The sequence below is a fragment of the Rosa chinensis genome, chromosome 4, assembly GCF_002994745.2.
Source record: "Rosa chinensis cultivar Old Blush chromosome 4, RchiOBHm-V2, whole genome shotgun sequence".
Lineage (NCBI taxonomy): Eukaryota > Viridiplantae > Streptophyta > Magnoliopsida > Rosales > Rosaceae > Rosa > Rosa chinensis.
The window spans coordinates 56,293,442-56,365,267 of record NC_037091.1 but is presented as its reverse complement, the minus strand read 5'-3'; the positions used below and the strand labels follow the sequence as shown (position 1 = coordinate 56,365,267).

Here is a 71,826-nt window from a genome sequence, read left to right as displayed (position 1 = left end):
TTTACATTTGGTGTTCACAAAAAAGGTATTGCAAAGATTTTAATAATAGAAGTTAACACTAATGGTTTTGTAAATTGAATAACGAATTAACGACAAGAATGCAACAAAAAGACAAAAAATTAATAATAAATTCAAATTTGGATGGAGAAGATGAAGATTAATGTTATCCAATGACTACTTAATTATTTAATAATTGGTTATGTATTTAGATATCCTTTACATATTTAGATTTTAGACAATTAGTGTACTTATTAGTCATTTTACACTTGGGTAATATGGTCTTTTAATAATTCAAATATTTGTAGGGTGAACTAAGAAAATGATAGGGTGACAATAGACGCACCCAAATACTTTTCTTCTGTGAACTAATTTTTTGTCTTTTTTGTATAACTATGTTTTAAAGGGAGTGAAATTCACACTTCTATTTTTCAATCCACACTCCATGTTTCATTTTATAATATTTTAAGTTTTGTCTTTTTGTAGTGTGGATTATAAAATATGTGATGTCAAGAAGAAAACATGACCTGTAAATTGTAAAATTTGAACTGTGAATTTCACCCTTAGTTTTAAAGGTTCAACAACCATTGTTTCATTTTATTTTTGTTACATTTAATTATTTTTTGCTTAATATTCTAGTTATTTTTAATAATTCCTATATTGTTCGACTAAGTCCAGAATATGTGTCTGGCCTAAACTCTAGGTTTCTTGACCTAGTTATAATAGGGTTATGAATTAGAGATATTCTCGGAGATATTCATTGATATCTGATTAATTGTTTGATTATCTTTTCTTGTAGAACTCTGATTCTATGTCTTGTAATCCTCTATATAAAGAGGCCCATATTATTAATGAAAGCACCACTCAATCCCAATTTAGTTTTCCTTAAACACGTTATCAGCACGAAGCCCTAACCTTGAAACCCTAAATTCATAGCCTTCAAGCCCTAGTCACCACCGCCGCATATATTGAAGCCCTCAATCCCAGGATTCTAGAACCGGCGGCGGAACCACCAGAACCGGCCGGAAAACCACCGAACCAGCCACCAGAAGTATCAAACCAGCCCTCTAAGAAGAAAAAAGAGATTTTTACCAATAACTATAAAATGACACTACTATTTACCAATAGTAGACTCCAAAACCAATAGCCCATGCGGCCAATAATTGAAACTGGCTGTCAGCCCATTTTATAGAAAAAACACTCAAATATTAAGAAAATTACGAAACATGCCAATGAGACTCACATAACCCATTTCTCCCAAAATCAGAACGGTTCCAAAATCAAAACCATCCCAAAATCCAAAATCCTCCCTGAATTGATCTAGGGCTCTGACGAAGGTAGGGGACGAAACAGCTGGCGGAGCGAGGCGACGAAGCAACCGGTGAAGGGAGGCTGCAAAGCAGCCGAAGAAGTGAGGCGGTGAAGCCGTTGGCGAAGAGAGGCTGCAAAGCCAGCGAAGTGAGGCGGCAAAGGGAAGCTGCGAAGCTTGCGAAGAGAGGCTGCGAAGCTAGGCGGCAAAGCAGCTGGCGACGCGAGGCTGCTGAGCTAGATGGTGAAGAAAGGGCGCAACCCCGGAGGTGAGGCTTCTGCTATGCTAGGGCTTGAAGGTCAGTAGAGAAATTTGTAGTTTCTGAAGGTCAGTAGCTATAGTCTAATTATGCATTCAATACTGTCGAAATTTGATCATGCTTAGTAGCTTTAGCTGAGAAATTTTGGTTGAGAAATTCTGAGGGTCAGTACCTTTAGCCTCATGTTGTCACAGGTTTTGGCTTGGGTAAGCTATAATGACCTTGTGTTGTTTATTTGTTTTGCAATTTGGTGGAGCTATATTGATCTTAATTTGTTTGTTATTTCTGCAGGACTCAGCAACATTTTTTTGTAGGTCAGTAGCTATAGTCTGATTATCAGTTTTATATTGCGGGTCAGTAGTTTTAGTTTTGTATTTATGTTAGTTTCTTATGGGATTGGTGGTGTTGTGTAATGCTTTAGTTTTGTGTTTATGTTAGTTTGACAAAAAAATTGTTGCTTTTTGTAGTTATGTGTTCTTGCAAGTTCATGGATTAGTTGCAAAATTTGCTGCTTGTATCTTCTACTTCCTTTTGTTTTTTCTTTTCCAATTTTTATCTCAGAAAGAAATGGAAGAAACTATAGAGATTATTAGAGATTAGGCTCCAAGTTTAGTGACAATTCTTATGTGTTTGAATGCTATGATTTTTTAAGAGAAAGGATTAGAGTTATTTCAACATATTTGAAGAGAAAGGATTAGAGTTGTAATTGCCAAAGCAGTTTTGGGCACACTTTGTTATCCCTTATGCTCTGTGTTGTCGGTTGACTTACAAGATGGAGCTAATGAAAGTAATGCTGAAGTGAGCAAATGCAAGAAGGCCAGGCTAGTATACTACTGGGGGTCAGTATACTATTGGGGATCAGTACACTACTGAGGGTCAATATACTATTGGGGCTAGTATAGTACTGGAGGTCAATATACTACTGAGGGTCAGTACTCCAAGAAATCCTGTTGGAGAAACTTCTTCACCATGAGAAGAGGTGAAATTCAAAGCAACTTTATGTGAAAGCAGCAAAGCCCTAAATGATATAGTGTTCAAGTTTCATATTGTAATATGTATAAATAGTTTTTGGAATTATTAAATAAATGTGTTGTTTCTAAGAAAAACAAAGATAGAATATAGAAAATTTTTTTCTTTTCATAATGCTACTGACATTCAGCAGTGTTAATTCACGTTATCAAACCCACAGGGGCAGATTTGTAATTTACGCAGATTTGTAATTTACTTGCCAATAGAAATAATTCAAAAAGGGATGGAATCTAACCGCAAGGAATAATACCTTGCGCATGGGCCTTGCACACTAGCTCATGGGAATTTAAAAAAACAGGCCTGCTGATGGTAATTTATGGGCTAAAAGTGTAGGTAGTGGTAATTTGCTAAAAAAAAAGGGATTCTTGCATCGGTTCACCACCTTCTGAACCTCTGATTGCTACCAAATTTTGCCATCAGTAGCATCTCGATCCCAGAATCCAGGAACAGGAAACAGAACTAAAAAAACCGGTCTAGAAGTTGCTAAATCGACCTGTAGAAAAACCGGCAAACAAAAAAAAAAAAAAAAAGGAAAAGAAGGCAGCCCAGAAGCCTGCTGGCGTAGGTACATTGCCACGTCAGCAGAGGGACCCACAGCCACGTCAGCACAGAGGGACCCACTACCACGTCATCACCGGACCCCACTGCCACGTCATCACCGGGACCCAATAACACGTCAGCACAGGGACCCACTGCCACGTTAGCTCCGGGCGACGACGACTGTTCCGGCAACTGGCCACTTTTCCGGTGATTTTTTTCTGACCACTTTTTCAGGCCAAATTTTCCGGTGACCTATTTCAAGGTATTTTTTTACTAAAAGTTCCTTTTTTTTTTGTTTTGTTTTTATTCAATTTCTCTTCTTTTTCTCTGGGAATTGCAAACTCCCTTCTTTTATCCCCGTTTCTTCATCATAGGGGAGACCTAATTAAGCCGAACTGTGGGGGTTTCGTGCTTACTCCAAGCTTGGAGCTTGTTGAGATCTCCAAACTTAGAGTTTGTAGAGAATTTATGATCAACCACTTACGTCATTGTTTTTATTTAATCCAATATCTCTTGGAATTGAATTTTTTGGAAGCGATTACGCTCAGAAATTCATAATTTCTTGGAAGCGATTACGCTTAGAAATTTTATATGTTTTCATGGTAAATTTTTCCGCTCCGAAACTAACCTTGTTTCTTGTTCTCTTTCAAGATGAGTAACCTGAACAAATTGGACTTTGCTCCACTGGGAACAAATGGCTCTGGATATCACAGGTGGGTTCGTGATGTCCGCCAGCATCTCAAGGGCGATGGAATCCTGGATACAATTCTTGAGCCTAGCTAGGACGTGCTAACTATTGAGCAACCTCCAGCTTTGGAAGCAAATAGAGCAGCCTTAGAGGCAAATAAGGCGAAAGCCATCATCCTAATAACTCGTCATATGGATGATTCGCTCCAGTACGAGTGTATGAATGAAGAAGACTCCAGAAGGCTGTGGGTCTCACTCGAAGAAGATTTGGCAACATCCATGACTCCCTGCTTCCTGACCTAGAAGTAAGATAGCATAGCCTCTGCTTCTGTGATTTCAAGTCAATTCTTGACTACAACTCGGAAACACTTCGCATTAAATCCTTAATGAAATTCTGTGGTAAAGAGATCATAGATGCGATGTTGATTGAGAAGACTCTCTCTACCTTCTCCATCTCTGCATTGATGGTTGCTAAGAACTATCGAATTGATGTTACTGCAGGACAGATCACAAGGTTTCATATGCTCATTGGAGCTATGAATGTCGCTGAAAAGCATGACAACATCCTTGTGAAGAACTATAATTCGAGATCCGTGGAAACAAAGCATATTCCAGAATCCAATTATAGTCGCGCCCCTAAGAGAGGGCGCCAAGAGTGAAACCCTAATCTTAGGGATACTTCTGGACGTTCTTGTCCATATAATCACTCTACTTAGGAAGGTAATCGCCAAATATTCTAACACGGAGCCGAAGAGATCAACGTGGAAAGAGAGAGGGAGGCAACGCCTCTGGCCATGTTGGTGGCGCCACCAACACTAAGAGTCATCCAAATGACACTTTCAAAGTGCCTCAATCAATGGAGTCTGAGCACAAAGATGTATGTTCTCGTTGTGGATTGTTCGATCATTGGGCACACATTTGTAGAACTCGTGGAAATATTGTCACCGCCTACAAAGCATATTGTGAAGCAAGAGAAGCTCACTATGTGGAACAAGAAGATCAAGAAGATGATATAGAGTGAAGGGTTGAAGACTACAAATCTGGCTGGGATCAATAGATCGCAAATTCTGTTTAAGTCTTTATTTTTCCAAGAGATGTAATAGGCAATTGCTGTATACTTTGTTGTAAATGTCATTGGTTTAGTTTTTCTTCACATAGGCTCATCCAAGATGAGTATGATGTCTAGGAAGGTTTTGAGATAAGTGGTACTTAAGCGAGTTTTGCTCCACCGACATCTCTCTACTCACCTGGTCATATTTATTTTGGAGTTATCGAAAGAAGTCAAACCACTACCTTTGTTTTGCATTAGCTAGCATTTGGATTAGATTCTCCTAATGGTTAAGAGACAATGATGTACTCCGTTGGCTTATGAATAAAATTTCGAGTTCTTTTCATTATGACTCCATTTTGATTCTGTACTTACATAGTGTTAACGTTAGTGATCCGTGGGATCTCTAGTTAGCTTTAGAGAGAGAGAGAGATAGAGAGTGACACGAGATGTATAGTGGTTCGTCTCCCGCCTTAGCTGGAAATTACGTCCACTTGAATGTTATACTAGTGTGTTGAGCCTTACGGCCCAAGGGGATTACAAAAGATGTAATGGGATGTGTTGAGTTGTGGGAGGATCTCCTTTTATAGGGAAAGGAGGCTCCCTCATTTACATTTTCTTAGATGTGGGACTCAAAGTTACTATTCTAGTCTAGAGAAGCATATTGTGGAGGCAACTTGGCAAGGCCGGGAAGGTGGCTTCCCGGCGACGGATTTGCGACTTCCGGATACCGTAGCATAGCTTGAAAATAGGGCTACAAGATGCATGTCTCGGTTGGGCCTCACCATGGCTTGTGGGTGTCCCAAAGAGGGTGTTACTTATGCTTGGTGAGATAGCAAACTAGTGTCACTAGTAGAGGTATCTACACATAGGCATTTGCAAGTATAATTAGCTATAATGAGCCACGCTCATGCTACCGCCAGCGGTACCAAAACTCTCCAAAGGGGTGACCTACGGGAACACAGCCAAGAAGGCTGCCACCTGAGCTCCAGCATACCCCCAGATCACCGCTAACGCGCCTCGCCAAGATAGCATCAGAAGCTCCAGAAGCTGGGAACTGAAGCATATCAGTCCCACATCGAAAACATGGAGAAGATCAGCTCCTTCCTCACCCATAAAAGGTTCTCTTCTCTCTCCTTATTAATTACGCATTTACTACTTACCTGTTGTTACTTTGTCAACATAAATACATTGACCAACTTAGGCATCGGAGAAGAGAAGACCGCCCAACGCGGTCTCCCTTTGACGCCCTCTGTATTTTACTTGACAGGTAGTGGAAGCTCTGAATATCACAAGTAGCGGTCCGCCTATCGGATCAGCGTTAACCAAGGTTCAGTTACCGCTGAACTTTAGACATTAACATTAGCGCCGTATGTGGGAATCCTTGAACAAAAAGCCATCCCACCACATCTACCATGACTAACAGTAGCAGGGCAAACGCTGAAGAGCAGGTCGATCAATCCGCCAACCCCCATCTCACCAACCCAACGATTAACTTTAACCCAGCGGGTAACGTTAACTGTGCGCTATTCAACACACCGGTCAACCCCAGCATGGAACCCCAGATTACTCTCTAGGTCCCGCCAACTCAAACAACAGCGGAGGCTCAGCCGAGTGGCAGCCGCCCACCGGTGCAGGACCTTGCCGCTATGTATGAGCTGGCACTGGTGGACCTCCACAAGGCAAATAGAGAGAGCGAGCAAGAGCGCAGAGAAAAAGCCGAGGCCCAAAAGTAGGTGGCCACGTTGATGTCAAGATTTAACGAGCTGAAAAAGGCGTTGGAGGCAAACGCTAACCCAGCACAGAGCGAATAATCGTGGAGCACTAGACGCAGTCGACCCAATATCGGCGGATTGGTACCTGTACCAATCATATAGATGCAAGTACAGCTGAACCCGCCAGAGTTATTGGAAATGGACCACCTCCCCCGCCCAGACTAATGTTGGAGCAGGAGGCGGAGTCACAGCCACACACCAACCGCTCGACAATCATGGCTAGAACTGAGGGAAATCCAGCTGCCCACAGGCGGGAACTGGCCCAGCGGAACCTCCAGGCGGGGCCTACTGGTGACACAACCGTCCTAATCTTGGAAAGAATGCAACAACTAGAGCAAAGGCTAATCACGGGTGGAGGCAAGCGCCCCAGCACCAATGCCAAATCCACTCTTTGCGTCCAGGTCAGGACCATTCACAGCCAGGATCCTACATGCCATCCGCTCGGCACACGCAAAGACACCAAAGATGGCACATTATGGCGGCATGACTGACCCCTTTGTTCATATGGACACCTTCAAAAAAGTCACAAACAACAAGGGGTTCAATGACGCCACCCTTTGCCACTTATTCAGCGAAATGTTGGATAATGAGGCAATGAGTTGGTTTTTTGAGTGCCCGCCAGGATCAATTGACTCATTCCACGCACTATCAAATGCTTTCCTCTCTCGGTTCATCCTATTGGCCGCCGGACATCACAACACAAGTAAGTTGTTCAATGTCAAACAGGGCGAAGAGGAAACATTGAAGGTATTCGTCACCAGGTGGCGAGCAAAGACATCTCAGTGCCGAGATCTTGATAAAACAATGGCACTGGCAGCCTTCAAGCAAGGACTCCTAAAGGGACCATTCCTCTATCATCTCAATTATAACCATCCAAATGCAGCATATAACCACGTCATGGGCAAAGCCGTCATCCATGCATAGGCAGAATTCATCACATATGAAGAAACCCCCCCACCTCCGCCAACATGGGCAAAGGCCACTCAGCCATCCTCCAGCCATCAGGAAACCGCTAACAAAGCCCCTGCTATGCCGCCAACTTATAAGAAGAGAGAGTGGCAGCAGGGCAACTACCAGAGCAAGCGGCAGAAGGACCAGAATTACAACAAGGGCAACCGCTCATCTCATGAGGATAACCGTAATAAACAGACGAAGTCCTCCCAGCGGTACGCAGTGTTCACAGTCCTCACAGCCTCGTATGAGGAGATATACGACCAGTGCAAGGACCAGATTCCGCCACCACCCCCAAGAAAATACCCAAGGGTGGGAAAGCCCAAAAACATCGGCAAGTGGTGCAAATACCACGAGGACAGCGGTCACAACACCAACAATTGCAACGCTCTCAAAACAGCTATGGAGACTTTGTACCGTGACGGCAGGATGGAAAAATTCAAAGTACGCCAACCACCACCCGTGGTTGCCAACATCGAACACCATTGATGGCGGTGCTCGGATCACCAATATGTCTTACAGGACAAAAAAGCGCTATGCACACGCAAACCACCCCAAAGAAGTTTGCAATATCGGCTATGAGCGATCCGCTAAACTCCCAAAGTCTGGGTGGGAACCCATTACCTTCTCGGACGAGGAGGAGCGCGGAGTGCATTTTCCCCACGACGACCCATTCTTGATCGACGCCATACTCGGTAAATGGTCAGTGGGAAGGGTTCTTATAGATAGTGTACTTACATAGGCATTCACAAGCATAATTAGCTATAATAAGCCACGCTCATGCTACCGCTAGCGGTACCAACTCCCTCCAAAGGAGTGACCTACGGGAACACGGCCAAGCAGGCTACCACTTGAGCCCCGGCTTGCCCCCAGATCACCCCTGACACGCCACAGGCCTTGCCAAGACAGCATCAGAAGCTCCAAGAGCTGGGGATTGAAGCATATCAGTCCCACATCGAAAACATGAAGAAGATCAGCTCCTTCTTCACCTATAAAAGGTTCTCCTCTCTCTCCTCATTAATTACGCATTTAATACTTACCTACTGTTACTTTGTCAACATAAATACATTGACTAACTTAGGCATCGGAGAAGAGAAGACCGCCCAGTGCGGTCTCTCTATGACGCCCTCTGTATTTTACTTGACAGGTAGCGGGGACTCTGAGTATCATCGATGACGGTTCGCCCATCGGACCAGCGTCAGTAAAGGTTTAGCTACCGCTGAACTTTAAACATTAACATTGGTGCCGTCTGTGGGAACCCTTGAACAAAGGCCATCCCAGCACATCCACTATGACTCACGGTAGCGGAGGAAACACTGAGGAGCAAGCGGATCAGTCCGCCAATCCCCACCCCACCAACCTCACGATCAACGTTAATCCAGCGGTTAACGTTAACCATACACTATTCAACACTCCGGTCAACCCCAGTGGGGAACCCCAGGCCAGTTACCAGATCCCTCCAACTCAAACTACAGCGGAGGCTCAGCAGAGCGGCAGCCGCCCTCCAATGCAGGACCTCGCTGCTATGTATGAGCTAGCACTAGCGGACCTTCACAAGGCGAATCGAGAGGGCGAGCAGGAGCACAGAGAAAAGGTCAAGGCCCAAAAGCAGGTGGCCACGCTAATTTCAAAATTTGACGAGCTGAAGAAGGCGTTGGAAGAAAACGCCAACCCAGTGCAAAACGAGCAGTCGCGGAGCACTAGGCACAATCAACCCATCACCGGCGGATTGGTACACGGACCAATCATACAGATGCAGGTACCGTTGAACCCACCAGAGCTACGAGGAATGGGACCACCTCCTGAACCCCGACTAATGCTGGAGCAGGAGGCGGAGTCACAGCCTCATACCAGCCACTCGACAATCAGGGCCAGAACCGAGGGTAATATGCTTGTCCCTAGGCGAGAGCTGGTTCAGCGGAGCATCCAGAAGGGACTCGATGGAGACACAACCGCCATAATACTGGAGCGGATGCAACAACTATAGCAAAGGCTAATCCAGGCCTAGGCGGGCGCCCCAGCGCCAATACCAAATCCACTCTTTGTATCCAGACCAGGACCATTCACTGCCAGGATCTTGCATGCCATCCTCCTAGCGCATGCCAAGACTCCAAAGATGTCACATTACAGCGGCATGACTGACCCCTTTGTCCATATGGAAACCTTCAAAAAAGTCACCAATAATAAGGGCTTCGATGACACTACCCTCTGCCACTTGTTCAGCGAAACTCTGGATAGTGAGGCAATGAGTTGGTTCTTTGAGTGTCCACCAGAGTCCATCGATTCGTTCAATGCACTATCAAATGCCTTCCCCTCTCGGTTTATCCTATTGGCCGCCGGACACCACAAATACATCTCAGCTATTCAACCTTAAGCAGGGGGCGGAGGAGACATTGAAGGCGTTTGTCACCAGGTGGCGAGCGGTAACATCCCAGTGCCGTGATCTTGATAAGACAATGGTAGTGGCGGCTTTCAAGCAGGGACTCCTGAAGGGGCCATTTCTCTATCATCTCAATTACAATCATCCCAACGCCGCTTATGAGCATGTCATGAATGAGGCTGTCATCAATGCACAGGCAGAATTCATCACATATGGAGAAACCTCCCCCACCATCACCACCTGTAAAACCCACCCAACCCTGCACCAGCCATTAGGAAACCGCTAACAAAACCTCTGCCACTCCGCCAACTGATAAGAAGAGAGAGTGGCAACAGAGCAGCCACCAGAGCAAGCGGCAGAAGGATCAACATTACACCAAGGGTAACCGCTCATTCTAAGGAGATAACCGTAATAAACCGACGGAGTCATCCCAGCAGTACGCAGTGTCCACTGTCCTCACGGCCTTATACGGGGAAATATACGATCAGTGCAAAGACCAGATTCCGCCACCACCCCCAAGAAAATACCCATGGGTGGGAAAGCCCAGAAACACCGGCAAGTGGTGCAAATATCACAAGGACAGCGGCCACAACACCAACAATTGCAAGGCCCTCAAAACAGCCATCGAGACATTATACCAAGATGGTAAGATGAAACAATTCAAGGTGCACCAACCACCACCCGTGATCGCAAACATTGAGCCTTTAAGCCGCATCAACACCATCGACGGTGGTGCTCCAATCACCAATATGTCTCACAGAGCAAAGAAGCGCTACGCACGTGCCAACCACCCCAAGGAGGTGTGCAATATCCGCTATGAGAGGTCCGCTAAGCTCCCCAAATCTGGGTGGGAGCCTATTACCTTCTCAGAGGAGGAAAAGCGCGGAGTACATCTACCCCACGACGATCCATTCTTGATCAATGCCGTACTCGATAAATGGTCAGTGGGAAGGATCCTTGCCGACAACTGGTCCGCTGCAAATGTCATCTTCAACGGGTACTACGACAAACTTCAGTGGAACAGAAAACTACTGCAGGATCATGAGCCATTGCTTAGCTTCTCCGGTGATGTCACACAACCATTAGGTTCTGACTACATGCGACTGGTTATCAGTGCCAGACCAAGAACGGCGGAAATCCATACGGAGTTCATCATTGTGGACTGCTTCAGTTCATACAATGCCATCATTGGTCGACTGACACTTAACAAACTCAAATGCATCATCGCCGGGTACATGCTCCTCATGAAGTTCCCTACTCCCAACGGAACAGGCTGTGTAAAGGGAAGCCAACAACTGGCACGAGAGTGCTACTCCAACACCGTGGCACGATCCGGACGCCGCCATGAAATACTAACTGTGGGAAATCATGCAGAGGCACCAGATATCTTCGAAGATCCTAGAGATGACGAGAAGAAGTATGTAAAAAAAGGAGCCTGTCAACCCGGAGACATCCTTAAGGGTTATCAACATCTCTGACAAGCACCCTGAGCTGATAGTCCGCATCGGCGCTCAGCTAGACCCAGAGGTAGCGGCTGAACTCACCCAGTTTCTACGTGACAACGCCGCCGTCTTTGCATGGTCCTACGCTGACATGCCAGGCATCTCCCCCGAGATCATCACTCACAAATTTAGTATCAAACCATCCGCCTACCCTACCAAGCAGCGACAGAGGGCCTTTGATGAGGAGAGATACCGTGCTATAGGGGAGGAGGTTGCCAAGCTCTAGAGCATTAGATTCATCCGCTAGGTAAATTACCCTCAGTGGATCTCCAACTTGGTCATGGTAAAAAAATCCAGCGGAAAGTGGCGAATGTGTGTCGACTTCAAGGGCCTCAACAAGGCATGCCCCAAGGACAGTTTCCCGCTACCTCGCATAGACCAACTGGTCGATGCAACCGCTGGGCACGAGTTACTCAGCATGATGGATGCCTTCTCCGGCTACAACCAGATTAAGATGCACCATGGCGACCAGGAATGCACCTCCTTCACCACCGATAAGGGCCTATACTGCTACAATGTCATGTCGTTCGGTTTAAAGAACGCCGGTGAAACTTACCAGCGACTGATGAATGCTATGTTTGCGGAGCATCTGGGCAAAATCATTGAGGTCTATGTGGACGATATGTTGGTAAAAAGCATAAAGGCCAACGGACACGTAGCAAACCTCAGAATCATATTCGCCATTTTCTTGGCCTACGGTATGCGCCTCAACCTAGAAAAATGCTTCTTCGACGTCACCGCCAGCAAATTTTCTAGGTTACATAGTTAGTGAGCGGGGCATAGAGGCCAACCCTGACAAAGTACAAGCCATCCTCAACATGAAGGCTCCAGAATGGAAGAAACACGTTCAGAGTCTCTAGGGCAAACTAACCGCCCTCTCTCAGTTTATCTCCAGATTCACTGACAGATGTCTCCCATTTTTCAAAGTCCTGAAGACAACCCACAAGAAGGTCATCGACTGGAACCCGGACTGTGAGGCAGCGTTCCAAAGCTTAAAGGAGTACTTGGCAGCAATGCCACTCCTCTCTATTCCTGTACAAGGGGAGACACTATACATATACCTAGCGGTATCACAGACAGCGGTAAGCTGCGCCATTGTCCGGAGGGAAGGCCAAGATGAGCTCCCTGTATTCTATCCCGGCAGAGGCATGAACGGGGCCGAAACAAGATATCCACCCCTGGAACAGCTCGCTCTTGCACTCATCGTTGCCGCTAGGTGCCTCCGCCAGTATTTTCAGGCCCACACAATTCATGTCTTAGCGAATCAACCGCTGAGGCAAGTAATGCAGAACCCTGAGCACTCGGGGCTCCTCAGCAAGTGGGCCATTGAGCTCAGCGAGTTTGACATTGACTACAAACCAAGAACCGCCATGAAGGGCCAGGCGGTGGCAGACTTCATTGCTGAAGTCACTGAGCGTCAGGATGAACCCAACATAGAGGCAGAGCCCATCACAACAATGATAACCATCGAGGAACCAGCCGCTCAGCAATCAGACTGGAATCTACACGTGGACGGCTCCACTTGTACCAAGGCCAGCGGTGCCAGAGTCATCTTGACAGGGCCAAGGGGATTGAACGTGGAATACGCATTAAAATTCAATTTCAAAGCCTCAAACAACATGACGAAATATAAAGCGCTCATTGCCGGCTTACTCCTTGCCATAGACTCAGGAGCTGACAGCGTCAACATATTCAGCGACTCCTAATTAGTCGTCAACCAGGTTAACGACAGCTTCCAGGCCAAAGACCAACAGTTGGCGGCATACCTGGGGTACGTCAAGACGCTCCTAAAAAAATTCAAATTTCACACCATCACTCAGATCCCCAGGGAAAAGAATGCCAAGGCTGATTCCCTAGCAAGACTAGCAACCGCTCAACCACACCAAAGTCCAGCGGACACAAGGGTGGAGTGTCTTGACAAGCCTAGCATCATAAAAACCCTAGCGGAAATCTTCAACATAGAGGTCAATCCTAGTTGGATGAACGAGATCATCGAATACAAGCACAACAGAACATTGGCAAAGGACAAGGTAGAATCACGACAGCTTAAGTGGAGAGCAACCCGCTACAACATCCAAAATGGCAAGCTTTACCGCTAGGGGTTCACCCACCCCAACCTCTGGTGCCTAACCCCAGAAGAGGAAAGGTCGTGCTAGCAACGATACACGGCGGAGAATGTGGCAACCATTCAGGCGCTAGGTCCTTAGCCAATCGCACAATGCGACAAGGCTACTTTTGGCCCACTCTCGGCGACGACGCTAGGAGGATATTAAGATCTTGCCACAAATGTCAACATATGCTGATCTCCCACATGCCCCGGCGGAACCACTGTCGATCATCATTGGCCCATGGATTCACTCAACGTGGGGCCTTGAATTGATGGGCAAATTCCAAACCGCCAAAGGCCAGTTTAAGTACATCATTGTTGCCATTGACTACAATAGCAAGTGGATCGAGGTAGAACCATTAACGGCAATAACCACCGTCAAGGTAACTCACTTCCTCTGGAAGAACATCTACTGCCGCTATGGTGCGCTCCACACCATCATCACAGATAACGGCACGTAGTTCAACAACAAGGAACTCATATCTTTCACCACTAACTTGGGCACCAAAATGAGTTTTGCATTTGTCGCTCACCCCCAAACCAACGGCCAGGTTGAAGCAGCAAACAAGATAATCAAGAAACTGCTAAAAAATAAACTCGACGCCGCCAAGGGTTTATGGGTGGAAAAGCTTTCGTAAGTTCTATGGGCCATCAGAACTACCCCAACTTCCGCCATCGGTGAAACGCCATTCTGCATGATGTTCGGAACGGAGGCCGTCCTACCCATTGAGGTAACTCAACCTACTGCCAGGGTGGAAGGCTACTGCCCCGAGACCAACGACGAGGGCGTCAACCTCGACAGAGACCTCCTAGAGGAAAAACTACACAAGGCCCATTTGCACAATCTACAAAACAAGCAGCGGGTATCACGTTTCTACAACTCCAGGGTCAAAGCCCGGAACCTCCAACTGGGGGACTGGGTAATGAAGGAGGTCATTCCACCGCCAACGGCACTCCGCCCAACTTAGGAAGGTCCATATATACAAAATTGTGGAAGTCGCTAGCCCTGGCACCTTCTACCTATTGGACAAGGATGGCGTCACAAAGACCCACCCTTTGAGTACCGAACACCTTCGGTATTACTACAAGTAGTCATACCGCTACTCTAGAGCATCTTGGCTTAGCTAAATTTTTGACTCAATATTTAGCTAAGGGAAGCTACCCAACGGGTACAACCTCACTTTTTGTAAACGCTGACATATCAGCTATCAATGAAACGAGGAATTATTCAAACCATTGTCACCAGGCCCAAGCATAAGAATCAACTGGCAACGCCAACAATATTCGGCGGACTACGTCCGCTACACCGTGCACTTGAAACAATTTTAATCCCTTTAATGTTTCATTGAGTCTCAAAACAGCAGTCAAAACTCTAGCGGTTCGTAAACATACAAGCAATGCAATCAGCAAAGGCATCCACACATGAAAACAAAAAAAAAAATCTCAGAAGCAAAATACCAACTTTACATTAGGGGTCGGGACTCCCCGCCCAAGAATATTGTTCAGTTACAAAAGGCCTTAGCAGCGCAAAAAAAAAAAAAAAAAAAAAAAAAAAACAAGAAAAATGGGACAAAAGCCTTCAGCGTTACTACTTCAGGATGGGGAGTTATCTTCATGGCTGAGCATCAGAGACAGTCTGGCCCTCCGGCGGTGGTTGTTGCTCGGACTGACGGCTCGTCTGATTCGATCCACGAGCAGTAGGGCTCGGTGTTATAATGGTACCGTCCGCGCGGGTGTGGGTACTCAGGAAGCCAGCACGGGAGACCTCGGACTGAGTAGGCGGTGGGGTTCGCTGAGAGTCATCCACCGAACGCATACTACTCTCGCCGCTACCTGAGCGGGCACCCTCAGCCTCAATGCGAACCACACCCCTTGCGGGCTGTGCACTTTGACCTGATGGCCCAGCGGGCTGGGATGCCTTGACCTAATCGATAGCGCCCTTCTGGTTCAGCAGTTCCACATTGGCCATGGCACCGGCCTTCGCCGCCTCAGTCATGGCCTTCTTGTATTCCGTTGACTGTTTAAACGTCTCTACAATGGCGGCCGCCGCACGTGCCCCCTCAGCTCCCATGTTAGCGACCTCACTCTCCAGCTTCTTCACCTCAGCAGACCTAGCAGCACTTTCTCGCTGAAGGATCTCAACTTTTTTATCCTTAGCCGCCACGCGATCCCGCAGCAAGGCTATATCTTACTCTAGCTTAGAGACGAGATCATTCCGCTCCAGGTCCCGCTCAACGGTGACTGCCAATTTGCCACGGGCATCTGCTGCATCATAGTCTACTTTTTCCAGGCGTCGCTCCACATCCGCCAATCTGCCCTTGCCCTCCCTCAGCTCCCCTGGAGGCCTTTGATCTCCTCCCTGAGCTCCCGCTCATCCAGGGGCTGTGCCGATGCCGCCAGGAACAATTCGTGCAGCCCAACCGAGAGTTGTCCAAAGGCCGAGCTGAGGGGTGATTAGTTAACGGCGGTTGAGCGCACAATCCCCTCCAGGCCGCCAAACCCGAGCCTCTCGCAGAGGTGGAAGATAAACTCCCGCTCAGGCTCCGTAAAAAATTCAGCATATGCGGCAAACGAGTCGAGGTCGCTCGTCGGCACCTCTAGCCCAGCGGTCACTGTCGCCTTCGAAGGGGCCTGCCTTGCTTTCTTCGTCGGCAATGGTCTCTACATCATCCTGGTCAACCGGATCGTTTTATCACCGCTTCCCTTGGTGTGCCACCCGAGTCACACCAGCGGCGACGGGGAGCGCTCCCGTCTGCGGCTCTAGCCCCGCAATAGTCACTGGCCCCTTTGTGGCCGCCACCCTCTCTTTCGACCCACGCCTAATGGCGGGTACACTCTCTCTCTACTGCACTGGCGCAGCAGCGACATTGCCTCCGCCAGTTCCGGCCTATACCACGGGCGAGCCGTCTGGGTCGAGGTGTGAGTGATGTAGCATCGGCAACACCACGGGAACCTCAGACTGGCTCAGCGCCAAAGTCTGAGGGTCGACGATCGTCTGTTGGGCCTCTAGCCCAGAGGCATACATGCTCTCTAGGAAATTGTTTATCTCGGCACGGTCCATGGCTTTCTCAAACGCCTCGCGGCTTGCTCTGTTTCCCGGCGGAGAATCTGTACCAAAGCAACGGGTTAGCCTAACGGCAGTCAAACTCAAACACACATCTACAAAAGGTACTTACCAAGGGCTCGTGTCAGCTGCTAATCGACCAACAGATCCCAGCCAGTAAGTAGGCGGAGATCTAGCAAATTACGGTTCTGCTAGCAGCCAAGGATCCTTGCCAAGCGGTACTCTTCATCGTGCGTCAGGCTATAGCACAGGCCCGCTACACAAAAACAACAATGGCCATTACAAGGGCAATTGTTACGCAACAAAAAAAAAAAACCAACTCTAAACGACGGCAGATCGACAACCTCGGATAGGTTGGAATTCCACCCATTCACAGTTTCAGAAGCTGTGAATGGGTGGAAGTCGATTTGGCAGTATGTTTATAGCCGGGTTCCAGGAAAGAGTTGAATTAGAAGCTTGGGTTCTCACCTGCAAGTCGCACTGCTGAAGGTAAAATTCGAGGTTCTGGAAGAAATTATTTCTTGTTTTGTATTTGGATTGAGAAATTGGTTCGAGCTATGTTGAATGGTTTGTTGAATGAAATTGATTGTTATGTTGGCACTCTAAACATAGATTCAAACTCGTTTGTCTGGTGTGGTGAGATTATCAAAGCATTAGTATATTGATGGAAAGCATTTACTGGTGCATAGCCTAGTATTCATTGGAAATTGGACATATAGTGGATATAAAATTGTTTGAGTTGGCTTGAAAAATCCAGAGTTGTATGCACGGGGTGTGTGTGTAAAGATGATAGAGAATTGGTTTAAGTACTTGTCTAAATGGCATTGTGCATAAACTAATTGGATGGGTATAATTGTTTAGAACAATTTAGTATAAGCTGGTAAAGAGCAGATTAAGTTTTGGTGGGATTCCATATTTAACTGAATGCCAAGGTTTGTACGGAGAAGTTAATTAACTTAGTTTGAAGTGAAAGTAAACTAAGTGGGTGTCCATAGTTTATTTGATGGGATTACCATGTGATGTGATATTTAAGGAACTTAGAAATGATTGTTAAAGGCATGGAAACTGGCCGATAGTCCAATTTCAAGTAAAGTGTTGATGATTCGGGACTATTCGTGGATGTAGTCGTGATTGGTCAAATTTGGTCGATGTGGTCAATCCTGGTCAAACCAGGAAAAATTGATTGGACGATTTGTTAATCGTCGTGATTTCAATTATTAGTTCAGTGAAATATTAATTGTCGAAATGTCAGAATCTAGGACTCCAGTTACCCGAGGAACGGAAGGTTCGCGACTCTCGGAGTATGTGAGAGAAAGCATTGGAATCCAGGTAGGGATTCAGGACTCTCCTCGATTAGTGATTTTCTTATATTATTATTAAATGATGCATGTTAGTTGGTATGGTTTGGTTATGTTCAAATGCAATGCATACTGACCAAACCACGTGAGAAATGTGATGGCTAGAGAGCGAAGGGTGGCTCTGACTTCCTTGGGTTCGATCCCCAAAACCTCCAGAGGGTTAGCTACACCGGTAGGTCGGTGTTCGATCGCAAACCATGAATCCGTACCATGCATCGCATACTAACCAAGCCGTGTGTATAGCTAGGTAGCGGACGCTCTCGCTACGCTTACCTGGTGATAAATTAATTTGAGGTAAGGTCGTGTAATGGGTCTATGGGACCGGCCATCAGGTAATATTTGGATTTGGCGCCGTATGTATTTAAGCATCATGCATCAATTTTCAAGTTGAAAAACATTAAAGTTTGTTGTTCTTTTAAAATGTTTGGTTTAAGCATGTTTTCATACTGGGATCCCTATATATTTAGTGGTTTCAAACCTAATCGTGGTAGAGTTCCTGTAAGAGCAGCGAGGACGAAAGCTCACCCCTACAACAGTGTGGATGCAGGTACTGTGCACTGGTGACGGGATATTAGCAGACGGAGCTGGGTGTGCGGAACAAGTTCGGTAAATTTTGTCGTTTAGACCTTGTTCTAAATTCTATTTCTCGAACTTCGTATTCCGAGACTTGTTGATAGTTAGCCTTGTGTCAATTTTGGTTGAGTTCTCATTTCCTTGAAGTTCGTACCTCGTGTGTGAGAATTCATTTCAAGTTCTAGACGAATGAAATAAATTTTAGCAACTCAAGGATTTTCACCTCAAAAGTATTTGTAGCTTCCGCTGTGTTTATACGAAAAGTTTTCAAACAAAATGCCTAGCGATTCTCTAGAATGTACGTAAATCGAGCGTTTGGTTTATGTTTAGAGGCTCGCGGCACTGTGGCGCGCTTAAGCTGGTGAGGTGCAGCTTGGGGCGTTACAGAATCGGAAACATATTAGACTCTTTTATGACAACCAAAGTTCCATCTCTTTCTCTAATCTTTCTTTGTCTCATGTGTTGTGAACTAACAAATGCTAAAAAAAATTCTTTGGGATGTCATCTTTATCAGTTTTCAATTTTCATTTTTATTTTTATCCTGAAGAATATTGTAAACATAAAGAGAGTGGAGTCTCTTAATATGCGTTTTTTTGGTGCGCACAGTGAGTGTCCTATTATTCTTGGCAAATCTCGGTGGAACGGGAAAATTTATTTAAAAAAAAAAAAGGCATATAAGGGCTGAGAGAAGACCTAAACCTCATCTCAGAAAAACAAGAAAAACGAAATACAAAAAAGTGAACCGCATTTCGGCAAACCTGTCTTACATAAATTTTATCCCAAACAAGCTAGAAAAATGAATACAAAAGAGTGAAGCTCATCTCTATAAACCTGTCTTACAAACAATTAATAGAAACAAAATTTAGGAATACCTAACCAATCACAACTACTTATGGGGTGGTAGATCCCATCATACCAAATCTGTGAAGTTAATGCCATGATTTGTCAAAACATCCTTCATTTAGTTACCCTCACGAAAGATATGTGATGAGCAAAATATAATTGAGAAATACGGTGCAAGTTTTATGCTAAGAATGGAAAATCAATCTCCCTAATTTGGGGGGAATGCTATAGCTCATCCTTGTGATGCTTGAGTAGACGTACATTTAGACGTATTACATACTGCAATCAAATACAATCATTATAATGGATTCTTATTTAGTGTATCATCGATCTTTTTGTTGCCTCTCCTTCATTTGGCCTCTCTTTCTGACGGTGCTACACATCCAAAAGGAGAGGGCATTAATAATGAAAACAAAGTATTATAATAACAAGGCCAAATCATTTGGCCTCTTCGCAGCGTATAATAACAAAGTAGTATTATACTATACTACATTGCAGTACATTATAACAAAATAGTATTTTGTTACAAAGTAGTATTATACTATACTGCAATGTAGTATTTTGTTATAATACGCCTGATCGTGTTATTAGTTTAAAAGATTATGAGCGAAGATGGCTAACTAATCATGAGCACTAGTATCAACAATGAAAACAAAGAACATTAATAACAAAATACGCTGCGAAGAAAGAAGGAAAACTAACCAGACACTGAATGTCAATTCCATGCTGCTTGTATTCCAAACATCTTGAGAACATTTTAAGGTACCTGTATCATAAGTTTATAAATGCATCATAATTAGTTACGACGTTGCATGTATATTGCTAATTAGCTAGGAGTCCAAGTTCAACGACAGAAGAAAATTTATAGAAGGAATTAGGGTTTTAGTTGAGAAAACTCACGATTTATTAGAAGCAGCATAAAGAGTGTATAGAGGCAAAGAAGGATCCTCGGATAAATCAGAGCCGATATTGATAATTGCTCCTTTCTTCTTTTTGAGCATACCGGTAAGAACTGCCCTAGTCACCCAACTTGGGGCTTCCATGTTCACCTTTGTAATGCTCTCCATTAGCTCCAAATCAACCTCATGAAAGAACCTTGCATAAGGGTAAGTCATCCCTGCATTGTTAATCAAAATGCCAACATCAATCCCTTTGATGCCTTCCTCTATGGTTTTAGCTATCTCTTCCCCACTCAATTTGCCAAGTCGATGACAATGCTCTTAACTTTCACTTGTTCATGAAAGTATTTCCCGCGGATTCCATTAGAGGTAGCTTCGAGCTTCGACGGGTTTCGACCGACCAAGACAAGGTTAAGACCCTTTGAAGCCATTTCAAAGGCAAGGGCTTTGCCTATTAATTCCATCAGTGGAGCCAGTGATGATTGCCCAAGATCCATAATCCTTGAGATTCCTTGGAGGTCTTAAAAACATGACCCATACCCATCTCACAAAATTGATCAAAGATTTACAAACAGATAGGAAACCTGTGGTGATTGCTGCCACAATGAAAAACTCTTGCAGGTCCATTGCCCAATAATGTATCAGTAATGCAGAGCAACTTGGAGTACAAATTTCTCTATTTGGTTGTACAATTTTCCTATTTGGTCATGCAATTAAGTACAAAAATTGATCCAACTAGCAAGTAACAAGTTGGCCTGTAGAAAGGGACCATGCGTTATCGTGTAATTAACAACCCAATTGTTTCGTTGGTGGTTGTCAGATTATATAGGAACCGTTGGTAGTTGTCAGATCCCTGTTTTGCATCTAGAAGTTGGGGAAGTAGAATTGCACAAACACATCCATATATTATGAATGTTTTTTGTAGAGATTCTCCTGTTAACTTGGGGCACCTAATGTGAGTTCTCATTTGGTCTCTCTTTCTGATGCTACTGCAAACCCAAAGAATGATAGTATTAGAAGTTATAAACCTGAATCGGGAGAAGATCGCAGTGAGGAGTGTGAAAAGAATAGTAAAATATAGAACCGGACCAACTTCCTTGTTTCAATACTTTGGAACATCGTAGAACTTTCGAGTTTTAACCACAAAAACCAACTGAAGCCATTTCAAAGGCAGGGGCTTTACCAATTCCATCAGTGGAGCTATTGATGATAGCCCATACTCCTTAAGATTATTTGGGGGGTCTCAAACACGATCCATACTCATCTCACAAAATTGATGGAAGCTTTACAAGCAGAAATGAAGCCTATACTACTTGCTGCTACAATGAAAACTTCTTGCAATTCCATTGCCAAATATTATCAATTGAATCAGATATCAGGGTCTTTTTCTCAAAAGAGACTTGAGTACAAGTTTCTTTGTTTTGGTGATGCTATGAATTACAAGTTTTTCACCGTTTTTGAATAACAACTGAAGTAAAGGATCTTTACTAGCTAAAAGAAGCAACAAGTAGCCCGAAGAAAAGGGTCCCTTCATTATTGTGTGGTTAAGAGACCGAGTTTCGGAGGGAAGATAAACAAGAAGAATGGTTGATACTTCATAGTTGTGGGTTGAGGTTATATCCCAGCTATGCTCAAGAACCAGAATGGTTGGTGGTTCATACCTGCCAGTATGAAAAAGTTTTGTGGTTCCATTGACCAATATGAATCAGTTATCAATCAGCTGCAGGGGCTTAAATACAAATTTCTTTCTTTAGTGTGCAGCAAAGCACAAGTTTTTTATTAAAAACTGAAGTAGAATATTCTGAGTAAGAAAATAGCGCCTGTAGAAAGGACTCCTTTCATTATTGTGTAATTAAGAGGCTGATTATTTCGTTTAGAAACCAAAGCGTGGTTTGTAATTGTGTTGAGAGTTGAGTGGTTCGTTTTGCATTTAGGAATTTAATCATTGAAGAACTAGCTACTTGCTAGGAGGTTGTTGATACTTGTTAGTGACGCTAGAGGTGGCACTTTAACAAAAGAAAAACCGAAAAACTATAGTGTGGTGCTTCAATCTTGTCCTGTATTCTGGTAATACAGTTGCTTGGATGCCAATTAAAAGATAGTATATTGTACTTGTAAATATGTATTCCTAAATAAATACTCCCATTTTTCGGAACTTTTCAAAATGATTTATTTTAAGTTTCAACAACTTTCTTACCAGACTATCTATAAAATGAACTTCTCCGAATATGGATCATCTACAGTACATTAATGTATCGATACATTAAGTAGACTAGATTTAATACAGAGGTAGACTGGCTCAATACATGGGTAGGCATGCATGGAGTTAGTCTACCTCTATATTGAACCTAGTCTACTTGATGGATCGGTACATTAATGTATTGAAGTATTTTCCCTCTGAATAATATACTTACATATATGTTTTACCCATATTACATTGGTCTTATGTATACCACTATAATGCCCTCATGATTTTAATGTTTGAGACAAGATGGGTAGAATTACTGCATCGATCAAATATGGAGATTCACCTGTTAACAGGGCATCTAATGTGACTCCTCATTTTGGCCTCTCTTACTGATCCCCTTGCACATCCAAAAAATGATAGCATCAGGAAACGTACATGCTTCGACCGAGTTATAGCTAGAATATTGGTTCATCACCTGAATAATTCCAAATACTAACAGGATTGTGACACAATACACACCCAAGCCATCAGATACATTATTGGTGAGGAGCCTGAATCCAACCACCTTTGATATAGATTGAATCCGGTAGCTAGCTCCTCATTAGTTCAATTTCTCGTCTAAAATGTACCCAAAGGAAAAAGAAGATGGGAGATACATTATACTCCTTTATGATAAAGCCAACCTCAGTAAAACATATATGATCAAATACTTGTACACTTCACGATGCATTTTCCTGTTGATGCATCTTCTTGCTCTGTGCCTCCTTCATTTGGCCTCTCTTTCTGACCCGAATGCAGATCCAGTAAATGATGGCATTCAATAACTCATCCGGTGAGGCCACACGTAATATGAACCACTGCACAGAGTGCCACCAGTAGGGGTTACACACAGGCTCATAACCAATCCAGCGAACGCTTGCTTTGCTAAATTTCTCTGGTGATGACATAAACCAGGAAAGTCCCCTCAAATGTTTTGTCAAACTCGTTGCCACGAAAAAAGGAATCTGCATTAGTTGAGAAGATGAACGCAGGTGGATTAATATCATCTATAAGAAGTAGCAGCAGAGATAAACTTCTTTTGATATGTTACACTGTCAAGAATTTTATAGTGGCAGATACTTTGAGCATGGTATATTGGTAGGGTATTAGAGCTTGAGGTCCTGAGTTCATACTTTCCAACCAAAATCAGTGTAGTATCATGGTGTAACTAGCAAGTTGATTATTGGACTGATCGACAGACACAGAAATAGATAGGGAAACAGAGAATTTGGCCGGGGGTGGAGGAATTGAATTTGGATCTTTATCTAGTAGTATAGGTACCGGTTTGTGATACTAACCCGAGAAAAGAAAGAAAAAGAATACTAAGGTGGATAACGAGAACCTGACACTGAATGTCAATTCCCTGCTGCTTGTATTCCAAACTAATGCATCTTGAGAACATGGAAATGTACCTGTTTCACAAGTTCATAACTCATTAACTCATAATCAAAAGGCTATATAATTATGTATATGTATTCCAAACTAATGCATCTTGTGATATATATGTAATGTTTCCGCACGTAATAAACTAGATAATACTAATTAGGTTCCCGGCCATCTGAGAAGGGAAAGAGAGATTGATATATTTCTTAGATCTTGTTAGTTTGTAACACATTTTAAGTCCCTATTTTACAGAATGCTTAGCTTCACCCAAAGTAGATCACCGAGACACCAACACTTGCGATAAGAAGGCTACTCTAACCATGCGAGAATCCTACTCTAAAACGCAGGGAAGAAAAGTACCTGGAATTGGGGATTACTTGGAAATTATTCATACACAACTTCTAGCTGTGATGCTATCTCTGTTTTAAGTTTTGAAGATGTGATACATCGTTTCAAAGATTGCGAGGAGATGAATAATACCACCCATGTTTTCTATGACCTAGCAGCATATTAGGCCTAGTATCGTGTAAAACTCAACTTATAGTCGCGCTGTGTTTCAACATTTTACACTAAAAATTACTATACCCACATTGAAAGAGCTCCTTCTCGACTTCCATGTCTTCTTATGCTTTTGGATGATACAAACAATATTTTATACCATCTTTCAGGCATTTATACGCCTTCCCGGGACACGTACGTAGTAGCTCTAAAAAGTCCAGATCTAGTGCTGGTAAGCTTCTTGAACCCTAAATAGTCTAGGACTGAAACCATATCCATTGTAAGTAGGTGTTGTTTTGCTTAATTAAGACTTGAATTATGTCATTAACAGCTTTTCTGAAACACGTTGACAGAAAATTGTACCATAGATCGACGAGATACTTGAGAATCTAAGAACAAAACCAAAATAGTTTAAGACCTCTAATGTGATTCAAGGGATGGAGGGAAGTAGTAGAGTACATGTTAATGCAGTTAAGAGATTTTTAATTCCAAGAAGGTGCATGAAACAAATTAAATGATAGTTCAGAAAACTCACGCTTTGGTTGTAGAATAAAGAGTGTATAGAGGAAAAGAAGGGAGCTGACTTGAATTGGAACTAATATTGAGAATTGCTCCTTTCTTCTTCTTGAGCATTCCTGGAAGCACTACCCTAGTCACCCAAGTTACTGCTCCCAAGTTCACCTTAATAATATTCTCCATGAGTTCCAAATCAACCTCATGAAAAAACCTGGCATAAGGGTAACCTATCCCTGCATTGTTAATCAAAACACCAACATCTAGTCCTCTTATCCCATCCTCTATGGCATTAGCTATTTCCTTGCCGCTCAATTTGGCCAAGTCGATCACCATGTTCTTAATCTCGACTCTTCCACCAAATTCTTCATGTATTTCATTGGAGGTAGCTTCGAGCGCTGAATGGTTTTTATCAATCAGGACAAGGTTAAGACCCTTCGAAGCCAACTCCAAGGCAAGCACTTTGCCAATTCCTTGAGCAGAGCCGGTGACGATAGCCCAAGAGCCATAGTCCTTGAGATTCTTTGGGGATCTCAGAAACATGACCCATACCCATCTCACAAAGTTGATGAAAGCTTTACAAACAGAGATGAAGCCTATGCAACTTGCTGCTACAATGAAACCTTCTTCCAATTCCATTGCCATAGTCAGCTCTCTGTAAAAGAATCTTGGTTAGATTTTTCTCTTTTTTTTTTTTGATGCAATGAGTGATAGCAGAGGAGCAATCTCTCTAACACTCCAATTTATTAAGTAAAAAAGATGCAAATGACAATGAAGGGGGACCTAACCAAAACCTCCAGAATAAACAAGCAAAAGAAACAAGTCAACGAAATCTAAACTGTGGATCTCCTAAAAAACTCAAGCACACCGTTTTTTTAATTTTTTTTTTAATGAAGAACGCTGAAGTTTGTGGATGTTCAATGCACTTCCATTCCTGTAATTAAGAGTTGGGTGCTGAAAAGAAAGGAGTAGTTGCCGTCCAAGAAATGCATAATAAACAAGTAGGTACGTACTGGGTTTTGTCCCTTGTTTGCGCCTTGCTGTTATGTGTGTTTGAACCCAAAATTAACATTTTTTCCGACAAGGGGGACTCGAAGAAAACCCGGCCAATATCCGTGGCCCAAGTCATATATTTTCGACAAGTTCGGAAAATATTGTTTAGAGACTAAATAAAGCCTACTTGGAGGTCAAGCAATCCTGAAGCAAATCTAAATATTCCTTGATTTACTAGTAATTATCAAGATATTTGATAATTAATGGTGATTTGCTTGGTTGTCAAGACTGTGCAAAACGAGAAGATAAAATATGCAGGCTATATATATGGCCGAGATTACGCGAGCCATGCAAAGTAATTAGCAGGGCCCTCTCAATCAAAGTCGCGAGCGCGAGCAAATTGGGTTGATATATAATTGCCCATGCAATTAAGGTGGACGTGGGACAAGGGGAGCCATGCAATTAATCATGCTTGATCACAATCCTCAAAGAATCTAGTTATATATATATATATATATATATATATATATATATATATTGTATGGATGGTTGGACGTACAACATAAGGAAGGATGTTGATTAAGAATTAATTACATATAAATGCATATTTGAATGTTGTTTTAGCCATAAGGCCACCAACTAGTTTTTTTCCCTCATAAGGCCACTAAATTAAAAAGGGTGTTATATTTTAGATATTAAAAACCAACATATTTACATAAATGCCATTAGAGTACAAAGTCAAAAATCATTCTCTCCCTCATCTCCGGCGAGGTCTCCGGTCAACTCCGGCTGACCTCCGACGAACTCCGGCGGGTCTCCGGTCAACTTCCGGTGACCACAAAAGCTACTGTTACTAACACCAAAAGCTACTGTGGCTAGCAACAAAAGCTACACTGATGAGATTGTCGGCAACCTCCGGCGAGATCACAAAAGCTACTATCACTAGCAACAAAAGCTACTGTCACTAGCAACAAAAGCTACTCTTGTGAGATTTCCGGCAACCTCCGACGAGATAACAAAAGCTACTATCACCAACAACAAAAGCTACTCCTTACCCAAAAACCTATGCCCCCCAAAACGAAAAGCTACTATCCCCACCAACAAAAGCTAATGTCACCAATACCAAAAGCTACTCTCACCAATAACAAATGCTACTCTCACCAACACCAAAAAACTACTCTCACAAACAGCAAAAGCTGCTTTCATCAACACCAACGAGCTACTCTCACTAACATTAGAGAGCTATTCTTGTATCAAAAACTACTCTCACCAACGCAAAAAGCCACTATCACCACCACAAAAAACTACTTTCACCACCGACAAAAACTACTCTCACCAACGTCAAAAACTACTCTCACCACCACAAAAAGCTACAATCATCACCACCAAAAGTTACTCTCACCAACAACAAAATATACTTTGATCAACATCAAAAACTCTTATCACTAACAACAAAATTCTACTTTCATCAAAATCGATAGCTACTCTCACCGACTCAGAAAGCTACTCTCACCAACATTGAAAACCGCTTCACTTGCTCTCTTTCTAAAATGATGCAAGTGCAAGAGAAATATTGCTAGAATTCAACCACAAAAGCACAAACCAAAATAAAACACCATCAGAAACATAGATACCATAACATCAAAATTGAACAATGAGGCATAAAATTAAGATCCAATTTCATTTCCTTCTTAACAGAAACTTCAGCAATTCTCATTCTGTCCTACAATTATGATCTAATCCAATTAGAAAACTACAATGGATCTACAACATTATATAGGCAACAAGCAATAATCAATTGATCGAATAGAGATCAAACTGAAACAATTTCAATCACAGGAACTAATCTGATGATTTGTTAATACGAGATCAAGGATAACAATGCCAGAATTCACCGAATCAAATTACAGAGTAAGAGAACAGAGACCGGAGGTTCCATGCTTCTGGCACATCATCGTTCGGATCCACGACCTCAACTCACTGAATGTTCTCAACTGCGGCGGCGTGACGCTTTGGACTCGCTTGCGTTTGACCGCGTTCTTCCACGACTATGAAACCTCAACTTCGCCGTCTTCGATAGCCGCTTTCTTCACCGCCTCTCTTACATAACTTGATCGAGTAACTTTCCGAGACGGCTCTTCAGTTTCGCTGAAGCTTCTCTTCTTTAAACTCGACCTCACCTCACTCTCCGATCCAACTGAGAATCTGCCTGATTCGCACTAAATCTCGCTGTCGAAGTACGAGCACGAGGTCGATTTCACAGAGAAACCAGAAGCCTCACTACTAGAATTCGGTTTCTGAGAAGAGTAGAGAATCGGAGAGATGTGAGTTGGAATCCAGTGAGGTAGCTCCGATCGGAGCTTCGTTGTCGTCTTGAGGCGTGGCTGCTCCGTTTTGAGGTTTTGTAAGCTTGGATCGATTGGAATCTCACCAGATCGGAGGCTGTGGTCTTCGGAATTGGATGGGGGGACAGAGAGTGTTGTGCCAGTGGTCGCCGGAATCTGATGGGGGAGAGAGAGACCAAAGACATGAAAAATCTGGGGTCGAGGAGAGAGAGAGAGAGAGAGTCTGATGGAACTAATTGGGTTTCTGAAGTGACGAGGTTGGTGCTCTCCTCTTCCACATTGTTTGATCAAGAAGTCAGGTCAAGGGACTCTCCGACGACTGCACCCCACGGTGCTGGCACGCCTACCCAATCACATCAGCAAAAGAGACAGTTTGCACCCTTACTGGTTTTTGGAGCCAAACAATGTGCTTCTGCAAACTTCAGCAACTTTAGATTGTTTTATGGGCTACTATATATTCCCCAACTACACACTAGTCATTGCCTCATAATCATTGATGTATTATATAGGCAAGTTACCAAAAACAGAAAAACACAAGCATATGAAATGACCTTTCGTTCAACTTCTCACGGAAAACGACACTTTCGTAAATGGGTTTAGATTCAATTTGAGTGAGTCATCCACATCATTGATATCTACAACTCACCTTTCAGTCAGTTACGTTGTAAAACCATGTAAATAGATGTTGAGTGATTATTGTCGATCACTACTGATTAGTGATTGATAGGCTTATAATTGTAGGAGTGATTGATTTGTAATTAAGCGTTATTTTTTGTGTGCACCATGTAATCCTATATAAACCTCCTCATGGTGAGATGAATATACACACACATCCCATTCTCTGAGTCATTTCTCTCTTCTCTCAAACTCTCTTACTTTATGTTTTACAACAAGTTACTATTTATTTTCATGATTTGGCTTCCCTGACTTATAGACAGTGGCATTCAAATGCTTTGATTGAATTATTTAGAAATGCTCATCAATGCATACTTCCAAATACTGGTAGGACTTGAAGGAGACTGAAGGGCCCCAATCCAAGATCCAACTAACTCACTATAGAGGTTATTGTATTATGGATCTAAATTTAATACATATTGAATATATAGGTAGGTTAAATGATACAATCTCATACTAATTTAGTGGAACATAACTTATATTGTTTAAGAATGAGATATTTGAGAGAGATTGAAAAGAGAATTGTATTTCATCATTGAGAATAGGAGCCCTATTTATAGGGATTATAAAGTGAATGTTCTAATGTTATAAGGAAAACTAATCCGAGTATGACTAGGAATTCTATAACCTTTTCTCCTATTACAACCATGAAACTAATCCTAGTTTGATTAGGCACACAAAGTCGATTTTCCTTCAACACTCCCCCTTGTGCCGCTCAAACTTGGTGGTGACGCTTCATCCGTTGCCTCGTTAAAAACCTTGCTCGAGTGAAAAACTCTGTGGGACAAAAACAAACTCGAGGAGGAGAAAAAGAGTACAACACTTCCTTTACTCTTCGAGATCAAACATGTAGACATCATAACTCCCCCTGATGTCGATATCTCCCCCCGATTGCTACAATCATGGGAGTTCGGATAACTTTCTCAATCCGATGCTCTTCACATGTTTCTCGAAGGTGGATTTAGGTAACGACTTAGTGAATAAGTCACCAAGTCCGCTACATTATCCTCTGATCGGATTTGATTTACTTCAATATTTAGAAGCGATTGTTGTTGCTGATTATAGAAGAACTTAGGTGATATATGCTTGGTGTTGTCACCCTTGATGAAACCTAACTTCATTTGCTCAATACAAGCTGCATTATCCTCATAAATGCATGTAGGTTCATCCGTGGTAGACTTCAAACCACAACTTCCTTGAATATGTTTAATTACATAAATTAGCCATATACATTCACGCACGGCTTCATGTAGAGTAATAATCTATGCATGATTTGGGGAAGTAGCAACAAGGTTCTATTTTGTAGACCTCCAAGATATCGCAATGCTTCCCATGGTAAAGACATAACCCGTTTGGGAGCGACCTTTGTCAGGGTCAGAGAGGTACCCTGCCTCAGCGAAACTCATCAAAACATCGTTGTCTTTTTTATGGAGGGGAGTAGGAAGACGCCGGCCACTATGGACGGCGGCGGTGCTTGCGACTGCAACGTGGCCGGCGGCCAACTCTTAGACGGTGGCTTTTTGCCTCTTGGGGTCCGATCCCAAATTTCTGTCATTCCTTTTCTCTCTATAGGGATAGAATAGGCTCATATCAATCGTACCTCTCAAGTATCGAAAGATTTTCTTTACACCAATCCAATGGCGGCGTGTTGGCGCAAAGCTATGTCAAGCTAACAAATTCACTGCGAATGAGATGTCCGATCTTGTGCATTGAGCTAAGTACAATAATGCGACTACTGCACTTAAATAGGGTACTTCGGCCTCTAATGATTCTTCGTCCTCATCCTTTGGACGAAACGGATCTTTTTCAGGCTCAAGACTACGGCCAATCATGGGAGTACTCACAGACTTTGCTTTATCTTCATTAAAGCTCCTTAGGATTTTATGAGTATATGCAGACTGATGGATCAAAATCCCATCACTACGGTGCTCGAGTTCTAAACCAAGACAAAACCGTGTTTTCCCAAGATCTTTCATCTCAAATTCAGATTTCAAATATATAGCAGTTTCATGTAACTCATCTAGAGTCCAAATTAGGTTCATGGCTTCGACATAAACTGCTATGATTGCAAATCCAAAACTTGTTCTTTTAATGAACACGCATAGGCATATTTCATTGCTAATATATCCCTTCCCAATCAAGTAGTCACTTAGACGGTTATACCACATCCGTCAGGATTGTTTTAATCCATATAGTGAGCATTTTAATCTTATTGAAAATGCGCTCCATGGTTTAGAGCCACTTGATTTGGGTAATTGAAGTCCATCTGGAAGCTTCATATATATCTCTGACAAGGTAGCGGAATGTTATAACGTCCATTATGGGAGAATATGTCTCATCGTAGTCGATTCCAGGGCGTTGTGAGAAACCTTGCACCACGAGGCAGGCTTTATATCTAACCACCTCATTTTTTTCATTACGCTTTCTAACAAAGACCCATTTATGGCCAACAGGTTTTACATCAGGGGGGGGTGTCTGCGTTATATGCCCAAATACCTGTCTCTTTGTTAGTGAATCCAATTCAGCCAAAATCGGATCTTTCCATTTAGGCCAATCCGCTCTTCTTTGACATTCTTTGACAGAGCGAGGTTCGACATTATCATATTCTATAATTCCTTTTGCAACATGATATGCAAATGCATCATCAATAGCCATAAAATTTCTATCCATCATCTCATGTACACTAGTGTAATTCATGGAGATCTCTCTATTCTCTCAAATTGGTTCTGACATTGGAGCGTCCCCCAAAGATGTCTCTTGGACATAAACATAATCCGGTAGTTTTAGGGACATCAATCCTTCCAGGCACGTTTGCAGTAGGTATATGTGATCTCGTCACTTTAGCGATATCAGAAAACGCATCAGGCATCGATTCTGCTACGTTATGAAGATCGAGAATTCTCCGCACTTTAATTTCGGACTGTGCCATTCGGGGATCAAGATGAGACAGAGTGGGGACAGACCACGACAATTCCTGTCATTCCTATTGAACATTTATGTTCTTATCTCCCCCTAAAGCGGGAAGACTGTATCATCAAAGTGACAATCCGCGAATCTAGCGGTAAAGAGATCGCTTGTGAAGGGTTCTAAGTAGCGGACAATCGTTGGAGAATCATATCCAACATAAATGCCTAATCGTATTTGAGGACCCATCTTGGTGCGCTGTGGCGATGCAATTGGCACATAAAATGCACGCCTAAATATGCGTAAGTGTGAGACATCAGGCTCATACCCAGTCACCATCTGGGACGCAGAAAATGGTTGAGTGGCAGTGGGCCTCAGACGAATAAGCAGAGCTGCATGCAATATTGCATAGCCCCAAGCATAACTAGGAAGATTGATGCGCATTACCAATGCCCTAGCGACCATTTGTAGTCGTTTAATTGCGGCTTATGCGAGACCATTTTGGGTGTGAACATGAGGAACAAGATGTTCAACTTCAATCCCAATGGACATGCAATAATCATCAAAAGTTTTTGATGTAAACTCCCCAGCGTTATCTAATCTTATAGACTTAATAGGATGATCAGCGTGGTGAACCCTTAATTTAATAATTTGTGCTAGGAGTTTAGCAAATGCAGCGTTCCTTGTGAACAATAGCATGACATGTGACCAGCGTGTCGATGCATCAACCAACACCATAAAATATCTAAATGGTCTGCATGGTGGTTGAATAGGTCCACAAATATCACCTTGGATTCTTTGCAAGAATGGTATATTTTCTTTAGTATCCTTTGCATAGGATGGTCTCGATCCTAATTTTGCTAAAGTGCAGGCTTTGCAGAACGAATGATGGGCTTTAGAAAAAACCAGTGAGGATTTTGGTTGAGCCATGAACTCACAATGGACTTGAGAAGTAGGATTTGGGGTAAAAGGAGCATGAGTGGCGTCAAGGCCACCTTTGGGCCACAGGGGGACGGCGGCGCCGGCCAAAGATGGCCGGTTTTGGGGGTGCACGGCGCAAGGGCTCCTTCGGGGTCCAAAATCTTATTTTTACTTCTTTTCGTTCTGAAAAATGGATGTTCATATGAAGTCTTTAATATACGGATCATCATATCACGACCTGGGTGTCCCAAACGGTCATGCCAAAGCCTATATGTGTCAGAATCCCATAAATCATCTCTCATAACATGATTGGATTCAATTATCCGATTAGTGGTTGCATACAATCCACTAGATCGACACATAAGTTTCTCTAAGACTTTTTTATGTCCATAGTCATTAGAGGTGATGCAAAGGAACTCTTGTCCATTCTCACAATGTGTTTTCACATGAAAACCGTTGGCTCTTATATCTTTGAAACTCAATAGGGTTCTTCCTGCCTTAGGAGCATAAAGAGCTTCGATGACATTTAAAGTTGTGCCATTTGGCAACATGAATTGGGCTGATCCTCTACCATGAATCAATTGAGATGATCTAGCCATCGTAGTCACGGAAGATCGAGAAGGCGTCATCCATAGGAATAGTTGCCTATTTCGAAGGATAGTATGTGTAGTTGCACTATCCACGAGGCATTCTAGCTCTCCAGGAAACATACTGAAAAATAATAAAGTTCAAAATTAAAATATGTCCAAGACATTAAAAAATAGATCGATACTTTATTAATAATAGCCAATGATTACATCCAAGTTTCCAAAGTCTAATCCAAAATAAGAAATCAAATTTAGACAAATCGCAGTCAGTCTATCCGTTTGGTAACTCCAATCAAGTATGACCAGGGAAGTAGAGAGAGATGTTGGTGGAGCGAGGCTCTCTTAAGTACCACTAATCTCAATTACTTTCCTAGACATCATAATTCATTGGATGCGCCACATGAGAAAGAGTTAATACAAATGTCATTTATCAATTAAGGCATATTGCCATTACATAATTCTTGGAAAATAAAAATAAGGACTATACTAATCAAAATCAGCAGCATCCTTGTGCAATTCTTTGTCAGGTTTGAAGTCCGCTATGATGAGATTGACGTTGGCATCATCACCATCTTCTTCTTCGGCAAGATAGGCTTCATGCTTTCTAAAGTCTCTATATGCCTTGTAATGCGCAGCTAATTGATTGCTTGAACCAATGCTCACTTGATCCACATTGATGACACATGTCATTGTGATTGCCTCCCTTTAATTGAGGTGCATTGTTTGCATTTGGGTGGCGTCCCCTAGAGGAGTTGGCGCCATTCCCACGGCCTTGGGCGGCTACACCACGTCTTGGAGTCCCACGACCTCCTCTCCCACGTTGCCATGTGTTGCCACGTGTTCGTCCTTCATTCTGACTATTACCTTCCTTTGTAGGGCGGTTATATGGACCAAAACTTCTGTTGTGTCCCTTATTTTTAGGGTTCCGCTCCTTATGTCCTCCTTTGGGTGCATTATTATAATTCGCCTCTTGAACGCTCTTAGTTCCAATAGGCCTTGAATTATAATTCTTTACGAGGATATTATCATGTTTTTCATCTACAGAAATAACATTGATTAGCTGATGAAACCTCGTGATCCATCCAGTATTGTATTCGGTTCGATATTTCTTTGATACCAAGATTGCTAAGACAGGGAAGATGGAGAGAGTTTTCTCAATTAGCTTTTTCTCTATGACGGGTTGTCCACAGAACCCCAACATGGTTTTGAGGCATAGAGCTTCTGAATTAAATTCAGCTACGGACTTGAAGTCGGTGAATCGTAAATTGCTCCATTGAACTTTCAAGTCGAGGAGGAGGGAGTCCTTGACATTGCCAAAACGCTCTTCTAGCGCAACCCATAATTCTCTAGCATCCTTGATTGCCATGTACTCCAATCGAAGTGATTTATCTATGTGGCGTCTCATCAAGATGAGAGCTGTGGCATTATTTGTAGCCGTACGCTCAAATATGAGCTCGGGATTTGGTGCCTGAATTACGGGTAGGATCCCTTTTGAAGTGAGATGGTTCTCAACATCCGTAACCCAACTATGATATTCCGAGCCAGTTGAGTCAAGTATAGGAAAGTCAAGCTTCGGCTTCGACATCCTGAAATAAGAAGAAGAAATATATTAGTTTCGGAGTTAACAACTTCCACGACAACTAAATAATAAGATTTCCGAGCTATGCTACCAAGAAATCGATTTCCAAAAATGATTGGATTTGACCGAAACAATGATGTTTATATGGTCATAAATCGATACTTGCAGACGCTCTTAGTCCGAAGTCTTACGAACGCTCTTAGTTCGTTAATAGCATGAATCCCCACGATTCCGCTTTTCAAGAATCGAACCCATGTTATAAGAAAGGTGGGATGTAGAACAAGGGAGGTTGTAAGTCCCTGAAGAAAAAGAAGCGGAAAAATAAATTTCGAAAGCGGGAATGTGAATACTTACTTGGTTAATTGAGGCTTGAAACCTTGATTCTTGAATTCTTGAACTTTTGGGAGCTTGGACGATTGTTGATTGATGGAGGTGCTTTGGATGGCTCGGTGGTGATGGTAGCCAAGGATTTTGGTTGCTACCGAGTATTGCAGGAGGATAGGCCGAAGGCTGCTGCTGCTGCTAGTCCGGAATATAACCGGTTCGATGGCAACATAGCTTAATTGGTTAATTAAAGCAACATAGCTTAATTAACCAATTTGTCTTCATTACCTGTGATTTCATTTTTTTTTCTTTCTATTTTTATAATTTTATGACATCCCCACACACAATATTATGGATTCGGATTCTGCTTCTTTTGACATTGATCACGGTTGACCGGTATTGACTTTTTCATTCTTTTGCCGGAAATTCCATTTTGCTCAATTTTCCACCATTTTCTCTTGATTACCGCAATTCTGCTTATTTCCTACACAACAAATAAAATTGGATTAACTGCATTATAATTGGATTAACTGCATTATAATTGGCTCAAGTATTAGCTTATTTCTAGTATTTTAGATACAATTACATGCATATAAATGCGTGTAATCACTAATCTAGCTTTGCATTCTTGCTTAGATGTTTTTTGGGTGGGATATATTCCTCTAAGTGTTAGGGAGTTTGTACTCTCGAATTGTATTCGTTAATCTCAATTGCTTAATAAAGTTGACGTCCTTCCCTCAAAAAAGAAAATAAAAAGAAATAAATTTGCAATAACTACCCACATTCTTCAAATAACTACCTTCACTAGTCCCACATCCAGTCATGCACCATTAGGTGTGTGAGTATTTCTAGTCATATAATATTCTTTGGGATGGTAGAAAAGAAAGAGTGCTTTTCTAAAAACTTTGCTCTGCAGCGGTTACAAAGATAAGAAGTTAAACAGTTTCAGTTTGTGAAGAGGTGTTGAACCGTTATGTTCCCATGTGCCGTCCGGCGGCACGTCTTCCTGACGTCGTCATCGGACAGATGGGTATAGAATCTCAGTCCACCAGTCAAGGTCTAAGGTGGTTTCGAGGCTGGAGCGGGGAGGAATGAGGGAGGACTTGAGGTATTCTATGGAACCAATAACAATTGCCGTTTACGACTGTCGTAGGTTGGATCTGCTTTCCACCGCCTTCGTAGAAGCCTAGAGACGGGCAAAGGCATTATGGGCTGCACTCCGGTTCTGACTGTGGTGGTGCAACAGTTTGTAATCCGGTCCCAACGGTGGTGGTGCTTCAAGTATGCACGCATGCGGTGGAAGCACCACTTGGCCGTTTATGTTTGTCAGCAGCAGCAAGGATCAACAATGGTGGGTTCCGGCCTCTGGTTCTGGTCGAGTTCCAATTGTGGAATAATTCGGCTGTTACTATGCCATCAGTCCGACCGACGAAGGTTGACGACCTTGGGTACCATGGATCATGGGCCTGGCATAGATCATGGACTTGGTATGGAAGGTGGGCCTCTCTTCAGCCTTTGGGCCTCTGCTGTTGGGCTTGTAGTAGGTATTATTTAGTTTTAATATTATGTATTAGGTTTAGGTGTAGTTTATCTACAATAAAATCCCTGCCAACTCTTGGCAAGGTCATGTGGGCGATGTCCAGGTTTGCATACTCAATATGCCTTTTCTGCCCTAGTAAGGTGGCAGATCATGCATTGGTTGCAACCTCCTGGTGGTAGGATGAAACGACGTGTCGTCGGTTTTATTTCCGATTGGCAACATATTGGGAAAGCTACTAAATTATTGGTACTATGGCACTGCTTTAACTTTCCGATATGCCACCGTTATTGTAAATCAAATAGAGTAGTTGGTATGACTCTCTTTGCTATTAGGTGCATGTTTGAATACATTGTTGTTGTAGAGACTCCTGTTATTATTCAGGAGGTTCTCTTAAGGTGTATTGTAATAAGGGGTAGAGGCAGGACCCTTGAAAAGGCAAGGGTTATTCCTTCTGTAATTCTCACCAATGGATGCCGCGACATGAACCACCATGTTAGGAAGAGAGGGAGAATGTCTGAAGATGAGGTTATTCCTCGCCTCCCAAATTTTCCAACAAAGAAGGAGAAGATTTTCAGTTGTAGACTTTTGGTAATCCTTCCTGAACCAGGAAAGAAACCATTCTTCAAAGTTTTGGAAATCGGTATTGGTAATGCCAGTAGAGCGCCAAACATTTGCAGCAAAGGGGCAGGAGAAGAAAAGGTGGTTTAAGTCCTCATCCCCTGAGCTGCAAAGGGCACACAAAGAATCATAATTAGTAGAATAACGAGCAAGTCTTGCCCTAGTTTTCAATCTTCCCCTAGCTAAGAGCCAAGAGAAAAACTTGACCTTAGGAGGAATGTTAAGTCTCTAGATTTCATTCAAAATTTTAACCCTCGAATGGAGAGCAACCGAATCACATTGAAGCCAAGTGGCTGATTTAACAGAAAAAATACCGTTGGCGGTCGGACCCCAAACAAATTCATCCCTAGAGTCCAAAGCAGGAAGAGGAATACTTAAAATAGAGTTAACTGTATCATGATCAAGGAAAACAAAAAGTTTATTAACATTCCAACAGCCATTAACAATATAATCACTAACATTCTCATCAATATCAATAGAAATTCTATTAGTAGTCGAAATAAGATTGATCAAAGGAAAAGAAAAGGCCCAGTTGAAAGTCCAGAATTTGATGTCAGTACCATTACCAACAATCCAGCGCATACCTTGAATTAAAAGATCTCTATTATCAAGAATACCTTTCCAGGCCATAGAATGGTTGGCCTGCTTATTTTGTATGAAAAAAGCATGTTTTCTTAAGTATTTCCTACGAACAATATCCACCCACCAGTTATCATGATCAGAGATCACTTTCCAGCCTAATTTTGCCAAAGCAGCCTTATTGAAGGAAGCTGTTGGCCGAATTCCAAGACCACCTAAGGATTTAGGCAGACAAATTTGGTTCCAAGCAACTGGGGGGAATGACATTCCCAACCCCAGAAGAAAGATCTAGTTTCTTTATCAATGGCTTTAGTAACTTTTGGAGGGCAATTGAAGCAAGACATAACATGGTTTGGCATTCCAGCAATATTAGATTTCATAAGAGTAAGCTTCCCCGCTCTAGAAAGGGTGGCCTTTTTCCAACCACTGAGCTTGTTTGAGATCTTCAAAAGTAATTCTTTAGCATTCAAGGGGTCTTTCCAGAAAACAATATTATGGATCCCTAAATATTTACCAATTGAAACCTTGTGTTGAATTCCCAAAATACTTGTAATGTCAGATTTAGTACTATTAGAGATCTTAGAGGAATAGAAAATAGAAGACTTATCTAAGTTGATCTTTTGCCTGATGCTTGGGCAAAATCGAGGAGAATTCTGGATATGTTATGAGCTGCCTTGTTGGACGCTCTAGCAAAAATCAAACAATCATCAGCAAACATAAGATTGGATATTCTATGTCCCCCAAGGGAGGAGAGAATGCTAAAATGGTTCTTAGAGTTAGAAGCAGCATGATTTAAATGTCTAATAAGAGGTTCCATGCAGAGAATAAAAATATAGGGAGAGAGAGGATCTCCCTGACGAACACCCCTAGAAGGAGCAAAATGACCTTCTTGCTTGCCATTAATAAGAATAGAAAAAGTAACAGAAGAAATGCATTCCATTATTAAGTTTATCCATTTAACATCAAACCCAAATATGTGTAAACACAGTTTAATATAATTCCAATCCAAATAATCATAGGCCTTTTCCAAATCTAGCTTAATAGCCATGGAACCAGAAGTAGCCTTCTTTATATTGAAAGAAGAAAATAATTCATGAGCAATGAGGATATTATCAACAATAGATCTTCTAGGAGCAAAAGCTCCTTGGTTTCTTGATATGCACTTAACCAGGAGAGGTTTTAATCTAGCAATTAGAATTTTGGAGATAACCTTATAAACAACATTACACAAACAAATTGGTCTAAAATGACTAACAATTTCAGGGGAGTCAACTTTAGGGATCAAAGCAATGTTAGTGTGATTCAAGAGCCTCAGTGAAGTATTATTTTGAAAGAAATCCAGAACAATGTTACTTATCTTGTCTTTGACTAAGTCCCAGTGCTTCTGATAAAACATGGCATGAATGTCATCAGGTCCAGGAGCTTTCAGGGCTCCAATAGAGTTAACAGCTAGCTGGATCTCATCCATAGTTATGGGTTTTAAGAGGTTCACATTATCAGCACCATCAATAATGGGTTCAAGAATATTAACAAACGATGTAGCCCTTTCCAAGTTAATGGCATTTGTTGCTTTGAATCTTCTCTGAAAGTCCTGCAAAAAAATATAACTGATATCAGTATGATCATCAATCCATAATCCTAATTCATTTTTTATTTTAGTAATTCTATTTCTTCTCTTCCTAATTGTAGCCTGAGTTTGAAAATGCTTGGTGTTTTTGTCACCCAAGGAAAGCCAATTTGCCTTAGCTCTCAGAGCCCAAAAAAGTTCTTCACTTTTCTCAAGTTCTAGAAATTGATCAGAGAGTTCAATAACTTTGTTATGAAGGAAAATGGAGCTCGGAAAAAGCATCAATTGATTCTGATAAAATTTCAAATCATTCTGAATGTTAATTAGGTTTCTGAAAATGCTACCATAAACATCTCTACTCCAGTTAGAAAGCTGGTGAGAAAAAACCCCAGAAATTACCAAAAAATTCTTAAGAGGTTAGGATCAAGGTTTTGAGACCAAATCTGCCCAACTAAGTTAACAAAATCAGGATGGGAGAGCCAAATAGCTTCAAACTTAAAAGGTTTAGTTCTAGAAAATCTGGAAGGTAAAGTAGTCAATAAAATAGGGCCGTGATCAGAACCTAGAATTGGCAGGTTCTCTAGAGTGCAATAAGGATAAAGTTGAAGCCAACTAGGGTTAGCAACCGCTCTATCCAAACGTTCATAAATCACAGTGTGATCTTTGTGTTTGTTGGTCCAAGTGAAAGGTATTCCTTCAGCCCCTAGGGAGGTCATATTAATATTATTCAAGAAGTTAACAAAGTTCTGCATATACATATTGAAAGGACAGTTACCACCACATTTCTCATCAGCAGAAACAATATTGTTAAAATCACCGACAAGGATCCAAGGATCATTATTTTGGGGTTCCAAATTACTTAGAACACCCCAAAAATTGGTCTGTAGTTGCTTATGAGGATAAGCATAGACAAAAGAAATATACCAATTTGTGAGAGAGTTCATATCATTAACTTGGCAATGCAGATATCTGTCATGATGATCTAAAACATTTAAATTAACAATACTAGAGTTCCCAAGTAAGAGTAATCCGCCACACTGACCATCAGAAAGAACAAAATCAAATTTATCGAAATAAAAGGCAAAATGAGAAGCAATTTTATTGGCTTGACTTTCATCAGGAATTCTAGTATCAAGGACAAACAAGATGTCTAACTTCAAGCCAGTGATATAGAATTGAACTTGAGATAGAAAACCTGGCCAAGAACTGCCCTGGCTATTCCAGCTAAGGATTCTCATGATTAACAATTGTGTTTGAAACTGATCCATGTTCTTGGTCCTTACTGGTCATCATCAGATCTAACAAAAGCCTAGTTATATTTGCGGGGCTAGGAGCACCAAAAATGGTCCTCATCTTAGAGTATCCAGAAATGGCCAATAAATCTTCATCTAGATAAAAAACAACACATGTGGTGTGATATTTAAGGAACTTAGAAATGATTGTTAAAGGCATGGAAATTAGCCGATAGTCCAATTTCAAGTAAAGTGTTGATGATTCGGGACTATTCGTGGATGTGGTCGTGATTGGTCAAATTTGGTCAAAGTTTGGTCGATGTGGTCAATCCTGGTCAAACCAGGAAAAATTGATTGGACGATTTGTTAATCGTCGTGATTTCAATTATTAGTTCAATGAAATATTAATTGTCGAAATGTCGGAATCTAGGACTCCAGTTACCCGAGGAACGGAAGGTTCACGACTCTCGGAGTACGTGAGAGAAAGCATTGGAATCCAGGTAGGGATTCAGGACTCTCCTCGATTAGTGATTAAATGATGCATGTTAGTTGGTATTAAATGATGCATGTTAATTGGTATTCAGGACTCTTATATTGTTATTAAATGATGCATGTTAGTTGGTATGGTTTGGTTATGTTCAAATGCAATGCATACTAACCAAACCACGTGAGAAATGTGATGGCTTGAGAGCGAAGGGTGGCTCTGACTTCCTTGGGTTCGATCCCCAAAACCTCCAGAGGGTTAGCTACACCGGTCGGACGGTGCGCGATCGCAATGACGACCCGATCCGTTTGTGTAGCTAGAGAGCGGACGCTCTCGCTACGCTTACCTGGTGATAAATTAATTTGAGGTAAGGTCGTGTAGTGGGCCTATGGGACCGGCCATCAGGTAATATTTGGATTTGGCGCCGTATGTATTTAAGCATCATGCATCAATTTTCAAGTTGAAAAACATTAAAGTTTGTTGTTCTTTTAAAATGTTTGGTTTAAGCATGTTTTCATACTGGGATCCCTATATATTTAGTGGTTTCAAACCTAATCGTGGTAGAGTTCCTGTAAGAGCAGCGAGGACGAAAGCTCACCCCTACAACAGTGTGGATGCAGGTACTGTGCACTGGTGACGGAATAATAGCGGATGGAGCTGGGTGTGCGGAACAAGTTCGGTAAATTTTGTCGTTTAGACCTTGTTCTAAATTCTATTTCTCGAACTTCGTATCCCGAGACTTGTTGATAGTTAGCCTTGTGTCAATTTTGGTTGAGTTCTCATTTCCTTGAAGTTCGTACCTCGTGTGTGAGAATTCATTTCAAGTTCTAGACGAATGAAATAAATTTTAGAAACTCAAGGATTTTCACCTCAAAAGTATTTGTAGCTTCAGCTATGTTTATACGAAAAGTTTTCAAAATGCCCAGCGATTCTCTAGAATGTAAATCGAGCGTTCGGTTTATGTTTAGAGGCTCGCGGCACTGTGACACGCTTAAGCTGGTGAGGTGCAGCTTGGGGCGTTACAGAATCGGAAACATATTAGACTCTTTTATGACAACCAAAGTTCCATCTCTTTCTCTAATCTTTCTTTGTCTCATGTGTTGTGAACTAACAAATGCTAAAAAAAATTCTTTGGGACGTCATCTTTATCAGTTTTCAATTTTCATTTTTATTTTTATCCTGAAGAATATTGTAAACATAAAGAGAGTGGAGTCTCTTAATATGCGGTTTTTTGGTGCGCACAGTGAGTGTCCTATTATTCTTGGCAAATCTCGGTGGAATGGGAAAATTTATTTTTAAAAAAAAAGGCATTTAAGGGCTGAGAGAAGACATAAACCTCATCTCAGAAAAACAAGAAAAACGAAATATAAAAAAGTGAACCGCATTTCGGCAAACCTATCTTACATAAATCTTATCCCAAACAAGCTAGAAAAATGAATACAAAAGAGTGAAGCTCATCTCTATAAACCTGTCTTACAAACAATTAATAGAAACAAAATTTAGGAATACCTAACCAATCACAACTACTTATGGGGTGGTAGATCCCATCATACCAAATCTGTGGAGTTAATGCCATGATTTGTCAAAACATCCTTCATTTAGTTACCCTCACGAAAGATATGTGATGAGCAAAATATAATTCAGAAATACGGTGCAAGCTTTTTGCTAAGAATGGAAAATCAATCTCCCTAATTTGGGGGGAATGCTATAGCTCATCCTTGTGATGCTTGAGTAGACGTACATTTAGACGTATTACATACTGCAATCAAATACAATCATTATAATGGATTCTTATTTAGTGTATCATCGATCTTTTTGTTGCCTCTCCTTCATTTGGCCTCTCTTTCTGACGGTGCTACACATCCAAAAGGAGAGGGCATTAATCAAAACATCAGGACAGGCATGTATCATGAACCCCTGCACTGAATGCGACCAGTAAGGATTGCATATATGGTCATAGCCAATCCATCGGATGCTGGCTTTGCTGAATTTCTCTAGTGATGCAATCAACAAGGGAACTGGAAGTGACTTCAAATTCTTTGTCATCTCGGTCGATACAAAACGAGGCGCCTGATCGTGTTATTAGTTTAAAAGATTATGAGCGAAGATGGCTAACTAATCATGAGCAGTAGTATCAACAATGAAAACAAAGAACAATAACAAAATACGCTGCGAAGAAAGAAGGAAAACTAACCTGACACTGAATGTCAATTCCATGCTGCTTGTATTCCAAACTAATGCATCTTGAGAACATTTTAAGGTACCAGTATCATAAGTTTATAAATGCATCATAATTAGTTACGACGTTGCATGTATATTGCTAATTAGCTAGGAGTCCAAGTTCAACGACAGAAGAAAATTTATAGAAGGAATTAGGGTTTTAGTTGAGAAAACTCACGATTTAGAAGCAGCATAAAGAGTGTATAGAGGCAAAGAAGGGTCCTCGGATAAATCAGAGCCGATATTCATAATTGCTCCTTTCAACATAGAGGTCAATCCTAGTTGGATGAACGAGATCATCGAATACAAGCACAACAGAACATTGGCAAAGGACAAGGTAGAATCACGACAGCTTAAGTGGAGAGCAACCCGCTACAACATCCAAAATGGCAAGCTTTACCGCTAGGGGTTCACCCACCCCAACCTCTGGTGCCTAACCCCAGAAGAGGAAAGGTCGTGCTAGCAACGATACACGGCGGAGAATGTGGCAACCATTCAGGCGCTAGGTCCTTAGCCAATCGCACAATGCGACAAGGCTACTTTTGGCCCACTCTCGGCGACGACGCTAGGAGGATATTAAGATCTTGCCACAAATGTCAACATATGCTGATCTCCCACATGCCCCGGCGGAACCACTGTCGATCATCATTGGCCCATGGATTCACTCAACGTGGGGCCTTGAATTGATGGGCAAATTCCAAACCGCCAAAGGCCAGTTTAAGTACATCATTGTTGCCATTGACTACAATAGCAAGTGGATCGAGGTAGAACCATTAACGGCAATAACCACCGTCAAGGTAACTCACTTCCTCTGGAAGAACATCTACTGCCGCTATGGTGCGCTCCACACCATCATCACAGATAACGGCACGTAGTTCAACAACAAGGAACTCATATCTTTCACCACTAACTTGGGCACCAAAATGAGTTTTGCATTTGTCGCTCACCCCCAAACCAACGGCCAGGTTGAAGCAGCAAACAAGATAATCAAGAAACTGCTAAAAAATAAACTCGACGCCGCCAAGGGTTTATGGGTGGAAAAGCTTTCGTAAGTTCTATGGGCCATCAGAACTACCCCAACTTCCGCCATCGGTGAAACGCCATTCTGCATGATGTTCGGAACGGAGGCCGTCCTACCCATTGAGGTAACTCAACCTACTGCCAGGGTGGAAGGCTACTGCCCCGAGACCAACGACGAGGGCGTCAACCTCGACAGAGACCTCCTAGAGGAAAAACTACACAAGGCCCATTTGCACAATCTACAAAACAAGCAGCGGGTATCACGTTTCTACAACTCCAGGGTCAAAGCCCGGAACCTCCAACTGGGGGACTGGGTAATGAAGGAGGTCATTCCACCGCCAACGGCACTCCGCCCAACTTAGGAAGGTCCATATATACAAAATTGTGGAAGTCGCTAGCCCTGGCACCTTCTACCTATTGGACAAGGATGGCGTCACAAAGACCCACCCTTTGAGTACCGAACACCTTCGGTATTACTACAAGTAGTCATACCGCTACTCTAGAGCATCTTGGCTTAGCTAAATTTTTGACTCAATATTTAGCTAAGGGAAGCTACCCAACGGGTACAACCTCACTTTTTGTAAACGCTGACATATCAGCTATCAATGAAACGAGGAATTATTCAAACCATTGTCACCAGGCCCAAGCATAAGAATCAACTGGCAACGCCAACAATATTCGGCGGACTACGTCCGCTACACCGTGCACTTGAAACAATTTTAATCCCTTTAATGTTTCATTGAGTCTCAAAACAGCAGTCAAAACTCTAGCGGTTCGTAAACATACAAGCAATGCAATCAGCAAAGGCATCCACACATGAAAACAAAAAAAAAAATCTCAGAAGCAAAATACCAACTTTACATTAGGGGTCGGGACTCCCCGCCCAAGAATATTGTTCAGTTACAAAAGGCCTTAGCAGCGCAAAAAAAAAAAAAAAAAAAAAAAAAAAACAAGAAAAATGGGACAAAAGCCTTCAGCGTTACTACTTCAGGATGGGGAGTTATCTTCATGGCTGAGCATCAGAGACAGTCTGGCCCTCCGGCGGTGGTTGTTGCTCGGACTGACGGCTCGTCTGATTCGATCCACGAGCAGTAGGGCTCGGTGTTATAATGGTACCGTCCGCGCGGGTGTGGGTACTCAGGAAGCCAGCACGGGAGACCTCGGACTGAGTAGGCGGTGGGGTTCGCTGAGAGTCATCCACCGAACGCATACTACTCTCGCCGCTACCTGAGCGGGCACCCTCAGCCTCAATGCGAACCACACCCCTTGCGGGCTGTGCACTTTGACCTGATGGCCCAGCGGGCTGGGATGCCTTGACCTAATCGATAGCGCCCTTCTGGTTCAGCAGTTCCACATTGGCCATGGCACCGGCCTTCGCCGCCTCAGTCATGGCCTTCTTGTATTCCGTTGACTGTTTAAACGTCTCTACAATGGCGGCCGCCGCACGTGCCCCCTCAGCTCCCATGTTAGCGACCTCACTCTCCAGCTTCTTCACCTCAGCAGACCTAGCAGCACTTTCTCGCTGAAGGATCTCAACTTTTTTATCCTTAGCCGCCACGCGATCCCGCAGCAAGGCTATATCTTACTCTAGCTTAGAGACGAGATCATTCCGCTCCAGGTCCCGCTCAACGGTGACTGCCAATTTGCCACGGGCATCTGCTGCATCATAGTCTACTTTTTCCAGGCGTCGCTCCACATCCGCCAATCTGCCCTTGCCCTCCCTCAGCTCCCCTGGAGGCCTTTGATCTCCTCCCTGAGCTCCCGCTCATCCAGGGGCTGTGCCGATGCCGCCAGGAACAATTCGTGCAGCCCAACCGAGAGTTGTCCAAAGGCCGAGCTGAGGGGTGATTAGTTAACGGCGGTTGAGCGCACAATCCCCTCCAGGCCGCCAAACCCGAGCCTCTCGCAGAGGTGGAAGATAAACTCCCGCTCAGGCTCCGTAAAAAATTCAGCATATGCGGCAAACGAGTCGAGGTCGCTCGTCGGCACCTCTAGCCCAGCGGTCACTGTCGCCTTCGAAGGGGCCTGCCTTGCTTTCTTCGTCGGCAATGGTCTCTACATCATCCTGGTCAACCGGATCGTTTTATCACCGCTTCCCTTGGTGTGCCACCCGAGTCACACCAGCGGCGACGGGGAGCGCTCCCGTCTGCGGCTCTAGCCCCGCAATAGTCACTGGCCCCTTTGTGGCCGCCACCCTCTCTTTCGACCCACGCCTAATGGCGGGTACACTCTCTCTCTACTGCACTGGCGCAGCAGCGACATTGCCTCCGCCAGTTCCGGCCTATACCACGGGCGAGCCGTCTGGGTCGAGGTGTGAGTGATGTAGCATCGGCAACACCACGGGAACCTCAGACTGGCTCAGCGCCAAAGTCTGAGGGTCGACGATCGTCTGTTGGGCCTCTAGCCCAGAGGCATACATGCTCTCTAGGAAATTGTTTATCTCGGCACGGTCCATGGCTTTCTCAAACGCCTCGCGGCTTGCTCTGTTTCCCGGCGGAGAATCTGTACCAAAGCAACGGGTTAGCCTAACGGCAGTCAAACTCAAACACACATCTACAAAAGGTACTTACCAAGGGCTCGTGTCAGCTGCTAATCGACCAACAGATCCCAGCCAGTAAGTAGGCGGAGATCTAGCAAATTACGGTTCTGCTAGCAGCCAAGGATCCTTGCCAAGCGGTACTCTTCATCGTGCGTCAGGCTATAGCACAGGCCCGCTACACAAAAACAACAATGGCCATTACAAGGGCAATTGTTACGCAACAAAAAAAAAAAACCAACTCTAAACGACGGCAGATCGACAACCTCGGATAGGTTGGAATTCCACCCATTCACAGTTTCAGAAGCTGTGAATGGGTGGAAGTCGATTTGGCAGTATGTTTATAGCCGGGTTCCAGGAAAGAGTTGAATTAGAAGCTTGGGTTCTCACCTGCAAGTCGCACTGCTGAAGGTAAAATTCGAGGTTCTGGAAGAAATTATTTCTTGTTTTGTATTTGGATTGAGAAATTGGTTCGAGCTATGTTGAATGGTTTGTTGAATGAAATTGATTGTTATGTTGGCACTCTAAACATAGATTCAAACTCGTTTGTCTGGTGTGGTGAGATTATCAAAGCATTAGTATATTGATGGAAAGCATTTACTGGTGCATAGCCTAGTATTCATTGGAAATTGGACATATAGTGGATATAAAATTGTTTGAGTTGGCTTGAAAAATCCAGAGTTGTATGCACGGGGTGTGTGTGTAAAGATGATAGAGAATTGGTTTAAGTACTTGTCTAAATGGCATTGTGCATAAACTAATTGGATGGGTATAATTGTTTAGAACAATTTAGTATAAGCTGGTAAAGAGCAGATTAAGTTTTGGTGGGATTCCATATTTAACTGAATGCCAAGGTTTGTACGGAGAAGTTAATTAACTTAGTTTGAAGTGAAAGTAAACTAAGTGGGTGTCCATAGTTTATTTGATGGGATTACCATGTGATGTGATATTTAAGGAACTTAGAAATGATTGTTAAAGGCATGGAAACTGGCCGATAGTCCAATTTCAAGTAAAGTGTTGATGATTCGGGACTATTCGTGGATGTAGTCGTGATTGGTCAAATTTGGTCGATGTGGTCAATCCTGGTCAAACCAGGAAAAATTGATTGGACGATTTGTTAATCGTCGTGATTTCAATTATTAGTTCAGTGAAATATTAATTGTCGAAATGTCAGAATCTAGGACTCCAGTTACCCGAGGAACGGAAGGTTCGCGACTCTCGGAGTATGTGAGAGAAAGCATTGGAATCCAGGTAGGGATTCAGGACTCTCCTCGATTAGTGATTTTCTTATATTATTATTAAATGATGCATGTTAGTTGGTATGGTTTGGTTATGTTCAAATGCAATGCATACTGACCAAACCACGTGAGAAATGTGATGGCTAGAGAGCGAAGGGTGGCTCTGACTTCCTTGGGTTCGATCCCCAAAACCTCCAGAGGGTTAGCTACACCGGTAGGTCGGTGTTCGATCGCAAACCATGAATCCGTACCATGCATCGCATACTAACCAAGCCGTGTGTATAGCTAGGTAGCGGACGCTCTCGCTACGCTTACCTGGTGATAAATTAATTTGAGGTAAGGTCGTGTAATGGGTCTATGGGACCGGCCATCAGGTAATATTTGGATTTGGCGCCGTATGTATTTAAGCATCATGCATCAATTTTCAAGTTGAAAAACATTAAAGTTTGTTGTTCTTTTAAAATGTTTGGTTTAAGCATGTTTTCATACTGGGATCCCTATATATTTAGTGGTTTCAAACCTAATCGTGGTAGAGTTCCTGTAAGAGCAGCGAGGACGAAAGCTCACCCCTACAACAGTGTGGATGCAGGTACTGTGCACTGGTGACGGGATATTAGCAGACGGAGCTGGGTGTGCGGAACAAGTTCGGTAAATTTTGTCGTTTAGACCTTGTTCTAAATTCTATTTCTCGAACTTCGTATTCCGAGACTTGTTGATAGTTAGCCTTGTGTCAATTTTGGTTGAGTTCTCATTTCCTTGAAGTTCGTACCTCGTGTGTGAGAATTCATTTCAAGTTCTAGACGAATGAAATAAATTTTAGCAACTCAAGGATTTTCACCTCAAAAGTATTTGTAGCTTCCGCTGTGTTTATACGAAAAGTTTTCAAACAAAATGCCTAGCGATTCTCTAGAATGTACGTAAATCGAGCGTTTGGTTTATGTTTAGAGGCTCGCGGCACTGTGGCGCGCTTAAGCTGGTGAGGTGCAGCTTGGGGCGTTACAGAATCGGAAACATATTAGACTCTTTTATGACAACCAAAGTTCCATCTCTTTCTCTAATCTTTCTTTGTCTCATGTGTTGTGAACTAACAAATGCTAAAAAAATTCTTTGGGATGTCATCTTTATCAGTTTTCAATTTTCATTTTTATTTTTATCCTGAAGAATATTGTAAACATAAAGAGAGTGGAGTCTCTTAATATGCGTTTTTTTGGTGCGCACAGTGAGTGTCCTATTATTCTTGGCAAATCTCGGTGGAACGGGAAAATTTATTTAAAAAAAAAAAAGGCATATAAGGGCTGAGAGAAGACCTAAACCTCATCTCAGAAAAACAAGAAAAACGAAATACAAAAAGTGAACCGCATTTCGGCAAACCTGTCTTACATAAATTTTATCCCAAACAAGCTAGAAAAATGAATACAAAAGAGTGAAGCTCATCTCTATAAACCTGTCTTACAAACAATTAATAGAAACAAAATTTAGGAATACCTAACCAATCACAACTACTTATGGGGTGGTAGATCCCATCATACCAAATCTGTGAAGTTAATGCCATGATTTGTCAAAACATCCTTCATTTAGTTACCCTCACGAAAGATATGTGATGAGCAAAATATAATTGAGAAATACGGTGCAAGTTTTATGCTAAGAATGGAAAATCAATCTCCCTAATTTGGGGGGAATGCTATAGCTCATCCTTGTGATGCTTGAGTAGACGTACATTTAGACGTATTACATACTGCAATCAAATACAATCATTATAATGGATTCTTATTTAGTGTATCATCGATCTTTTTGTTGCCTCTCCTTCATTTGGCCTCTCTTTCTGACGGTGCTACACATCCAAAAGGAGAGGGCATTAATAATGAAAACAAAGTATTATAATAACAAGGCCAAATCATTTGGCCTCTTCGCAGCGTATAATAACAAAGTAGTATTATACTATACTACATTGCAGTACATTATAACAAAATAGTATTTTGTTACAAAGTAGTATTATACTATACTGCAATGTAGTATTTTGTTATAATACGCCTGATCGTGTTATTAGTTTAAAAGATTATGAGCGAAGATGGCTAACTAATCATGAGCACTAGTATCAACAATGAAAACAAAGAACATTAATAACAAAATACGCTGCGAAGAAAGAAGGAAAACTAACCAGACACTGAATGTCAATTCCATGCTGCTTGTATTCCAAACATCTTGAGAACATTTTAAGGTACCTGTATCATAAGTTTATAAATGCATCATAATTAGTTACGACGTTGCATGTATATTGCTAATTAGCTAGGAGTCCAAGTTCAACGACAGAAGAAAATTTATAGAAGGAATTAGGGTTTTAGTTGAGAAAACTCACGATTTATTAGAAGCAGCATAAAGAGTGTATAGAGGCAAAGAAGGATCCTCGGATAAATCAGAGCCGATATTGATAATTGCTCCTTTCTTCTTTTTGAGCATACCGGTAAGAACTGCCCTAGTCACCCAACTTGGGGCTTCCATGTTCACCTTTGTAATGCTCTCCATTAGCTCCAAATCAACCTCATGAAAGAACCTTGCATAAGGGTAAGTCATCCCTGCATTGTTAATCAAAATGCCAACATCAATCCCTTTGATGCCTTCCTCTATGGTTTTAGCTATCTCTTCCCCACTCAATTTGCCAAGTCGATGACAATGCTCTTAACTTTCACTTGTTCATGAAAGTATTTCCCGCGGATTCCATTAGAGGTAGCTTCGAGCTTCGACGGGTTTCGACCGACCAAGACAAGGTTAAGACCCTTTGAAGCCATTTCAAAGGCAAGGGCTTTGCCTATTAATTCCATCAGTGGAGCCAGTGATGATTGCCCAAGATCCATAATCCTTGAGATTCCTTGGAGGTCTTAAAAACATGACCCATACCCATCTCACAAAATTGATCAAAGATTTACAAACAGATAGGAAACCTGTGGTGATTGCTGCCACAATGAAAAACTCTTGCAGGTCCATTGCCCAATAATGTATCAGTAATGCAGAGCAACTTGGAGTACAAATTTCTCTATTTGGTTGTACAATTTTCCTATTTGGTCATGCAATTAAGTACAAAAATTGATCCAACTAGCAAGTAACAAGTTGGCCTGTAGAAAGGGACCATGCGTTATCGTGTAATTAACAACCCAATTGTTTCGTTGGTGGTTGTCAGATTATATAGGAACCGTTGGTAGTTGTCAGATCCCTGTTTTGCATCTAGAAGTTGGGGAAGTAGAATTGCACAAACACATCCATATATTATGAATGTTTTTTGTAGAGATTCTCCTGTTAACTTGGGGCACCTAATGTGAGTTCTCATTTGGTCTCTCTTTCTGATGCTACTGCAAACCCAAAGAATGATAGTATTAGAAGTTATAAACCTGAATCGGGAGAAGATCGCAGTGAGGAGTGTGAAAAGAATAGTAAAATATAGAACCGGACCAACTTCCTTGTTTCAATACTTTGGAACATCGTAGAACTTTCGAGTTTTAACCACAAAAACCAACTGAAGCCATTTCAAAGGCAGGGGCTTTACCAATTCCATCAGTGGAGCTATTGATGATAGCCCATACTCCTTAAGATTATTTGGGGGGTCTCAAACACGATCCATACTCATCTCACAAAATTGATGGAAGCTTTACAAGCAGAAATGAAGCCTATACTACTTGCTGCTACAATGAAAACTTCTTGCAATTCCATTGCCAAATATTATCAATTGAATCAGATATCAGGGTCTTTTTCTCAAAAGAGACTTGAGTACAAGTTTCTTTGTTTTGGTGATGCTATGAATTACAAGTTTTTCACCGTTTTTGAATAACAACTGAAGTAAAGGATCTTTACTAGCTAAAAGAAGCAACAAGTAGCCCGAAGAAAAGGGTCCCTTCATTATTGTGTGGCTAAGAGACCGAGTTTCGGAGGGAAGATAAACAAGAAGAATGGTTGATACTTCATAGTTGTGGGTTGAGGTTATATCCCAGCTATGCTCAAGAACCAGAATGGTTGGTGGTTCATACCTGCCAGTATGAAAAAGTTTTGTGGTTCCATTGACCAATATGAATCAGTTATCAATCAGCTGCAGGGGCTTAAATACAAATTTCTTTCTTTAGTGTGCAGCAAAGCACAAGTTTTTTATTAAAAACTGAAGTAGAATATTCTGAGTAAGAAAATAGCGCCTGTAGAAAGGACTCCTTTCATTATTGTGTAATTAAGAGGCTGATTATTTCGTTTAGAAACCAAAGCGTGGTTTGTAATTGTGTTGAGAGTTGAGTGGTTCGTTTTGCATTTAGGAATTTAATCATTGAAGAACTAGCTACTTGCTAGGAGGTTGTTGATACTTGTTAGTGACGCTAGAGGTGGCACTTTAACAAAAGAAAAACCGAAAAACTATAGTGTGGTGCTTCAATCTTGTCCTGTATTCTGGTAATACAGTTGCTTGGATGCCAATTAAAAGATAGTATATTGTACTTGTAAATATGTATTCCTAAATAAATACTCCCATTTTTCGGAACTTTTCAAAATGATTTATTTTAAGTTTCAACAACTTTCTTACCAGACTATCTATAAAATGAACTTCTCCGAATATGGATCATCTACAGTACATTAATGTATCGATACATTAAGTAGACTAGATTTAATACAGAGGTAGACTGGCTCAATACATGGGTAGGCATGCATGGAGTTAGTCTACCTCTATATTGAACCTAGTCTACTTGATGGATCGGTACATTAATGTATTGAAGTATTTTCCCTCTGAATAATATACTTACATATATGTTTTACCCATATTACATTGGTCTTATGTATACCACTATAATGCCCTCATGATTTTAATGTTTGAGACAAGATGGGTAGAATTACTGCATCGATCAAATATGGAGATTCACCTGTTAACAGGGCATCTAATGTGACTCCTCATTTTGGCCTCTCTTACTGATCCCCTTGCACATCCAAAAAATGATAGCATCAGGAAACGTACATGCTTCGACCGAGTTATAGCTAGAATATTGGTTCATCACCTGAATAATTCCAAATACTAACAGGATTGTGACACAATACACACCCAAGCCATCAGATACATTATTGGTGAGGAGCCTGAATCCAACCACCTTTGATATAGATTGAATCCGGTAGCTAGCTCCTCATTAGTTCAATTTCTCGTCTAAAATGTACCCAAAGGAAAAAGAAGATGGGAGATACATTATACTCCTTTATGATAAAGCCAACCACAGTAAAACATTTATGATCAAATACTTGTACACTTCACGATGCATTTTCCTGTTGATGCATCTTCTTGCTCTGTGCCTCCTTCATTTGGCCTCTCTTTCTGACCCGAATGCAGATCCAGTAAATGATGGCATTCAATAACTCATCCGGTGAGGCCACACGTAATATGAACCACTGCACAGAGTGCCACCAGTAGGGGTTACACACAGGCTCATAACCAATCCAGCGAACGCTTGCTTTGCTAAATTTCTCTGGTGATGACATAAACCAGGAAAGTCCCCTCAAATGTTTTGTCAAACTCGTTGCCACGAAAAAAGGAATCTGCATTAGTTGAGAAGATGAACGCAGGTGGATTAATATCATCTATAAGAAGTAGCAGCAGAGATAAACTTCTTTTGATATGTTACACTGTCAAGAATTTTATAGTGGCAGATACTTTGAGCATGGTATATTGGTAGGGTATTAGAGCTTGAGGTCCTGAGTTCATACTTTCCAACCAAAATCAGTGTAGTATCATGGTGTAACTAGCAAGTTGATTATTGGACTGATCGACAGACACAGAAATAGATAGGGAAACAGAGAATTTGGCCGGGGGTGGAGGAATTGAATTTGGATCTTTATCTAGTAGTATAGGTACCGGTTTGTGATACTAACCCGAGAAAAGAAAGAAAAAGAATACTAAGGTGGATAACGAGAACCTGACACTGAATGTCAATTCCCTGCTGCTTGTATTCCAAACTAATGCATCTTGAGAACATGGAAATGTACCTGTTTCACAAGTTCATAACTCATTAACTCATAATCAAAAGGCTATATAATTATGTATATGTATTCCAAACTAATGCATCTTGTGATATATATGTAATGTTTCCGCACGTAATAAACTAGATAATACTAATTAGGTTCCCGGCCATCTGAGAAGGGAAAGAGAGATTGATATATTTCTTAGATCTTGTTAGTTTGTAACACATTTTAAGTCCCTATTTTACAGAATGCTTAGCTTCACCCAAAGTAGATCACCGAGACACCAACACTTGCGATAAGAAGGCTACTCTAACCATGCGAGAATCCTACTCTAAAACGCAGGGAAGAAAAGTACCTGGAATTGGGGATTACTTGGAAATTATTCATACACAACTTCTAGCTGTGATGCTATCTCTGTTTTAAGTTTTGAAGATGTGATACATCGTTTCAAAGATTGCGAGGAGATGAATAATACCACCCATGTTTTCTATGACCTAGCAGCATATTAGGCCTAGTATCGTGTAAAACTCAACTTATAGTCGCGCTGTGTTTCAACATTTTACACTAAAAATTACTATACCCACATTGAAAGAGCTCCTTCTCGACTTCCATGTCTTCTTATGCTTTTGGATGATACAAACAATATTTTATACCATCTTTCAGGCATTTATACGCCTTCCCGGGACACGTAGTAGCTCTAAAAAGTCCAGATCTAGTGCTGGTAAGCTTCTTGAACCCTAAATAGTCTAGGACTGAAACCATATCCATTGTAAGTAGGTGTTGTTTTGCTTAATTAAGACTTGAATTATGTCATTAACAGCTTTTCTGAAACACGTTGACAGAAAATTGTACCATAGATCGACGAGATACTTGAGAATCTAAGAACAAAACCAAAATAGTTTAAGACCTCTAATGTGATTCAAGGGATGGAGGGAAGTAGTAGAGTACATGTTAATGCAGTTAAGAGATTTTTAATTCCAAGAAGGTGCATGAAACAAATTAAATGATAGTTCAGAAAACTCACGCTTTGGTTGTAGAATAAAGAGTGTATAGAGGAAAAGAAGGGAGCTGACTTGAATTGGAACTAATATTGAGAATTGCTCCTTTCTTCTTCTTGAGCATTCCTGGAAGCACTACCCTAGTCACCCAAGTTACTGCTCCCAAGTTCACCTTAATAATATTCTCCATGAGTTCCAAATCAACCTCATGAAAAAACCTGGCATAAGGGTAACCTATCCCTGCATTGTTAATCAAAACACCAACATCTAGTCCTCTTATCCCATCCTCTATGGCATTAGCTATTTCCTTGCCGCTCAATTTGGCCAAGTCGATCACCATGTTCTTAATCTCGACTCTTCCACCAAATTCTTCATGTATTTCATTGGAGGTAGCTTCGAGCGCTGAATGGTTTTTATCAATCAGGACAAGGTTAAGACCCTTCGAAGCCAACTCCAAGGCAAGCACTTTGCCAATTCCTTGAGCAGAGCCGGTGACGATAGCCCAAGAGCCATAGTCCTTGAGATTCTTTGGGGATCTCAGAAACATGACCCATACCCATCTCACAAAGTTGATGAAAGCTTTACAAACAGAGATGAAGCCTATGCAACTTGCTGCTACAATGAAACCTTCTTCCAATTCCATTGCCATAGTCAGCTCTCTGTAAAAGAATCTTGGTTAGATTTTTCTCATTTTTTTTTTTTTTGATGCAATGAGTGATAGCAGAGGAGCAACCTCTCTAACACTCCAATTTATTAAGTAAAAAAGATGCAAATGACAATGAAGGGGGACCTAACCAAAACCTCCAGAATAAACAAGCAAAAGAAACAAGTCAACGAAATCTAAACTGTGGATCTCCTAAAAAACTCAAGCACACCGTTTTTTTAATTTTTTTTTTTAATGAAGAACGCTGAAGTTTGTGGATGTTCAATGCACTTCCATTCCTGTAATTAAGAGTTGGGTGCTGAAAAGAAAGGAGTAGTTGCCGTCCAAGAAATGCATAATAAACAAGTAGGTACGTACTGGGTTTTGTCCCTTGTTTGCGCCTTGCTGTTATGTGTGTTTGAACCCAAAATTAACATTTTCCGACAAGGGGGACTCGAAGAAAACCCGGCCAATATCCGTGGCCCAAGTCATATATTTTCGACAAGTTCGGAAAATATTGTTTAGAGACTAAATAAAGCCTACTTGGAGGTCAAGCAATCCTGAAGCAAATCTAAATATTCCTTGATTTACTAGTAATTATCAAGATATTTGATAATTAATGGTGATTTGCTTGGTTGTCAAGACTGTGCAAAACGAGAAGATAAAATATGCAGGCTATATATATGGCCGAGATTACGCGAGCCATGCAAAGTAATTAGCAGGGCCCTCTCAATCAAAGTCGCGAGCGCGAGCAAATTGGGTTGATATATAATTGCCCATGCAATTAAGGTGGACGTGGGACAAGGGGAGCCATGCAATTAATCATGCTTGATCACAATCCTCAAAGAATCTAGTTATATATATATATATATATATATATATATATATATATATTGTATGGATGGTTGGACGTACAACATAAGGAAGGATGTTGATTAAGAATTAATTACATATAAATGCATATTTGAATGTTGTTTTAGCCATAAGGCCACCAACTAGTTTTTTTCCCTCATAAGGCCACTAAATTAAAAAGGGTGTTATATTTTAGATATTAAAAACCAACATATTTACATAAATGCCATTAGAGTACAAAGTCAAAAATCATTCTCTCCCTCATCTCCGGCGAGGTCTCCGGTCAACTCCGGCTGACCTCCGACGAACTCCGGCGGGTCTCCGGTCAACTTCCGGCGACCACAAAAGCTACTGTTACTAACACCAAAAGCTACTGTGGCTAGCAACAAAAGTTACACTGATGAGATTGTCGGCAACCTCCGGCGAGGTCACAAAAGCTACTATCACTAGCAACAAAAGCTACTCTTGTGAGATTTTCGGCAACCTCCGACGAGATAACAAAAGCTACTATCACCAACAACAAAAGCTACTCCTTACCCAAAAACCTATGCCCCCCAAAACGAAAAGCTACTATCCCCACCAACAAAAGCTAATGTCACCAATACCAAAAGCTACTCTCACCAATAACAAATGCTACTCTCACCAACACCAAAAAACTACTCTCACAAACAGCAAAAGCTGCTTTCACCAACACCAACGAGCTACTCTCACTAACATTAGAGAGCTATTCTTGTATCAAAAACTACTCTCACCAACGCAAAAAGCCACTATCACCACTACAAAAAACTACTTTCACCAGCGACAAAAACTACTCTCACCACCACAAAAAGCTACAATCATCACCACCAAAAGTTACTCTCACCAACAACAAAATATACTTTGATCAACATCAAAAACTCTTATCACTAACAACAAAATTCTACTTTCACCAAAATCGATAGCTACTCTCACCGACTCAGAAAGCTACTCTCACCAACATTGAAAACCGCTTCACTTGCTCTCTTTCTAAAATGATGCAAGTGCAAGAGAAATATTGCTAGAATTCAACCACAAAAACACAAACCAAAATAAAACACCATCAGAAACATAGATACCATAACATCAAAATTGAACAATGAGGCATAAAATTAAGATCCAATTTCATTTCCTTCTTAACAGAAACTTCAGCAATTCTCATTCTGTCCTACAATTATGATCTAATCCAATTAGAAAACTACAATGGATCTACAACATTATATAGGCAACAAGCAATAATCAATTGATCGAATAGAGATCAAACTGAAACAATTTCAATCACAGGAACTAATCTGATGATTTGTTAATACGAGATCAAGGATAACAATGCCAGAATTCACCGAATCAAATTACAGAGTCAGAGAACGGAGACCGGAGGTTCCATGCTTCTGGCACATCATCGTTCGGATCCACGACCTCAACTCACTGAATGTTCTCAACTGCGGCGGCGTGACGCTTTGGATTCGCTTGCGTTTGACCGCGTTCTTCCACGACTATGAAACCTCAACTTCGCCGTCTTCGATAGCCGCTTTCTTCACCGCCTCTCTTACATAACTTGATCGAGTAACTTTCCGAGACAGCTCTTCAGTTTCGCTGAAGCTTCTCTTCTTTAAACTCGACCTCACCTCACTCTCCGATCCAACTGAGAATCTGCCTGATTCGCACTAAATCTCGCTGTCGAAGTACGAGCACGAGGTCGATTTCACAGAGAAACCAGAAGCCTCACTACTAGAATTCGGTTTCTGAGAAGAGTAGAGAATCGGAGAGATGTGAGTTGGAATCCAGTGAGGTAGCTCCGATCGGAGCTTCGTTGTCGTCTTCAGGAGTGGCTGCACCGTTTTGAGGTTTTGTAAGCTTGGATCGATTGGAATCTCACCAGATCGGAGGCTGTGGTCTTCGGAATTGGATGGGGGGACAGAGAGTGTTGTGCCAGTGGTCGCAGGAATCTGATGGGGGAGAGAGAGACCAAAGACGTGGAAAATCTGGGGTCGAGGAGAGAGAGAGAGAGTTTGATGGAATTAATTGGGTCTCTGAAGTGAGAGGGTAAAATTATCAGGAATGAATTAATTTGTGGAAGCAGGTGACCTTATGTGTACAAAAAAAATTAAGTGGCCTTATCACCAATTAAAGTTTCAAAAGATCACTTGTGTGTAATTTTCTATATAAATAAACAAGGTGTATAATATTATCCTTTATGATTGCATGCCGCGAGCTACGAGAGTCCCCGCGAAGATATATATGCAATTAATGCATATCAAACAGATTCACATCCAAACTGTTAAGAGTTTTGATTTGATTCAAGGCCAATAACTATGGCCTAAAATATAATATTTCATTCCTATTTGGAAGGAGAATCTACGAGTAGCTTATATATAGAGGCTTAAGCGATACAACGACCACCAACAACTCTTCAATCAACTAATCATACAGATTATCAAAGCCTCTCCAGAGCAAACCTACCTGCAACCCAGTTGCAACCCAGCGAAGCAAGGGTAACGCCCTTGCAACCCAGCGAAGCTAAAGTCACACTTGAGCAAATCCGTACTTTCTCAGAACTTCCCAATGATTGCTCTGCTTAGTCTACAACACTAAGTATCGATTTGGTGAACGCAAGAGATCACAACCAAAGTCCTTACCAGTAAGGCGAGAAGTCCTTTTCCAAAAGGCAAGAAAAGAACCTTGTGACGAGGTTGGTGCTCTCCTCTTCCACATTGTTTGATCAAGAAGTCAGGTCAAGGGACTCTCCGACGACTGCACCCCATGGTGCGGGCTCGCCTACGCAATCACATTGGCAAAAGAGACAGTTTGCACCCATACTGGTTTTTGGAGCCAAACAATGTGCTTCTGCAAACTTCAGCAACTTTAGATTGTTTTATGAGCTACTATATATTCCCCAACTACACACTAGTCATTGCCTCATAATCATTGATGTATTATATAGGCAAGTTACCAAAAACAGAAAAACACAAGCATATGAAATGACCTTTCGTTCAACTTCTCACCGAAAACGACACTTTCATAAATGGGTTTAGATTCAATCTGAGTGAGTCATCCACATCATTGATATCTACAACTCACCGTTCAATCAGTTACGTTGTAAAACCATGTAAATAGATGTTGAGTGATTATTGTCGATCACTACTGATTAGTGATTGATAGGCTTGTAATTGTAGGAGTGATTGATTTGTAATTAAGCGTTATTTTTTGTGTGCACCATGTAATCCTATATAAACCTCCGCATGGTGAGATGAATATACACACACATCCCATTCTCTGAGTCATTTCTCTCTTCTCTCAAACTCTCTTACTTTATGTTTTACAACAAGTTACTATTTATTTTCATGATTTGGCTACTCTGACTTATAGACGGTGGCATTCAAATGCTTTGATTGAATTATTTAGAAATGCTCATCAATGCATACTTCCAAATACTAGTAGGACTTGAAGAGACTGAAGGGCCCTAATCCAAGATCCAACTAACTCACTATAGAGGTTATTGTATTATGGATCTAAATTTAATACATATTGAATATATAGGTAGGTTAAATGATTCAATCTCATACTAATTTAGTGGAACATAACTTATATTGTTTAAGAATGAGATATTTGAGAGAGATTGAAGAGAGAATTGTATTTCATTATTGAGAATAGGAGCCCTATATATAGGGATTACAAAGTACATGTTCTAATCTTACAAGGAAAACTAATCCGAGTAGGACTAGGAATTCTAGAACCTTTTCTCCAATTACAACCATGAAACTAATCCTAGTTTGATTAGGCACACAAAGTTGATTTTCCTTCAACACTCCCCCTTGTGCTGCTCAAACTTGGTGGTGACGCTTCATCCATTGCCTCGTTAAAAACCTTGCTCGAGTGAAAAACCCTGTGGGACAAAAACAAACTCGAGGAGGAGAAAAAGAGTACAACACTTCCTTTACTCTTTGAGATCGAACATGTGGACATCATAACTCCCCCTGATGTCGATATCTCCCCCCCCCCCCCCCCCCGATTGCTACAATCATGGGAGTTCGGATAACTTTCTCAATCCGATGCTCTTCACATGTTTCTCGAAGGTGGATTTAGGTAACGACTTAGTGAATAAGTCACTAAGTCTGCTACATTATCCTTTGATCGGATTTGATTTACTTCAATCTTTAGAAGCGATTGTTGTTGCTGATTATAGAAGAACTTAGGCGATATATGCTTGGTGTTGTCGCCCTTAATGAAACCTAACTTCATTTGCTCAATACAAGCTACATTATCCTCATAAATGCATGTAGGTTCATCCGTGGTAGACTTCAAACCACAACTTCCTTGAATATGTCTAATTACAGACCTTAGCTGTATACATTCACGCACGGCTTCATGTAGAGTAATAATCTATGCATGATTTGAGGAAGTAGCAACAAGGGTCTATTTTGTAGACCTCCAAGATATCGCAATGCTTCCCATGGTAAAGACATAGCCCGTTTGGGAGCGACCTTTGTCAGGGTCAGAGAGGTACCATGCCTCAGCAAAACTCATCAAAACATCGTTGTCATTTTGATGGAGGGGAGTAGGAAGATGTCGGCCACTATGGACTGCGGCGGTGCCTGCGGCTGCAACGTGGCCGGCGGCCAACTCTTGGACGGTGGCTTTTTGCCTGTTAGGGTCCGATCCCAAATTTCTGTCATTCCTTTTCTCTCTATAGGGATAGAATAAGCTCATATCAATCGTACCTCTTAAGTATTGAAAGATTGTCTTTACACCAATCCAATGGCGGCGTGTTGGCGCAAAGCTATGTCAAGCTAACAAGTTCACTGCGAATGAGATGTCTGATCTTGTGCATTGAGCTAAGTACAATAATGCGACTACTGCACTTAAATAGGGCACTTCGGCCTCTAATGATTCTTCGTCCTCATCCTTTGGACGAAATGGATCTTTTTCGGGCTCAAGACTACGGCCAATCATGGGAGTACTCACATGTTTTGCTTTATCTTCATTAAAGCTCCTTAGGATTTTATGAGTATTTGCAAACTGATGGATCAAAATCCCATCACTACGGTGCTCGAGTTCTAAACCAAGACAAAACCGTGTTTTCCCAAGATCTTTCATCTCAAATTCAGATTTCAAATATATAGCAGTTTCCTTTAACTCATCTAGAGTTCAAATTAGGTTCATGGCATCGACATAAACTACTATGATTGCAAATCCGAAACTTGTTCTTTTATTGAACACGCATGGGCATATTTCATTGTTAATATATCCCTTCCCAATCAAGTAGTCACTTAGACGGTTATACCACATCCGTCCGGATTGTTTTAATCCATATAGTGAGCGTTTTAATCTTATTGAAAACGTGCTTCGTGGTTTAGAGCCACTTGATTTGGGTAATTGAAGTCCATCTGGAAGCTTCATATATATCTCTAAATCTAGATTCCCATAGAGATATGCTGTAACCACATCCATAAGCTGCATGTCAAGTTTTTCATAAACTACCAAACTGACAAGGTAGCAGAACGTTATAATTTCCATTACGGGAGAATATATCTCCTCGTAGTCGATTCTAGGGCGTTGTGAGAAACCTTGCACCACGAGGCGGGCTTTGTATCTAACCACCTCATTTTTTTCATTACGCTTTCTAACAAAGACCCATTTATGGCCAACAGGTTTTACATCAGGGGGTGTCTGCGTTATAGGCCCAAATACCTATCTCTTTGTTAGTGAATCCAATTCAGCCTAAATCGGATCTTTCCATTTAGGCCAATCTGCTCTTCTTTGACATTCTTCGACAGAGCGAGGTTCAACATTATCATATTCTATAATTCCTTTTGCAACATGATATGCAAATGCATCATCAATAGCCATAAAATTTCTATCCATCATCTCATGTACACTAGTGTAATTCATGGAGATCTCTCTATTCTCTGGAATTGGTTCTGACATTGGAGCGTCCCCCAAAGTTGTCCCTTGGACATAACCATAATCCGGAATATCCTCATGAAATGGATTATTTATATCGATGATTAATGGATTATTTTGTGCCAAGCTCGCTTTCTTTCTTGGGCGAGAATCCATCGAACCTATCGACCTCCCGCGCTTCCTAGCAGGAGCTGTGGGCCTAGCCACTGCGTCACCCATATAGGGGATGTTGGCGCCATGCTCATGTACTCTTGAGGTGGCGTCATGTCCTCTAGTTTTAGGGACATCAATCCTTTCAGGCACGTTTGCAGCAGGTATATGTGATCTTGTCACTTTAGCGATCTCAGAAAACGCATCAGGCATCGATTCTGCTACGTTCTGAAGATCGAGAATTCTCCGCACTTCAATTTCGGACTGTGCCGTTCGGGGATCAAGATGAGACAGACTGGGTGATTACACGCATTTCTATGCATGTAATTGTATCTAAAACATAAGAACTAAGCTAATCTCCAAACTAATTATTATGTAATTAATATATTTTTATTTACTTTGTAGAAAATGAGTGGAGTCATAGATATCGGAAGAAAGTAGCGCGAAATCAGAGCAAACAATGAAGAGATGAAGATAAGAAGAATTTCTGTTAATTAATTATTCTTTTCATTAATTAATCATTGAATAATGATTAATTAATAGAAACTTAATCATCAGAGCATCATCCCATCACGTGCAGAAGCATGCAACAATTAAACAATTATTTGTTTAATCAAGTTGAGCCACTCAGAAGATGACAAGTGGCAGCAATACAATTATACATTGTGGGTTAATTATGTGAGGATGGGCTGCAGCGCTTCTTTCTTTTCTTTTCCCCCACGCACGCCAGCTCGATAGCACGTGCCCATTTCTTGGTGAACTGCAGACCTCATCCTATCTTCTCTTTCCTTGGATTCGTGGAGGCCACGCATATATATACTCTCATACCTCATCTCTCCTGAACCTAACCGAGAGCGCCGCACAGCCATTACCAAAAGGGGAGGGCTGCTGCCCTCTCCCATCAATCACCTTCCCACCATCTTTTCTTTATTATTTTCTTAGTAATCTTTTGGGAATTTAGGATTGGATTACTCATTCAAGGCTTCAAGGGAATCATCATCAAGAGCACCACACCTCCATTTTGGGTAGTTGGGTGAAGAAATTGCTTAGCTCATACTAGCTCATAGCTAGGAGTGACCAAGCTAACTCTCCCCTCTCTTCCTTATTATCTATTCCATAATTTTATTTGCTATTGATGATGTATTTGACTATGGATAGTGAGTCGTTCAATTTTGGGAGTTAGGGTTGTGAAGCCACAACTCATCTTGTATAAATATTGATGCTTTACTTTTAATAAATGCAATTTTCATTGTGTATGCTTTAAATCCGAATTTATTGGTCCTTAGAAGCATGTTTCTAGGCTTTGTCAACCTTTGAAATTATGTTGTGGACAATCGTGATGAATAGATTGATAAATTGACAACTTATTAGTCTTGTGGCATCTAGGATTTAAATGTGGTGACCATTAGCTAGCTTAATTGTAGCTAAGCTTGCTTGAGTCTCTATTATCTTGCTCTCTAGGCCTCTAATTTTGGATATTGCGGCCTTAACCGGCGTAATGCCCAAATTAGAGAGTTGATTGTGGCCTTAACCGGCATAGTCAATACACCGAAAGGATAATTGGTTTAGTAGCCTTAACCGGTACTAGATACGGGACTTAACACATATAGGAAAAGCATGCATTTGTAAAATTGGCATTGATATTTGCAAGATAGTGTGAATCACCCGACACTCCCATGTTCCCATTAATTTGAAAACCCAAATTTAATTTTCTAGTTCGTTAATTAGTTGTTTAGTTTACTTTTCGGTTGCGTTTAATTTAGTTGATTCCCAGTTCAAAACCCCCTACAAATTTCGACACATTTGTGCATATCCACCACTAGGCTCTTAGTTTTGATTAGGCTTTGGTGAAAACCAAAGCCGAGCATTGCTAAGACTTGGTGCCTTAGAATAGCATTTTTATTTATTTTCTTTTTCTTTTTCCTTTGTTTGCTAAGTGTCTTTATTTCCGATTACCCAGGGATTGTGGGTTAGCCACTAATCCCCGTGGTACGATAAACTTTGGGCATAATATTTCCTTATCTTGACAATGATACATACGCTTGCGTAAATGTGTATCAAGTCAGTGGGGACAGACCACGACAATTCCTGTCATTCCTATTGAACATTTATTTTCTTATCTCCCCCTAACGACGGGAAGACTGTCTCATCAAAGTGACAATCCGCGAATCTAGCGGTAAAGAGATCGTCTGTCAAGGGTTCTAAGTAGCGAACAATTGTTGGAGAATCATATCCAACATAAATACCTAATTGTCTTTGAGGACCCATCTTGGTGCGCTGTGGCGACGCAACTGGCACATAAACTGCACACCCAAATATGCGTAAGTGTGAGACATCAGGCTCATACCCAGTCACCATCTGGGACGCAGAAAATGGTTGAGTGGCAGTGGGCCTCAGATGAATAAGCACAGCTGCATGCAATATTGCATAGCCCCAAGCATAACCAGGGACATTGATGCGCATTACCAATGCCCTAGCGACCATTTGTAGTCGTTTAATGGCGGCTTATGCGAGACCATTTTGGGTGTGAACATGAGGAACAAGATGTTCAACTTCAATCCCAATGGACATGCAATAATCATCAAAAGTTTTTGATGTAAACTCCTCAGCGTTATCTAATCTTATAGACTTAATAGGATGATCAGGGTGCTGAACCCTTAATTTAATAATTTGTGCTAGGAGTTTAGCAAATGCAGCGTTCCTTGTGAACAATAGCATGACATGTGACCAGCGGATCGATGCATCAACCAACACCATAAAATATCTAAATGGTCCACATGGTGGTTGAATAGGTCCACAAATATCACCTTGGATTCTTTGCAAGAATGGTATATTTTCTTTAGTGTCCTTTGCATAGGATGGTCTCGATCCTAATTTTGCTAAAGAGCAGGCTTTGCAAAACGAATGATGGGCTTTAGAAACAACCAATGAGGATTTTGGTTGAGCCATGAACTCACAATGGACTTGAGAAGTAGGATTTGGGGTAAAAGGAGCATGAGTGGCGTCAAGGCCACCTTTGGGCTGCAGGGGGACGGCGGCGCCGGCCAAGGATGGCCGGTTTTGGGGGTGCACGGCGCAGGGGCTCCTTCGGGGTCCAAAATCTAATTTTTACTTCTTTTCGTTCTGAAAAGTGGATGTTCGTATGAAGTCTTTAATATACGGATCATCATATCATGACCTGGGTGTCCCAAACGGTCATGCCAAAGCCTATATGTGTCAGAATCCCATAAATCATCTCTCATAACATGATTGGATTCAATTATCCGAATAGTGGTTACATACAACCCACTAGATCGACACATAAGTTTCTCTAAGACTTTTTTATGTCCATAGTCATTAGAGGTGATGCAAAGGAACTCTTATCCATTCTCACAATGTGTTTTCACATGAAAACCATTGGCTCTTATATCTTTGAAACTCAATAGGGTTCTTCCTGCCCTAGGAGCATAAAGAGCTTCGATGACATTTAAAGTTGTGCCATTTGGCAACATGAATTGGGCTGATCCTCTACCATGAATCAATTGAGATGATCCAGCCATCGTAGTCACGGAAGTTCGAGAAGGCGTCATCCATAGGAATAGTTGCTTATTTCGAAGGATGGTATGTGTAGTTGCACTATCCACGAGGCATTCTAGCTCTCCAGGAAACATACTGAAAAATAATAAAGTTCAAAATTAAAATATGTCCAAGACATTATGGTACGTCTAAAAGATGCACCACTTAAACCTTGCACTCAAATTTCATCATTGGTAATATAGTGATCAAGCAAGGGTCATTACCCGCTGAAGATTGTTCCTAAACTGCTAACCAAATGTCACAAACTACTCTAAACTATGCTACTGAACAGTTAACAAAAATAAATTAATTAACTAACCTAGACTCGATGGAATTTTCTGAAAATTTTACAGGACACTAAAGACACATTTATTAACACGAATAAAAAATTTTAGAACAATCGGAGTTGATTTGATATATGAAATAATTCACGTAAAACTGAACACAGTAAGATAACAAAGCAGAAACAGATTTTATAACTTTAAACTATTGATAGAAACAAAGCTAAGGACTCATTCTCCACCACCAAACACACTCAATCATATCAAAGCTCAGTTATGGAATCCTAAATCTCAATTGAATTTACCCGAAGTTAACTCACAAGCTCGAATTAACCCATTACCCTTTCTTAGTTCCACGTTAAGTGAATACAAGCTCACCACTTAATCTATCTCCGATTATGCAACCTAGACACAAGCTCACTAAGTTTAACATATCAAAATCATTAAGCACTAAAAGGGTTTGGATAAATCTAGGGTCACAAGTACGTTGGTAGTCTTGCTAAACCTAGGGTTTGAGTCACATGTAATTCAAGAAGACATTTTGCTACTCAATTGGAATCAACACACGACATATACGAATCTAGTGTTACTCCTAGCATTAGAACCCTAACCTATTCATTTAGTTGCGCACCTAAACAAACAAGCAAAGATTCATCTTGTAGACACAGTGAAACAAACACTCAATTGATAATATAGAAAACCAAAAACTGAATTGTTATCAATATGAATTGAACATGTTAGGGGCTTTGAAATTGCCCCTAGCTACAAAAGTATTTAGCTAGACATAGTCATGAATTCGCTGAATGCATACATCAAGAGAATTGAAAAGAAAAATAGAGATGAAAGAAGGAGGTCAGATCACGGCTAGAAGATGCAGAAGATGTCGTTCTCCCTTTTTTCTTGTGCGGCAGAACCTACGTCTTGAGTAGACGTCCCCTCCTTTTTTTTGCTTAGGTCAGCAGATTTTCACTTCTTTTCCTATTAGGATTCAAGTAGCTTCTCCTCTAAGATTACTAATAATTTTCCCCCATAAAAAATATGTCATGTATCTCTAATAAACAGAGATATTCAGTTAATACTCGTCAGTGGGCTTCTAAAAGAAATTCGGGCCTCAAATCATGGATTTCCGTCAAAGTGTCAGATTCCCGGACTGCCCGACCTTGCTGTACTAAATCGGCCATAACTTCTTGTGGAAAAATGATATTAACGAGCCGTAAAAATATTCGGAAACTAGACATCCAAGGCTTTCCATCAATATAAAGATCACCCTCTAGTTCGTTCTGAGCTGCTCTCAGTTTCATGTCGAAGTTGACTGATCTGCACAGGCAGATTTACTGATTTAGCTTCCTTTCTTCTACTTTGCTCCATAACACCTACAAAACATAAAAATAAAGTAAATGACTCAAATAGATAGAAAACTAGCTAAGAAAACATGAAGAAATCAACACAAAATCATGTACATTATGAGCTTATCAAATTCCCCCACACTTATCTTTTGCTAGTTCTCGAGCAAAACAAAATAAACTAACTGCTATAACAAAAGACATGGACCTAATGTCTTCCAAACATCTCAGAGAACTTATAATGCCCACTAGTATGATCAACAAAATTCAAGCAGTCACATATCAGAATTCACAATTTCACTTAAGAGCTAATTTATTTTGATAACCATAGTGCTAAATTTATAATACATGAACAATCAAACTAGTGCAACAAAGGAGAACCGACTTATTCATGGGTCAAACACGCGTCAACTTAATTTCTCACAAGGATGCTCTCAATTTCTTTTCTCTCATGATTTTCTGACTTGATGCATAAGCATAAGTTTTCACTCAAGTTATATGTGAGAGGAATGATGTAATAAGGCAAACAAATAGCTCACATATGATAACAAGAAAGAAAGCTTTTTCTGATATATTTTTTTTTATTATGATCCCATGATTGGAATGCCAAAACTCGGATGAAGGCCAGTGACACCATATGCTCATCCCTCTGCACAACTCTCCACAAATCGAATGCACAACTTCAAAGATCAACAAGGTCTTTATTCAGGGTTGTAATGGGGCCAAGGGTTAAGGTTAGAAGAAAGAAAGGATAGGGAATAACAAAGATCCTAAAGAACCTAGTGGAGCACTAGAAGAATGTAAGAGATAACAACATCTTTAAACTCCTCAAGGTGATCAATCTTCGAACACATGAAGCAAGCAATTTTTTCTTTTCCTGGGCCAGATGTCATCTTCTTAGGCCTTTGCTTCATTCTAAATCTTTCTTCTAACACTTGTGAAATAGGACAAAGGCCAAATTTTCTTGAACAGGCCTTCAACTCAAAATAAACTCCTTATTCACAAAGGGGGGACTAAAATCCATACACACTTTTTCTTTTTTTTTCACTTTTGCCGTATTTTTTTTTCTTTTCGGCATACATATATATATATTTTTTTATGGACAAGTCTTACCCCCACACTTCCTTACAAAAGTACCTTGAACATACATATATCTCTAAAAATATTTGCTCCACTAATTCCTTAGGATAGGGTAATGATACATCTATACTAAGCTTAGGGTTAAGAAATTTGTGGTGATGAAACAAAAGGCTTAATGTAGGCTCAAGGGGGTTAACTAGGGGATTGCACATCTTGTGTGCATAAAAGGGACACAGGTTAGTTTGGCTATGGTGGTGATTCTAGTGCCTTTATCCCTTCCCATCCATCATGCAATTCAACCATACGCTTCAAGAGGCTTTGGGGCAAGTTCTAGCATTTGTCCTTATAAAATATGCAAGTCGAATCCGAGTCTCAACCAAGATGAATAAGAGATGAGATCATGCAAAATCCTCGTCAAGAAAATAAGATGATTCTACACTAAGCACTCAGAAAAGAAATAGCACATATACAGGCTCAAAAGCTCACAAGGGTTTAAATCAAGTTTAACATGTTATAGCATGCATCCATCAATTCTCAAGTGTTACATTAATCCAACCATCAATGTATATAAATCAAGCACAATAATCATCAAAATCTAGTAACAATTATTTGAAATCAAGAATCTAACACATGCCTGCAATCCTTTTGTGACAAAAATATAAATCCGAAAGTTCATGCTCATCATAGAGTTGGAAGACTCCTAAGACTCATTGAAACATAAAACCTAAAACTAGACTCTTTTTTTTTTTTTAAATTCTTTTTTCATTTGTTTTTTTTTTTTTTATCGAAAATAACAAAAAGTTTCAAATTCCTTCCCCCCACACTTAAACTAAGCATTGTCCTCAATGTTTGATCTAGATATAATCATGCAATGATATAGTTAAGTATAGAAGGAAAGAGAAAACACAACAAAAACAAAATAGTTAAGAAGAGTAGAGAATGCTCCCTCTTGTAGACCTCCCAATGCTAATGATCTTTGGATATCAACCTCAAGGCTATAAGTCTAGGGCAAGCTCTATGCCAAACGCGCTCCAAAGATACTCCAATAATGCTCAAAGTCAATAGGAGGGGACGAGTATTAACTGAATATCTCTGTTTATTAGAGCTCCAAAGATACTCCAATAATGCTCAAAGTCAATAGGAGGGGACGAGTATTAACTGAATAATGCTCCAAAGATACTTGGCAGTCTTAGCAAGCTTGTCCTTTTGAGCCTTTGTCAAATCATCTGGAAACTTCTTGGTTACTTTGTAGTTGACGATATCTGCATACCAAGGCTCCAAAACTTCTAAGTGAAAAAGCTGCTCATCTGGAAAGCTTTCATGCAAAGGCAATAGATCCTCCTCTGCGTTTGAACCATTTACAAGTCGGCTTAGGTGATCTGCTACCACATTCTCACTTCCCTTCTTGTCCTTGATTTCCAAATCAAACTCTTGTAAGAGAAGCATCCACCTAATAAGCCTCAGTTTTGCATCCTTCTTTGTAAGAAGATACTTCAAAGCTGCATGGTCAGAAAACACAATCACTTTAGTACCAATTAAATATGAACGAAATTTCTCTAAAGCGAAAATAACAGCTAAAAGCTCCTTCTTTGTAGTTGAATAATTCAACTGAGCATCATTAAGAGTCCGAGATGCGTAGTAGATAACATGTGGAAGCTTGTTCAGACGTTGGCCCAAAACAGCCCCCACAGCATAATCAGAGGCGTCACACATTAGCTCAAAGGGCAAATTCCAATCTGGAGGAGTGATGATAGGTGCTGTGGTTAACAACTCCTTGAGTTTCTCAAAAGCTTTCCTGCATTCTTCATCGAACTCAAATGCCACATCCTTTTGTAACAACCTACATAAGGGTCTTGATATTTTCGAGAAATCCTTGATGAATCGCCTATAGAAACCTGCATGTCCAAGAAAAGAACGAACCTCTCTCACACTTGTGGGAGAGGGTAAGGAACGTACAAGATCTATTTTTGATTTATCAACTTCTATGCCCCTAGCAGAAATAACGTGCCCTAAAACAATACCTTGATCAACCATGAAATGGCATTTTTCCCAATTTAAAACAAGGTTAGTTTCAATGCAACGATTAAGCACAAGAGATAGATTGTCTAAGCATTTATCGAAAGAATCACCATAAACACTAAAATCATCCATGAATACTTCTATGATGTTTTCGACAAAATCTGAAAATATACTTACCATACATCTCTGAAACGTTGCAGGAGCATTACAGAGTCCAAAAAGCATCCTCCGGTATGCAAAAGTCCCAAAAGGACAAGTGAATGTCGTCTTTTCTTGATCCTCCAGAGCAATAGCAATCTGATTGTAACCTGAATAACCATCAAGAAAGCAATAATGAGAATGACCAGCTAACCTTTCGAGCATCTGATCAATAAAGGGTAACGGGAAGTGATCCTTGCGAGTTGTTGTGTTTAATTTTCGATAGTCAATGCACACCCGCCACCCAGTTTGCACACGTGTAGGCACTAGCTCGTTGTCTTCATTCTTCACAACCGTGATACCAGATCGTTTAGGAACTACCTGCACTGGGCTCACCCACTTGCTATCTGAGATGGGGTAGATCACACCCACATCTAGCAACTTTAATACCTCCTTCTTCACCACCTCCATCATGACAAGATTCAAACGACGTTGAGCTTCTCTTGTTGGTCTTGAGCCTTCCTCAAGAAGTATCCTATGCATGCAAGTCGCCGGACTAATGCCTTTTATATCTGCT

At 41.5% G+C, this 71,826-nt stretch overlaps 2 protein-coding genes and 2 pseudogenes across 10 annotated transcripts; all 4 read right to left on the bottom strand.

The window, feature by feature from the left end:
- Positions 1-19,431: 19,431 nt before the first annotated feature.
- Positions 19,432-20,948, bottom strand: LOC112196557 (annotated as a pseudogene).
- Positions 20,949-22,719: 1,771 nt separating this feature from the next.
- Positions 22,720-25,864, bottom strand: LOC112196555 (very-long-chain 3-oxoacyl-CoA reductase 1). 5 transcript variants are annotated; one of them, XM_024336923.2, is made up of 4 exons: positions 25,726-25,864; positions 24,965-25,597; positions 23,891-23,960; positions 22,720-23,513 (listed from the first exon to the last, which is right to left on the bottom strand). In XM_024336923.2, the coding sequence occupies exons 2-4, from the start codon at positions 25,585-25,587 to the stop codon at positions 23,229-23,231; spliced, it is 978 nt and encodes a 325-aa protein (XP_024192691.1). In that variant the 5' UTR covers positions 25,588-25,597; positions 25,726-25,864; the 3' UTR covers positions 22,720-23,228. The 5 variants fall into 5 exon arrangements, with proteins under 5 accessions (XP_024192691.1, XP_024192690.1, XP_024192692.1 ...); XM_024336922.2 differs by having other exon boundaries at positions 25,731-25,854; XM_024336924.2 differs by having other exon boundaries at positions 25,737-25,854.
- Positions 25,865-42,991: 17,127 nt separating this feature from the next.
- Positions 42,992-51,286, bottom strand: LOC112196556 (annotated as a pseudogene).
- A 1,771-nt stretch (positions 51,287-53,057) lies between these two features.
- On the bottom strand, positions 53,058-56,200 carry LOC112200235 (very-long-chain 3-oxoacyl-CoA reductase 1). Of its 5 annotated transcripts, none has more exons than XM_024341261.2 (4): positions 56,068-56,200; positions 55,299-55,931; positions 54,229-54,298; positions 53,058-53,851 (listed from the first exon to the last, which is right to left on the bottom strand). In XM_024341261.2, exons 2-4 carry the CDS (start codon positions 55,919-55,921, stop codon positions 53,567-53,569), a joined length of 978 nt encoding a protein of 325 aa, XP_024197029.1. In that variant the 5' UTR covers positions 55,922-55,931; positions 56,068-56,200; the 3' UTR covers positions 53,058-53,566. The 5 variants fall into 5 exon arrangements, with proteins under 5 accessions (XP_024197029.1, XP_024197030.1, XP_040374385.1 ...); XM_024341262.2 differs by having other exon boundaries at positions 56,063-56,193; XM_040518451.1 differs by having other exon boundaries at positions 56,074-56,165.
- Between the last annotated feature and the right edge of the window lie 15,626 nt (positions 56,201-71,826).

Coding starts and splice junctions, on each gene's coding strand:
- LOC112196555 (XM_024336923.2), bottom strand. CDS start 25,587: ATGGCAATGGAATTGGAAGAAGGTTTCATTGTAGCAGCAAGTTGCATA. Junction 23,961..24,964: donor CTTTATTCTACAACCAAAGC/GTGAGTTTTCTG, acceptor CTTGTGAAACAG/GTACATTTCCATGTTCTCAA. Junction 23,514..23,890: donor GAATTGACATTCAGTGTCAG/GTTCTCGTTATC, acceptor CAACTAATGCAG/ATTCCTTTTTTCGTGGCAAC.
- LOC112200235 (XM_024341261.2), bottom strand. CDS start 55,921: ATGGCAATGGAATTGGAAGAAGGTTTCATTGTAGCAGCAAGTTGCATA. Junction 54,299..55,298: donor CTTTATTCTACAACCAAAGC/GTGAGTTTTCTG, acceptor CTTGTGAAACAG/GTACATTTCCATGTTCTCAA. Junction 53,852..54,228: donor GAATTGACATTCAGTGTCAG/GTTCTCGTTATC, acceptor CAACTAATGCAG/ATTCCTTTTTTCGTGGCAAC.